A 62,960-nucleotide genomic window follows, 5' to 3' on the forward strand; every position below is an offset into this window, starting at 1 on the left:
CAAAAAGAGAAAAAGAACCTTCCTTATCAATTCTCATCTCATACAGAAGTTCGATTAATTTGGGTAGAATGTTTTTGTTCTGATTTTGGGGGTAATGCATTGATATTGATACGGCTTGTCAATAATGATGATGAATCTCATCGTGGAAAAGATGAACGAAGTGAGTAATGCAGGAACGCATGCTCTTAGCAGTGCGCATGCGCCAACTTTCCAGTGCTGAGTGAAATTTTGTCAGTTTTCCGCGTTTTGCTGTGTCTAACGGAGCTCTGCTAGCTCTTATGAATTCTTTGCTCACACAAGCAGAAAGGTCAGTCGTATCCAGAATGTACAAAGAATTTAAATTTACACATAATCAACTGAAAGTACATTCATTGTTCAAAATTGCATTCTATACTCTATGGTCGTATCGTATCAATAGTAATGGTGGAAAATTTGTAAATATTTGTAACTTGGAATTGAAAAAAATGGTGTAAAGCAAATTGAAATTGCTTCATTCAAATTTAAATGTAAAGGAGCTGTGCTGGACTCTCACATATCGATCAGTGTCAGTGAACGTGTCTCATACAGTGATATTATTATTCCCATACGTTCTAATTGGACTATTCATGCTCGCTCGGCTGGGCTTAGTGGGTATAGTCCAATTATAACTCATGACAATCATATTTTAACAGTCCGTTCACTGATACTGGAATGTGCGAATCCTGCTTGAAAGTTGCAAATCAGAAGAAAATATTCTCTCTTCATATTTTTGTAATCGTGACAGACATCAACCTCGAAATAATGAAAATAATAATTAATTATAATTGGTATCCTTAATCTATTATTTTATTTATTTCAAAGGGTAATATAATTCTATTTTATAAACTTGAAATAATGATTTGCACATTTAAAAAAATAAATATGAGGGTTCATTTCCAATAGGAATTTTTCTGTAAGAAAAGGTTTTGAGAAAATGCAACAATAATCAAAAGATTGAGAAATTTATGTTCCAAGAAATACCATATCAATCAACAATACTATAAAGCAATAGTAATTATAACTGAATTTCAGAATCCTTTCAATATTTTTGTCAAATAGGGTAGTGTTGGATAAATTATATTAATGTAGAATAGCTAAACATGAATATGGAATTGGTTCAACAACCTAATATTTTCTGACAATTGTCTGCTAGTTGAGTGATGGTCAATGTATTGCCACCGGCCCCCACTCACAGCTTATGATTCTCTCATACCCATTTATTTTCATCAATTAAAGAAATTGAATCATTAGAATATTAGTTGCTCTGTATTAGTACAAGAAGTAAAGTGAATAGTTATCAAATTTCATCACATTCATGCTCTTCAATAAAACTCTCCGGAAATGAAAATAATACAAGAATACAAACGCGTTCTTGGGAAATAATATGGCTTGGTATCTGGTAGGTGTTTGGTTAGGAATCGGGGAAACTATTATACTCGTATTATCAAAGAAAAATGAACAAGACTACAATATAATTAATAGGTACTCAAGCTTTCTACTCATATTACATTCATCTAGAATCATTTGAATTATGTAATCACTTATAGTACTATTTCATCTGCAATCATTTGAATTATCTAGTTACTTATAGTATTAAAATGATCTATTATTATTTTTTGTGCAATCCCACTGACGGCACTCTCCCATGGAGACAGTTGCCTGTAAAAAATATTATTTTCATTGTCTCAAGTGTTTTTGGCAATCGAATAGAGGCCATCATTCATAGCCTATATTTATCCCATTTTTAATGCAATTGATTGGGATGACATACACCTCTTTTACCATGATTTTGCCCTAATTGCTGGGAAGCTTCCATTTCACAATAAAAACATGCACTACAGTTCAGATAAGTGGGGTAGTTTCCTATACAAAAAGCTTTTCAGCAATCAATAAGGTCATTAGTGATCATTAGTGATCTGGTCTTTCATAGCCTCGGCTTTAATCGTGATTTAATTAGTATAATCGCCTTACAAACTACAAGTTTTTCATCAGTTGAAAAAATCGTATTGTTCTATATGTAGGTTCTCATCATGAATCGTATCATGATAATATGATTATAGAAAATCAATATGGTTTATTAAACTAATTTTGGATTCGATGAATGGAATAGGATTTTGAAATAGATAATTATAATAAGATCATCAAGCGTTGCTACAGTGTCTCAAAAAGTGGAATATGAGACTCAGATGTACTAGGCTTATTTGATATACCTATGTATTCTATGTAAGTTTTCATTGGTAAAACTAATGTATAGGCAACATACTGAAGAACTTAATCCCAACCAAGGTATTTCTTCCTGAAAATATAAATGTAATAACAAGTTAAATTCAATTTGATAAAATAAATTTGAATTTTTGAACAAGTATTTATCCATTTGGAAATAAACAATATTCTAATATATAGTGAAATTCAGGGAGAGAGTATAGAATTTAATCACATAATACCATAGAGAAACGATTGCATTCAGTAGATATCCCATGGTTTAGGGCGTTTATGTCGCAACTTTTACTGTTATCTCAAGCTGATGATCCACGTAGTTCTTTCCTGTGAAGCATTATGACGCTGGTAGTCTCTCAAATTGTGCCGTTCATACACTATCACCCCAACAAAACAGTGAAAATCGACAATAATCGACAGTAATCGGCTTGAGATAACAGTAAAAGTTGCGACATAAATTCCCTATACCATGGGATATCTACTTATGCTATAGTTTCTCTATGATAATACTCTCTGGACTTGAGTTGTTAAGTCATCAACTGATCAACATTGATTTGCTATTCTTGAACAGGTTCATGTCTCCTCAAACAGAACAGCTAGCTCTATATATTTTCAACTCTGCACCGTTGTCAAATTGTTAGTAGGTTCTGTAGAGATATGATGAACTACCCGAATATTTCATCCAATCATGAAATTTTATTATTAAATAAAAATTATTTTTTTCTTTATGGATAGAATATTTTTGCGAAAGAGATGATCATTAATAACAACAATCAATAGTTAGTATCAAATCACATATACCGGGATAAGTTAAAGAACAGCTATCTTCTATAGAATGCGGTGAAAAATGAGAAGTGGCAGTAGCGCTTACCTTTCATTTTCAATGACTTTATAACGTGAATCTCACTATAAAGTAAAGGTAGAGTGAGAAAATGGGGTTTATCACAAATAAGGTATTTTTCACGGTTCCTCCTTTATCATTGCACATGCTCTGACAAAGCATTATGGAAGTGAGGAATAAATTCATATGAAATGGATTTATTTCTCACACATAGAGTTTAGAGCAGGCTGTTAGAATCTGAAGGTGCGGCGCTTCGTGATATAGAAATGAACGACCACAAACCCGTTTACGTGCAGAGAAAACAACTTTAGAATTGAAAAGAAGTCGGCCGGGAAATTGGAAAATTCCAGATTCCTTTATATTGAGCATTCGCTGTTCATGACACTCCATATATGGAGCACTATCAGAAAAAAGTGGAAATCGCAGGTATACTTCAGCATAGTATCCCATTGCTACAATGATCACTTAACGATGCATCTTAAAAGCACAGAGCTTCAGATAAGAGCTACCTGTTGGAAAACACGTATCTTTTTCGTAATTGACCGAACGTAGTGAGGTCTATGTTTCAACTCGATTTGCTTTTGTCTGTCTGTATGTAACGCGATTACGGCCAAACGCGTTGATAGAATTCGATGAGATTTGGCAGGAATATTCTTCTTTCAACTGCGCGTCGATGTATACACAAGGTTTTTAGAAATTTCGCATTTAAAGGATAATATGAAAAGAAAAGGAATTCCTCCATACTCTGATATCACTATATATATATAATCGACTTTGAAGATAGGATCAATCAGACTATAGAATTATTCATAATAATCAATCAGCTGACAAGTGACAAGATTCAACTGAATCAACTAGAACAGGTGACATCAGATACTTGTGGATGAGAAAACTGCGTGAGGTCTACTGTTCACAGAACTACCATTATGAGAAGCGATAGAATCCTATTATATTGAGCGATTTCTATATTCATATATCTGGTTATTGTTATATCTGGTTATTTTTATATCTGGTTATTTATTGTGAAGCTCTTCCTGGGGGAGTCACTCTCACCTCCAAGGATAGGACAATACACGTAGGGTGATGTACTGCTGTATTTAAATGCCTCACGTTGGGCCGGCAAATCATGTGGAGCGGTATTTGATGGCTTCACATACGTAGAGAGATTTGCCAAATCATGTAGTGCTGTATCTAAATGCCTCACGTTGGGCCGGCAAATCATGTGGTGCGTTTTTTAACGGCTTCACACATGTAGGGTGAATCTTGTACTGAGTCAATGGTGTAGAGGCTATAAATTTTGCAATGGCGTGTGAGTACGCTGAGTGAACACCAGACTGATTGACTCACTACAAGACTCAATACAATTGTTGGAATCGCGGGAGGCCTAAACGCTCGCTCACCCTTGATTCTTCTAATGACAGATTGTATAATGATGAAATTTTTATAAGTAGTGTAGCGGACGCTAAACACTGAATACGGATACCTTAAAATTATTACCTGTGAAGAATGAGCATACAAAATCATACAGGTCGAGCAAAATCCCGATGTAGCTAATTTACGGGACTGCGTCTCTAATAAGTTCTGAAGGATTAAAAATACGGTATTTGAACCAAATATCGTTCAGAATATATTTCGAGAACAGAGTCTTGTCGGGTTTTAAGCTCTATTGTAGGAATTTATATGATCTATGGCTGCCTCTGCTGTACAATTGATGCATTCGCTCCAAAGTCGAGGTAGGTAACAGATAAAAGCTGATGTATGAGCAGGTAAGGACAAAGAATAAATATCTCGATCTGACCCCACTCGCTACATCCACTTAGACCTGTTCCAATATCCAGCTTAATTCAATTATTCCAATGATCGTATTCGATCGGTTCTTGATGATATAGAACGTATCAGACACAATAATTGACAGGCTTAAGAAATAATCGAACTCAGAAAGCGAATTAATAAAACTGAAATATATTACAATAAAATATGTAATCATACAGTGCAGGTTCAGAATTTGATTTACAGGTTGATAATAATTTAGCATTAACAGAATAGTTAAAAATTTTCTTGTGCTTGCATGATACCATGCGTGATTCGACAGAAGTTTACAATTAACTGATTAAATTCTTGTTCTTAACTGATAATTAAAACTATATTAAACAAACCCAGGCTCTATCCAACGGATATGGTTTTTAGTGATTTTGAGGTCATGACTATACGTCAATTATACATAAAAACCGTAATTGAGTACTTAATAAAATATAGATCCGATTTTCCTCTCACAATAAACTCTACTCTTAATTATTATAATCTAAGAGCCACTGCTAACAAATATGTAACCTATAACACTAATATTGAATGTATAAGGAGGCAATTAATTTACATAGGTACTAAAATAATAAACCTCATTCCGAATCACTTTCTCATGGACAATAAGATCAGCGGAAATATTAAACTGGATATAAAAAACTGGACATACAGTAATTTCTTCTTCCATTAAGATATATGACTCGAGATTTCTGCTCCAGCATTTTTTTTTTTTTTCATTAGTTTTTTCATTTCTCAGTGGACTCGCTTACCTTTATTTTGAGTACCTATTCCTCTGTTTTCTTCCTTCCCCCCATTTCTCCCTTCCTTTTTTTCCTCATTACTTCTCTTCTCTTCTTTGCCTGCCTATTACATGGGAAACCATAGTTGGCTAGGTATCTTCCTCTCTTTTTTTCTCTTCTCCAACACACCCAAACACTAAGTCCATGGTTTTTTATATTTGTAACATTTTATTGTGTTTTATTTGTTTCGTAAATCTTTGTAATTTTGTTTTGTCTTGTTTTGTGTGTTTTTAATAAATTGAATTGAAAATTAAATAAATTGAAAATTGATAAAATTGAACAGTTTTGAAAAAATAGTGAAAAAATGAATTATAAAATATTTTTAAAAATGCTCGGGGTCGTGGTTCAGGCAGCGGAGGATAGTTAATCAACTACAAATTCTTAGAAATTAAATATGAATAAATTTTAGGCTCTTAATAACTAAAAGCGCTTGTCGGCGTGGCCAATAATTTAACAAAGAAAAAATTTATGTTTTTCTGCACTGAAATATTTTCGAAGCGTAGATTGGGGCCCCTTTTAAAACTTATAACTCACGTGAATTTCCTTGGCGGTCGTGGTTTTTTTCTTTAGATCAAAAATCGTTTGATCGGCAGCAATCCAGGCTTCGGTTTCAGCACGTGGGGAATTTTAATTTAAATATCTCCTTCACCGAATTAATTATGGGATAATTTACTTTAAACTTTTAAATTTATCGATTGATGAAAACAGAAATTTACAAATAACAAATAAATTGGCCTAAAATATCGGCTCACAAATAGAACATTAAAATCGAACAAGAAATTTTCACAAATAGGTCTTTGGTAACTATAAAAGAGATCTGCACGGTGAGGATTTCAAAAGGGAAGTGCTGTCCTTTCTCCAAGCTTCTAGGCTAGACCTTGCTTCTCAGAATCTCAATGTAATAATTTGCATAAAAATTTGCCATTGGTAGAACGCTTGTGACGTAAACATGACGTCAGTGGCAAGCAGTAGAATACAATTCCTTTAATTACAATAATAATTTAATTTATGTAATTCTTAAAACTGCTTAATCTTCTGGACATAGTTCCTCTCATACAATGTACATGTGCTAGTGTAACTGATAAGGCAGGGTTGGTGTCTGATAATAGATTAACATGTGTTGCTTTCAAACGATCACCTTCTTGGTGCTATTTCTATGCACTGTGATTGGCTTGGGCTTGCCAAAGAGATTTAATTACCATGTGGATCAGTTGAATTAAATCATTAATAAATTAATATTCTTGTACAATTTTTATTAGGTTTGAGACTGTTATAATTAATTTCTGCCATTTTATCAATAATATAATTTCATGCTATGACCTATTTAGTTACAATAAGACCTGACATATAATATAATTTCTTAAATAATAAATAATTTCAACGATAACACATACATTTTATTTTTTTATTTGAAATTCTTGATCCTTTATGGATAGTTTGATTTTTAGAGATGGTATTATATCTTACGTGAAGCCAGCGTGACATTTGACAATACTTTGAATCAGTCAGCTGCGTTCGAACTGTTTTAAAAACATCTGATCGATAGTAAACAAAGTGTAACCTCAAAATCAGTGAGCGATTCATAAATAATTTGTGCTTTATTTGCAAAATAATTATAATTTTATTGAATAATTTTCCTAGAAAAATATTCAGTACAGAACGGTACTCTTATCAAATATACAGTTATTGATAAGTAAGCTTTATCGCTCGGTCGCTAACTATTCCTTTAGCAAATTCTTTCATTTTAAAAGGTAATCACAATTTTTTCTCTCTTTTCATGAGATGTATTTGAAAGATTCATCACACAAAAGCCCCCAGGATATTTTAAATAGGTAATTGGGAGACGAGTCGAAACAATGACTATTTGAAAAATCCGATATTGTGATGAATACACCATTTCATCTCCTTACTTCTACAAAAACTCAACACTTAACACTAAAAACAATATATCGTGCACTTTTGGCTACGAGAAAATAAATAATTGATTGTTCCTTCCATTGGATACAATCGAAATACAATAATTAATGAGGTCTCTTTGGATCCTTCATTAAAACAACTCCACAACTTCCATTCACGGGTGGCTTATGAGCAGACCCATAACTATAACAAATATACAAGATTTCACATATTACTTCTTAAGATTCGAACAGTATTTGCAACAAATATAGATTTTCATCATTTTTCATAGTTGTTACAGGTTTCGACTCTTTATTCTGGCTTTTACATAAATTGGGTGAGAGTGTGATTTTACTTCGGTGACTTGACAATCGTCTACCGTTTGACTCGAGCAATTCCTTATTTGCGCTTAGTACGTTGTGTACAAACAGGGTTACACTTGAAATGGCTTTCTTGATTTTTATCAATGCTGGTTACAAATATTAAGTCTTCAAGATTATATTTATCAATTTGAATTACAATTCATGATCTTTTGATGCAACAGTAATAAATTTCACATTTGAAGGTAAGAATTTCATTTTCTTTGGAGTTTTTTAGAGATACATTCATATAACACAGAACATGCGCATTTCGTGCAAATTAACATAAATATATATTTTTGGTTGCGTTTTTTTTTATTTATAATTCCACATTAAATAACAGGTTACAATAATTAAATAACGATATTGCTTTGATTCTATACATTGACTCTAGGATTTCGCACACATTGGTTGGTGGGACGAAGAAAATTATCGAACAGGCGTTGGTTCTGAATAGATTTTTCTAGTGATTCTGTATTTCAAGGTTAGATTTACACATTTTTTCAAATAAACTTTGTTTATTTTCTTTCCTCCTATTCACTGCTAATTTCATGTTATTTCTAATTTATAATTATTTTCCGTAGATACTATAATTCTTGTTTCTATTTTTCAGTTGTGCAGATGATATTAGACGATTGTTTTGGTGATGACTGTAGCACGAGACTGATGGCTTGATCAGGTTGGTAAATTTTTAGAGTTGTTTTGTAGTTTTATTTTCTTCTGTTATTAAAGTTGATAATAATTTCTTCATTTGAAGTGGATTGTTGTTTATTAGATGAGATGCGGCGAAGTTTAGGTTATGTTGATTATGATTAGGCTGCAGTAGAAAGATGCTAGTCTGCAAAGATGTGATTCAATGGGTAGGCTGTGACTATGAAGAAGTTTGATAATTTGTGTAATTCACAACGTAGCTTCCAGTTGATTAAAAGATTATTATTTCTTCCTTAAGCCCCCATCTAAATTTGATTTCTGATTTATTTCAAGTTCCCATTCCAATTTGCAACTATCCGTTTTTACTAAACTTTGCTTAAAACGGATGTGCCTGCGAAGTAGGTAGATCTCTTCAGCTAATATTGACCTTCCTTGTTGACCGGTGACATGTAGTTCGATCTTTTTAAACCTCACATGCCAGTGGTGTCTGTGGGTTCTTTCAGATAATCTTTTTCTTTTTTGCATGCCCGGTGTACAGTCTGTTTGATTTTAACCGGACATGACTGCGGTGGTTGTAGGTTCTTCTGGATATCGTCTTCCTTTTTCCTTGCATGTCGGTAGGAATCGTGATGTAAGATTTTAGCCTAACATGACGGCGATGTAGATAAATTTTTCTTGAGACCATTTTTCTTTTCCGTGGAGCTGCTATTTTACTTGTGTGTTGTTTTGATTTAGAGGTTTTTATTTTCAGTTGTGATTTCAATTTGTTGTGGGTTTCTGTTTCATTTCTATTGTTTAGGTGACTATCTTCATGAATGCTGGGTTTATATGTTGCAGGCGCTGTCCTCGGTGGATGGACGGTGATGTGGGCGGTCGGCGGTCCGGGCTGCTCTTCTACGCGGCGGGCAACGTCCTTGGACTCCTGGTGTCCAGCGCGCGGTGGTACGGGCTGTCCCTCTACCTGATGGATGTCGTCCTCGGCCTGGCGGGTGATGTCGGCTGGTCCCTCTCGGCGTTCTGCAGGGTGCGGCGCGACTTCAATCCTGACATTCTCGGTGGGTTGGTTTTCCATACATGTGTTATGTTCGCTTGCTTGTTTGACTTTAACCACCTTTATTGTATCCTTCTCCACATGTATATGTTTCTTAATGCTGACTTCGACGTTGATTTTTCCCATATGCATATCTTCGGATATCCTATCCAATCGGTTATTCGTTTCTAAAATTGATTTATCCAGACACTCAGCTAATTTTTTGATGGTTTTATCGGTGTCACGGAATGCTACATCCATCCGCTGACTCAATTTCTCCAAACCCTGTTCGTTTACCTTCTTTACTTCTTGAACTTCCTTTTTTAATTCTTCCTTTGTTTGCTTGTTGTCCTTCTTTATTTCTTGGATTTCCTTCTTTAACTCTTCCTTTGTTGCTGAAGAACTTTGTTTTATTGCTTCATTTGTTTGTTTGTTTCCTTTCTCTATCTTACTGGTTATTGCTTCCAGGAAGGCGTCCATATCCAGTGCGGGAGCGGGCATACATCTAACGGTCACCTGCTGGTTTTTTATCCGAGCAACGGTGCGAGAAATGGGGGTTCCTGTTTCTGGGGCGTCGTCGTCCGTATGCTCTCCCGATGTTTCGTCCTCTGGCTCTTGGGCTGCCGATGGATCCTCCACTAGGATGCAGCTCTCCTCCACCTGTGTCGAAGATAAATCATCCAGTACGTTTGGATGGAAATCGGCAGATGCGGTGGCAGATGCGGATGGCGGCGAACAATCGGGTGAGATGTCCTCGGTGTCCGACAGACTTGGATTGACCTGGTCGTTTCCTGCCATAGTTTGTGAGAAAATAATGCGACGAACGTGTGTGGTGAATAAAAAACGTGAAAGTGTTGATGTGATATACAAAATAATTAATAAGAAATCCAATAGAAATTGTTATAGTGTCGCAGTGAGTGAAATACAGAAAAAGTGGTTTAGCAATGTGTTCAGTGATAAAATGAGTCAAGTTAGCAATATCGTTAACATAAAAATGACAAGAACACACAGGATACACAGTGAACACTTATGCGGTAATACAGGTACGCCTCTTATAATTTATTATTACTATTATTATAAATATCTTACTTTTATAATTTCTTGCCGCAATTCAATATATAGGCTAGTGTTCTTTGCAAAATTTTATATACAAGGGGCAGTGTTTTGTTTGAATTATTCCGCAATATATCCATGATTTAATTTTACTTCCCTCTTTATGCTTTAAAAACTTTTAAAAATGTAAATAACTTCAATCCTCTTTTCTGTAAATTTTTACGAATTGTTTCAATATAGACCTAATATTCTTCAAATAATATCACCTTTCTTATGATATCTCTTATACCTATGACTTATAGTATGACCAATTTTCGAATAACACAATAATAAAATTCTGAGTTCGATTCTTTCTCTAAAAATTCATCAATCGATAAATTTCTTTTCCGTTCAAAAATTGGGTATGGTACTTCTTGTTATTTTATATAACAGTGAACAGTTAATATTAAATTCGAAAAAATTCACAACCATGAATTTTTCAAAAAATTTTCCCGTTGTCAGCGCTATAGTATACTGAGCAACTAAATAATCCTCATAGCCGATTATCCACCTCTTCAATGCCTATCACTGTTGGGCGCCAAATCATGTGAAGCTCTTCCTGGGGGAGTCACTCTCACCTCCAAGGATAGGACAATACACGTAGGGTGATGTACTGCTGTATTTAAATGCCTCACGTTGGGCCGGCAAATCATGTGGAGCGGTATTTGATGGCTTCACATACGTAGAGAGATTTGCCAAATCATGTAGTGCTGTATCTAAATGCCCCACGTTGGGCGCCAAATCATGTGAAGCTCTTCCTGGGGGAGTCACTCTCACCTCCAAGGATAGGACAATACACGTAGGGTGATGTACTGCTGTATTTAAATGCCTCACGTTGGGCCGGCAAATCATGTGGAGCGGTATTTGATGGCTTCACATACATAGAGAGATTTGCCAAATCATGTAGTGCTGTATCTAAAAGCCTCACGTTGGGCCGGCAAATCATGTGGTGCATTTTTTAACGGCTTCACACATGTAGGGTGAATCTTGTACTGAGTCAATGGTGTAGAGGCTATAAATTTTGCAATGGCGTGTGAGTACGCTGAGTGAACACCAGACTGATTGACTCACTACAAGACTCAATACAATTGTCGGAATCGCGGGAGGCCTAAACGCTCGCTCACCCTTGATTCTTCTAATGACAGATTGTATAATGATGAAATTTTTATAAGTAGTGTAGCGGACGCTAAACACTGAATATGGATACCTTAAAATTATTACCTGTGAAGAATGAGCATACAAAATCATACAGGTCGAGCAAAAATCCCGATGTAGATAATTTACGGGACTGTGTCTCTAATAAGTTCTGAAGGATTAAAATACGGTATTTGAACCAAATATCGTTCAGAATATATTTCGAGAACAGAGTCTTGTCGGGTTTTAAGCTCTATTGTAGGAATTTATATGATCTATGGCTGCCTCTGCTGTACAATTGATGCATTTGCTCCAAAGTCGAGGTAGGTAACAGATAAAAGCTGATGTATGAGCAGGTAAGGACAAAGAATAAATATCTCGATCTGACCCCACTCGCTACATCCACTTAGACCTGTTCCAATATCCAGCTTAATTCAATTATTCCAATGATCGTATTCGATCGGTTCTTGATGATATAGAACGTATCAGACACAATAATTGACAGGCTTAAGAAATAATCGAACTCAGAAAGCGAATTAATAAAACTGAAATATATTACAATAAAATATGTAATCATACAGTGCAGGTTCAGATTTGATTTACAGGTTGATAATAATTTAGCATTAACAGAATAGTTAAAAATTTTCTTGTGCTTGCATGATACCATGCGTGATTCGACAGAAGTTTACAATTGATAAAATTGAACAGTTTTGAAAAAATAGTGAAAAAATGAATTATAAAATATTTTTAAAAATGCTCGGGGTCGTGGTTCAGGCAGCGGAGGATAGTTAATCAACTACAAATTCTTAGAAATTAAATATGAATAAATTTTAGGCTCTTAATAACTAAAAGCGCTTGTCGGCGTGGCCAATAATTTAACGAAGAAAAAATTTATGTTTTTCTGCACTGAAATATTTTCGAAGCGTAGATTGGGGCCCCTTTTAAAACTTATAACTCACGTGAATTTCCTTGGCGGTCGTGGTTTTTTTCTTTAGATCAAAAATCGTTTGATCGGCAGCAATCCAGGCTTCGGTTTCAGCACGTGGGGAATTTTAATTTAAATATCTCCTTCACCGAATTAATTAAGGGATAATTTACTTTAAACTTTTAAATTTATCGATTGATGAAAACAGAAATTTACAAATAACAAATAAATTGGCCTAAAATATCGGCTCACAAATAGAACATTTAAAATCGAACAAGAAATTTTCACAAATAGGTCTTTGGTAACTATAAAAGAGATCTGCACGGTGAGGATTTCAAAAGGGAAGTGCTGTCCTTTCTCCAAGCTTCTAGGCTAGACCTTGCTTCTCAGAATCTCAATGTAATAATTTGCATAAAAATTTGCCATTGGTAGAACGCTTGTGACGTAAACATGACGTCAGTGGCAAGCAGTAGAATACAATTCCTTTAATTACAATAATAATTTAATTTATGTAATTCTTAAAACTGCTTAATCTTCTGGACATAGTTCCTCTCATACAATGTACATGTGCTAGTGTAACTGATAAGGCAGGGTTGGTGTCTGATAATAGATTAACATGTGTTGCTTTCAAACGATCACCTTCTTGGTGCTATTTCTATGCACTGTGATTGGCTTGGGCTTGCCAAAGAGATTTAATTACCATGTGGATCAGTTGAATTAAATCATTAATAAATTAATATTCTTGTACAATTTTTATTAGGTTTGAGACTGTTATAATTAATTTCTGCCATTTTATCAATAATATAATTTCATGCTATGACCTATTTAGTTACAATAAGACCTGACATATAATATAATTTCTTAAATAATAAATAATTTCAACGATAACACATACATTTTATTTTTTATTTGAAATTCTTGATCCTTTATGGATAGTTTTGATTTTTAGAGATGGTATTATATCTTACGTGAAGCCAGCGTGACATTTGACAATACTTTGAATCAGTCAGCTGCGTTCGAACTGTTTTAAAAACATCTGATCGATAGTAAACAAAGTGTAACCTCAAAATCAGTGAGCGATTCATAAATAATTTGTGCTTTATTTGCAAAATAATTATAATTTTATTGAATAATTTTCCTAGAAAAATATTCAGTACAGAACGGTACTCTTATCAAATATACAGTTATTGATAAGTAAGCTTTATCGCTCGGTCGCTAACTATTCCTTTAGCAAATTCTTTCATTTTAAAAGGTAATCACAATTTTTTCTCTCTTTTCATGAGATCTATTTGAAAGATTCATCACATTATGTTTAACGGATCTCGAAACGGCTCTAACGATTTTCACGAAATTTGGAACATAGTAGTTTTATGATATAAAGATTCGATTACACTAGGTTTCATCCTTGGGAAAACTCGCTGAACGACATTAAAAGGATAATTCATCCTTGGCTGAAACAGCTGTGGATAGTAAAAAAGTGAGTGAGTGAGTGAGTATGTGAAAAATTAAAATATTGCATCCCCGAAATTCATAAGATGACGTATAGCCAGCTGTGAAATATAAACACGATCATTTTAGAGAATAATTATTGTGTTCTGTTTATCAATAAATAAAAATAACGAGCGAAGCTCGGTGCCCCGATATTATTCATTATAACAATAAATAACACGTTAATATATCTTTATTCAATCATGTAAAGAATATCCCCAATTTAAATTCTCCACTTTATATTATTATTTCAATAGGAGAAATGCTACTTACTATTCAAGTATTCTATCATGCTGTCCATTCTATAATTTACTTATTCTCATGTAAGAAAACATGAGCTTGTAGGGATAAGTTATTGTATACAGATAGACTCGAATCTAGTTATCTAATTTTTTGTTTTTATGGGATGAGCTCTGTCGTTCCCTACTTCCCTACAAATAGATCCACGGTTGAAGCTTTGAAAAGTGCATGTAATTTGTTGAAATTATGAATCATTTTAGATAATGTTGCAGTGAAGCTGAAAAATTATTCGAAATCATGATTTGAAAATGGTAATTCCATGCCAAATTCACAAAGACGTGCTTCTGATGGGACCCACATCTCATTTTCACAATGATACCACTCTTATGGGATTGGGAATAATCAATGTTATCTCTTTCATAGGATCAAGGCTGATCAGTAATATCACGTTTCTCTTCTCTTCCATAGTCTTCAAACCCTTTTCCTTTATTCTGTAAATAAATTTCACCAACTTTAATTCTATCTTATCATCATACAACTCACGGTTATCTTAATATCAGAGAGTTTGATTTCACAATATTCTCTGATTACAGATTTATGGTGTACTGTTATATCTTTCTAGCCAATTCATCCCTTGTTCAACAACTTCTATTTTGTAATCGATCCCCATGAATTCATTATGATATTTTTTAAACGAATATGCAACTGTATGTCTACTAAAAAAGTAGAAGATGTATTTTGAATCTTTCACAGGTATGGAAATTCTGTGAGTATTCTTCAGGCTTCAGGTTACAATACAACTATACAAACTATCGTGCGGTAGTAGATTAACACTAAACAAGAGAATCTGCCAGAAAAAATGTATCTATTGTGAGCAGAATGAACAAACCACAGCGAGTAACCACACATATATTAAAGATAATAATCATTCTTAATTGATAGAGTAATGATTCTCAGTGACATGGAGAGCGAACATAAATGTAGCTCAAGATGTAGAATTGATAAGCAGACAAAGTAAGCAAGTCTCACTGTATCTGCTTATAAATTCTACATCTTGAGTATACTATTCTACAACCTTTTCACGCACGGGTAATCAAGTCATGAAGGTGTGAAGTCTTTCCAGTTTCTCTCACTTAGTTGTTTGAGAATAATTGCACTCGACCCCTCATTGGTTCAAAGATTTCATATTACTCTTTGGAAGCACATGTATTTTTAACAATTCAACTAATATGTTATGGAGTGATATGAAACGCAATGGTTTGAGTCAAGCGAGTATGGCTTCCATCTCATCAAATTTGCTTAATTAGAAGTTTCTCTAACGTCTCTTACACTAATTAAACAGTATAGTTCCTCTATGTTGTCATTAATTCCATCAAGTAACATCCACTAGCTTTCTGAAAGCACTCTTCATAATTTGTTTATCGTGAATTGTTTTTGAAGAAAAAAATCATCACACATATCCCACATGCTGATAACGTATACTCAAATATCATAGTTGAGTAATGTTTAATTGACTAAGTGTTAAACAATGAAGTTATCACTATAAGAATCAACCAATAGATCGAATTTCACTGTGTATAAAGAATATCATGTATCGTGTTGGTAATAAAATTCTAACGAAAAAGATCTGAGAAACAATAACCAATGATAGAGTATTGTAGAGTACAGGTTATGGTTATGTGTTTCTGACAGCCTATTTTCCCTTATTCCATTTTCTTTGAAGTTTCCAAATTCAAAGATCTTATAAAGAGTGAGTTGAAGTGATTCAGTGATTTGAACTTCTTCATATTCAGTTTGAAGTGCGATACTTGAATGCAATTAATCATCTTCATATTTGATAAATAATCATTAACAAGATGCTCTCTTGTTAACACTCACTTTATAAATTTCCAATAACATTTCTAACAATCCAGATTATTCCATTGTAGGAGAAAAGTTTCATAGCTAATCAATGAACCAGTTTTGATAAGAATCAAAACATTATTTAATTATTTATTCACTTATTTGCGGATATAACAACAAATCATATAAGTATGATTGGGAAAGAAAACAGGCATAGCCCAAAACTTTTCTATTCCCAGATTTTCATAATGAATGACATGTCAGGAGAAATAGGTCATGATTTAACTGTTGAAAGTTCAATTTCAAATTTTGTCCAAAAATATAAATATTTTGTCCAAACATTTTGTATTTGCTAGAAATATTGAATTTAGAAGGAAGGACACAAAACCAAATTATAGTCAAATATTACACCTAATTATCACCGAACTTTGAATAAAAAAGTTGTTTCAGAAAATGTCGACGACAAAAATACACACAACTTTTATATTATGAATATGAAGGACTATTTATCCATTTAAAGTGATGTTGAGGGTACTTTATTTTTCAAGAACTACAGCAAGAGCTCATTTTTAACACTGAGAAAACACTTACGCAATATTTGAAATTATCTCTCATAACTGAATCAATAATGGCTTAATAAAACCATCTCAGAAACGAAACTTCTGATAATGTAATAATCAAGTCTTATTTCACTGTGAATCTTATCCTATTGACATGAATATAACAGAGCTTCACGGCTGAAATTTGAAAACTAAATCAAGGAAAATTGAAGGGGTTCTTCCGAAAATGATAACAGATCTCTCCAAATGGAATTATTAAAGTGATAAAAACCACGATCTATGTTGGAGAGCGAGAACAAAAATGGAGTAATTGAGTCTCCAGTGATGTGATAATGTTGAAGAAATTTTTATTAGGATAAGTGAGTGTACTTCTGGAAGCTTTATTGAAAACGGTTTGAACAAGCCATGGAAATGAATTTTCATTCTGTGGATTCCTCCCACGCACAGACTTAGCCTGCTTGATATCGATTTAATAAAGCAGTGAATTTTCAAGTTCCTCGAGATTATTGTTCTGTAAAATGGAAGAAAATAAGAGTTGAACTTCTAGAACAGTATCTTAAGTCACAAGGACGGGAAGGGCCCTTTTGCAGGCGAGAATGATGTTTCTAGTCGAGGCGTTAGCCGAGACTAGAATTTCATTCAAGCACTGCAAAAGACATTCACGTCCAAGTAACTTACACTATTTTTTGTCATGATAATCTATATAATCATAATAATTGAGAAACAGAAAACATTACCTGCTTTTGCTGACATTACTACATGCATTCTATAAACATAACCTAGTTTACAAGTTTCGAATCAGGAATTTATTGATTGTAGTTGACAAAACTTCCACCTGGAGCGCTAAAAGGCGGTTTTTGTACCAGTTCTGCTGTTTCAAATTCGGAACTAGGAAACATACTCGACTGTAAAGAAAATATGATTTTATTACAGTATAGTATGATGTAATGAGAATCATATGTCTATTTGATCTACAATAAGCTGTTTACCGGCTAGATTTCATGAATGTAAAACAGCTGAAATTGAATGACTATGACAAAAATGATAGAATATGATTAAATTAAAACTTAGGGCAGGATTTGTACATTTTCCACTCCCAAGAAATATTATTGCTTCACCTATCAAGTCACATTCAATGTTATCATTAGTAGGTTCATCTCTAGAACATCTATGTCTGCATTATAATATACGATGGATCAATAAGCTGTAGTCTTTCAAAATAACTCATACATTAACGCCGAATCTTTGGGGGGGGGGGAGGAATTGATGTATATAGTTATTATGTAAATGGCTTGATAATATAAGGCTAGTCAATAATAGTCTGTTATTACATTCTTCTGTTCACGAATTCACCAAACATTCTGGAAAGGCTCGTTTCTCGCCTACTCCAATGACCCAAATTACCCAATTATTATTCAGAGTGAAATAAAAAATATGATGGACTTGCCACTTTTCTTCCACCCGCAATACCCTAAGAAGTCAGAATCACTTCTTCATGATAATCTCGGTAACAGTTTATGGAAGGCAGTTGTAATAAAATATGCCATCGATTGGAAAAAAACTGATAAAAAAATATGTCATTGAATGATTCAGTTGTTGATAGACTTTCTTCGACTCAATAAACTAATATTCAATATAATTATCATGATAGACTACATGATTGATGATAGCTATGAAAATATTGTGGTTGAAGTTTGGCTGCATTGTATTGTTTTGTATATTAATCAATTCATCCAATTTCATATTCAAGGTGAGCGTGGAAAACACATATCTACTCCAAAGTGGAGAGCTAAACTTCCCAATTAGCGCTCACAGTGGAGCATTCTAATATTATTTGGATTATTCGTTGATGAGTGAGAAACTGATTGAGTTTTGTTGTCTCACAACATCGAAATAGCGACATTGTTGGAGAGACACGCTCATGATGGAAGCTGGAAGAGTTAATGAATAGAACTTTGTCGGTTTCCTGGATTGAGTTGCTTCAGTAGAAACCTGAGCGAAAATAATTATTATGTACATATCTGAAGTAGTTATGTGCAACTTTTTGATGCCGATGTAGTTCTCTCATCAGAATGCGAGCAAGCAAACTACTGCATCAACAACATTTGAATTATCTGTATGGAACTAAATCACCAACTATGAAGTTTATGTTTTACCAGTGGACTGTGCTCCTTTGAATTACAATGGGACTATTTTAGAATCAAATATCCAGTTGATAGTAATGCAAGTTTGGATTCGGGTAGGTCATGATTAATATCCACTCAATTCAACACTGATTTGCATTAAAACTTATGTTAATAGTCTATTAGGAATATTTGAAGCCAAAATCAATCTTGAAATACGCGAATAGATTTAGGAGGATGAAATTTGGAATTTGGGAGCTTGGATCTGAATCTTTGTAAAAATTGTTATGATAAAACGAAATCATGTAAGACACAATAATCTTACCAGACAAGATAGTATAGGATACATTCTATACTCTCTGAATCTAACTGCACTTTCTAGTTTGAAGCTCTTGATTCCTACGTTGATTATTGGAATGATCTTCGATTCCAGAATAGAATATGAATGAATAGAGAGGAGCAGACTCTCTGCAGTGTTGAGGAATTAATGGAATGTGATTGTTCATAGAACCACTCCTTTGACAGCATCTACCAATAAAATCGACCCATTCAAATGCATTTAGAAGACGAGCTACCAGTGAAGACAGCCGCCAATAAGCAAGCTCCAAGGGTAGGCGAAATTGTTTTACGGTACATCCATCAACACTGGGAAGTGGTCACAGAAATCTAATGAAGCCTGTAAGAGAAAGCTCTTTCCAACTTCCATCTCAGATCTTCATTCGACTTCACGACAGCCGAAGTAGACTATATGGTTTTCGTCTAGGTACGGAAATCTTTCATTTTTCACCACTGTAACATGTAGAAGCTTCAGCTTCAAAATTGCATCATATTCCATCCACTTTGAAAGTTGCAGAGAAGTAAATGTTTAAATTAGTCAACTGCATTGAAGTTTGAACCAGTTTTGCAAAAAAAATATTTTTCGTATCAAAGGAACATTATTTCGATCTGCAACATGGAAATAGGAATGAATTCCTAGAATTAGATTCTGAAACAACGCTTCTCTTCTATTTGTATTACTCTATTATTTTCATTTATCGTTACACTACATTTGGAAAATACGTACTCAACTAACTTCAATTGATTTTGGAGTTCTTCAAATTAGTTTAAACAAGAATATAAATAACCAGGAATCGAATCATAATTATTATTTCAATGCAGATAGATTTCTCTAGCTGAATCATGTAAGAGAGCAGATCATTGATAGTTGAACGATGTAAGATTCTAGCTATCGTAATCATGTCATTACTGAATATTGGTAGTCTCTACGTCTACCTCCATTACTCTACCATCAACTTGCTCTGCTTTTCCAACTTATCTAATCCAAGCAAACTCTGCGCAGCTCAACACAACTAAGCTATTAACATATCACCATGAACAATAATGATGCTTGAAGACAGGTACAATCTTCTGCTGGTTTAATTTCATGTTAAGTGAGAATTCAAGTTATGTTGAATCCATCATTACACATCGTAGTTTTTTATTAGGAATATTTGATCTTGAAACTTCGAGAGCATCAATGAAATTCATGGAATGAGCCATTTCGAATGAATATGAGTTGTTAAATTTGACAGCTACAATTTGTAGAAAGCAAACCTTCCAAAGACGCTCAAGGATAACTATGAGTAGATTTTACTCACCTTACCGTTTTCTCTCAAAAACTAATTAAATTGTCACAAATGAAATTATTCAATTTTAGAATAAGATGAACAAACATGTTGAGCTAGTGATATACTGGTAGAGATCAAAAGAATGATTAAAATAGATTAGTAAGATATGAATTTTTTCATTCGGTGATATCATGGAAAGAGAAATAACGTTCACCACAGAGTGAAAATTCAGTTCCATTTCACTACTGTAAGTATAATATAGGAATGGAAATAAGAAACTAAATCAACAAGTAACACTTATTGCTAACACATCAGATAAATCAGATAGAAAAACTTATAATCACATGAAAAAAACTTTTAACAGTTTGATATTAGTGGGATTACTATATCACTTAATGGTAACCAATGAGTAAATCCATTATATAAAAATGAATGTATGTTTGTGGTCGAACCCAACCAGACATCACAGTTCTTCATAGTTTGTTTGTTTCTTATAGTCTCGAAAACTCATTGACAGACTGGCATGAAACTTTGGGAATATGTTGTGTGAATATTGGGGATGGTTTCTGACCAGAAAGTTTAATCGGGGGGCTAATATTATATATTATTAATCCATTTTACAGACCTATGTTTTGTTTTTGAAATTGTCGGCCGTGCGGCTAACGTAGAACGGGAAGATCATCATGATTCAAGATCATGTTGTGATAATATGATTTAGTATATACACTTACCAGCTGTAATAAGCACGTCTCTCTGTGATAAAATTGTTTACTGGTATCAAAACGGTGGTTTTAAATACATAGGAAGTTCGTATTGAGATGTAAATGGAAATATTGATTGTCAGATGAATTTCATGATTCACCAAATAAAGTCAAGTGTGTCGTGAGATACATTGACGTTTTGGCGGTGCGAAGTTCATCGGTTAAGCTAGTATTACTATAAAACTTACGTGTCAGGGTAAGCATGAGTGAAATCTACTAACTAATTTCCAGCTTTGTTACTAATTCATATTTTATTTCTCTATTGATGTCTGAATCTGAACTGTTGGTGGGAGGCTTGGACTTGGTGAGGGGTATTCAGGTACTTCATGATGAAATATAATGTAAACTCAGCTCTCAATCGATAATGAGTATCTGGTCTCTTATGTAATTGTTATGAAAATGTATTCTCATAACTTAACTTCAGGTATTAACTCTTTCTGTAGAAAGTTTTGTATTAATGAGTATCTGGTCTCTTACCGACAAAGTTCGAACTTGATTGAATGATACATCATAATCACGTGAATATGTTGGAACGTAATCAAGAGTAATGCAGAGTAACTGGTATTGGGGCGATTCTAGTTTGCTTGATGGAGAACTGTGATGTCTGGTTGGGTTCGACCACAATTGATTAACTTGGGGGGTTTGGAGGGGTGAAGATGCAGCGACTCTTGGGAGAAATAGACATCTTCTTCATCAAGTTAAGAATGCTAATGGAACAGAGCCTGGCCTGTAAATAAAATCGAGCGCGAAGGCTAAGGCTGCAATTTTCCTCTCTTCCACTTTCTTCACGTCCAGAAATTCCCTTTTCAATTTAGATGAGCTGGTCATATAACTTCACACAATCATTTCCAACAATCATCGCAAATTGGAATGTTTGAATCAAAAATTCAATTTCAAGAATGTTGAATGATAAAGACACTTCAAGAAATATAACAGCAATGAGTTTCAACCTCAGTGATAACTTCCTTGTTGGTAATTGAATAAATCAAATTTATAGTTATGAAATAACATTGCTACCTGTCAAAGTTAGAAAAACGATAAATCTCAGCTTCCTAGATAAAATGATAACAAATCTCTTGTGATTTGTGATTCATGCTCGCAGTGCTAAACTTGGTGTTTGATATTTTGAGTGATATATTTCATATTTCAAGTGATGCCTGTCAATGTGAAAAGTATTGATAAGAAATTTGCATCTTCAAAAGTCATTGGAAGTACTCTTGAGAAGACAGAATATTTCTATCAACCTTTGATATATGATATTTTCATTTATAACAATCTATATCATTGTTAGACTTCGAATCTTCATATAATGACGAGCATATTCTGAATCAATAGAAATCTCAAAATAGAGCCGAATAATATATTGTTGTACAGTATGATCACAGTTATGACGTTTATTCAAAAATTAACATATAAATATCCACATTGAATGCACCTATTGTTGTAGAAACTTTATATAAAATATTATTTGTTTTCTATTGTTGCAGATTTACAAGAGGCAAGGACATTTCGTCAAAATGCTCAGCATTATGATCCACTGGAACTTGATTAGGCATTATTCTTCCACTGAGAAATAGTTCTTCTCAGATTTTTCTAAGTTTTGGAAATTTTATCATGCATATAAAACCAATAATTCCAATGATATCCACCCAAAAACGATGTTCGGTAAGAAATATAAATCAGAAGAAATGTGAGAATTTCAAAAGTTTTTTAAAACATTTTCCATGTTGAATGGTTTCCTGAAGTTGAAGTTGTAAACAATACAAATTCCAATTATTTAGGATAAATAATTCCGATATGCTTCGAAAAATCATAGGAACAACAATACCAATTCATAAGTTGAAGTTTTTTCTGAAAATGGTTACAAATGAAGATAAACAAGGTTGAACTATAAATGAAACCAGAATAAAACTCAGGAAGCTGAAGCTGAATGCCTTTTTCATCTCATAATGTGAAATTCGTTTAGGAAGATTTCTGTGATAACGCGTTCAAACAATGATAAATTATTGAATGAAAATCGATGATCTGTATCACTCAAATAATAACTTGCAATAAGAAGAAGAAACAAAGATCTTCCAATATTGACAGATCTATTAAGATGAAAATAGTTTATAGATGATGATGATTGATTCAACACATTGAGCCAAATCAATCCAAGAAGCAGAACAGTTTTAAGAAGAAAAAGATAAAAATTCTCACTTTTGATGATGAGATATTTTACATTATCTAATGTAAAATATCTGAAGCATGGGTCGAAGTTGAACAGGATAATAAACTGTTAACAGTTATCAACAGAATGATGAAACAAATTTTTGTATCTTAATGAATTACTAGATGAAAGGGAGTTCAATTTAACTAAGCTGAGACAGTTATCAGAGCTAAACAGTTATGTTTTAATGTAGCCTGAATTGAAGAGCTTATCAGATATTTGCCATAGTATTCACACAAACCATCAAGAGTTGAAGGATTTATTTAGGCTCACTTAACCATTCATTTATCTAATCAAAGTAAGGAAAAATCATAATTATCTTTGGAAATGAATTGTTCAGAAGTGATTCTCGATTTTCAAAGTGACCAAAGATTTGTGAATTCAATCGAAAATTCATTCTTGAGAAGAATATCTTGTGAAAATCTTCTCAATCTATTCAAAGTGGGGAAAGTTGAACACTTGTTCATCTATAGTAGAATACCTTCTAATATCTTCTCAATCTATTCAAAGTGGGGAAAAGTTCAACACTACTTCATCTTGAGAAGAATTCCTTGAGAATCATTTCTCAATCTAGTCAAAGTGGGAAAAAGTTCAACACTCGTTCGAAATGAATTATTCGGAAGTGGTTTTCAACAATGAAACGTGTGACTCAACGGTGCAGCCGACCCTCTCATCGATGTACTTCCAGTCGACTGTGTTCGTGATGTACTGCGGGATATTCGTTGCGGCTCTGCTCGGAAACGGCCTCGTGTGCTATGTGGTGAGTTGCTCAAGGCGTATGCACACCGTCACCAACTTCTTCATTGTGAACCTGGCCGTCGGTGACATTCTGATGACACTCTTCTGTGTGCCGTTCAGTTTTGTCGCGACGCTTGTGCTCCAGTACTGGCCCTTCGGAGAGCTGCTCTGTCACACCGTGCAGTTCTCCCAGGTCACGTCAGTTATGGTGAGTCACTATGCACTATCACTTACCCTTAATCAATAAATCACTATCAAATTCATCAAATCACTCTAAAATTTTTCAAAATTGCAGAGACACATTCTGTTTCAATACAGACTCTGGTAATTGAATTGATTTAGTAATGCGACAATCATTTTATTGAGATAGGATTGATTGATCAAGTCTTCTTGAGACTCATTCTGATTTGATAGAGTCTTTGGTAATTGATTCAGTAATGCGTGGATCATTTTATTAATATATGATTGATGAACTCCAAACGACTCTATTCTTGAGGCTTGAGCTATTTTTTCCAGACTCGTTCTCAGTCTCAGAAAAGTATTTTCTAGGAAACCAAGAAACAATATAAACATGTGTGTATGAAAGTTAATCTGAAATCAGTGGAGCAATTGAAAACATGATATGAGACGTCAGTTTTGTACATACGGTATTATAATTCTTCTCGAATGTTATTCTTCATATAATATCCTATTCAACTTGAGGGTAGGGTTTAGGGTTAACATCCTAAATATCTCTCTTCACTGAATCCACAACAGTCTTTCCTTTACAACAAGAAAAATGATATGTAATGGAAATTGAAATGCAATATTCATAATGACTATGGATTCCATCCATTCATCTGATCCCTTTATAATAAAAAATGCCTAATTCACTAGATGAGAATTATTGATTCTTACTTATTGTATGCACTGTTAACTACAGCTCTTTATTGGGTTGAAACAAGGTGGAGCGGTGGAGGTAACTCCAAGATAAAGTGCCAGTTCAAAGAAGCCTTCCTTTTGAAAAAGTCTCCTCTGATTAGTTCTTGTAAAATAAATCACGATTTAAATTTAGCCAGCCTTTGTGCAACCGGGTCTGAGTGTGAAATGTAATGCATGTATTTGAATAGTGTTTCATGAAGTGCTCCACTATTTGTCATGAGAGTGCACCACCATTGAATTACACGCATTGAATCAATTCAACACTCTTAAGTCTAAACTTGCAGCTATGTTCGCCACTCCATCATGTTTCCACTGACTGTGAGAATTGATGCTTGAATTGGCAGGTGAGCGCCTACACGTTGTTGGCCATAAGTGTGGATCGCTACATGGCCATAATGTGGCCATTACGTCCCAGAATGAGCAAGCACCACGCAAAAATCACAATCAGTGTTGTGTGGACAATAGCAATCGCCACAGCCTTCCCAATATTCACAGTTTCCCACTTGGCACAGCCTTCTCCCTGGCACAAATCTTGCCACAGGTGAGTGAATCAACTTCATTTACGTTTACTCAAAACATGCTTTTAATTTTTGCATGCTAGTGGTGTTTCGCTATTATTTGATGTTAACATGAGAATTCGTGTGAGTGCTAGAACATAGTCGAGTTTCCAAGTACCTTGTTAGCTATAGGATTAGGAGTAATCCAGTTGCGTTGTGATTTTCCTCATTATTTATAATACTCCTCTGCTGCCTTGTGATATATGTGAGATGATCGCATGTCATCTCAAAGTTTTCCTTCCTTTATAATTTTTTTCATATTCCTATTCTATATTGATGAGAATGAACCATTCCTTGGTTTGCTAATTTCCTATTACTGTATTTGTATTTTTGATAGTACGATGTGTTTCAATTCAACAGATCAATAACGCGTTTTATAGTTAAATCAGATGTCACTTCACATAAAGTTATCCAATTTTAGATTTGTCGATCATTAAAAGTTCTCCCTGATTCAACGTTTGAGCTTCCATTTGATCATTATTTATTCGAAACATTCAATATCAAGTGAAAGATCAAGGAAAATCATTATTTCGAGGATAATGATCAGATCATCATGTGCAATGTATGATTCCATTCACAATCATTCATAGATGAGAATGATATTATATGTATAAATAAATAAATGATGGGGAAGAGTAAACGGAGAAGGAAACAATGAGAGCATATTGTATGAATAGAGCATATTCAGCTATGAATAACAAATAGTGAGTAGGTTTTTGATTTTGTATTAAAATATTTTTTAAATAAGTGCAATATTTCCAAAGTTTTTAATTTATTGTGATACATTCTGTGATTCATTATAAAATCAACCTTCAAAATTCAAAATTTTAAATCATCATTCCTGGACCGAAAATCAAGTAACGAAGCAGTGTGTGATTACATAACCTTATCTTTTGGACAGCATTCACATTTTATCAAAATTTTTGGAGAGAAATAGTACAGGCTCAGCCTAGTTTTCCTCCAATGTCATAATTGTATTATGATTATAGTGTTTTATACAATAAAAAATACAAAATAATTTCAAAATAAAAAATCAAAAAATAAATCATTCAAAATAAAAAATAAATATTGCTCCATATTAACATAATTCATTCTCAAAATGATATGTTGGACTAAAATTTACCATTCAACTGTGATAACGACCGCTCTCATCCGGGTGATACAACTGAATAGGTATGATCCAAGATGATTAGAATATATTGGTATTCACTCGATAACATTGGTACCTATATTAATTACCTTGAATATGATACAAGCATAAGCAGTATATAAGCAGTCTCAACAAGCTATTCGATTCCTCATACTCTTTCATGTTACTTATTATTATTCCTCCATGTATAGAAAAATTATAATTCAAAAATATCTACAGAGATTTCCTCTTGCAAGACTCATAGAAGTAATTCAATTATTTTGAATGCATCGCTCATACATCACGGTTCACTGAGTTGCAATGCAATGGTTTCCAAACTGGCTGGTCTAGACCGATTCTAGTTTCAATAATGGGGCATCAAGTGGTTGTTTGTATATCATTTGTATTGTAGAGAGCATATTGATCGAGTCGGTTCATCTCTTCAATGCGAGTTCCTTACCAAACACGCCTTATTGCCAATTATTGTGCCAAGTGTAAATTTGCTCGATTACACATCTTCAAACAAAGCCCTCAGTCCTCTCAGTGTTATGACCATATCTATAAGGACTGAGCTCTCTGATAAACAAATTATGTCAGTAATTGTACATTGTAATTCAGACGAGACTTCGGAATATTGGCTATATCAGGAACTCACTCAATCACTGATACTATGATCAAAGTACCTATGCTTGAAAATTATGGGCTCCATTCATAGTCGATTTGACATAATATAGAGGATTCCTACAAGCTGAAAGGTGCAGTAGGTATTCGCTATGAAGTCAATTCAGCTGATACGTCCAGATTCGATTTAATTCGAAACTCCATGCATCTTTAGCAATAACTGTATCTAAAATTATTGATAAGGACAAACAACTAATCAACTTGAATGCTAATCGTGGGCCTATGTGATCAAGTAGGATTATATTCCATGTCATTTGAAAGTATCTAACATGATTTCCATTCCACCCCAATATGGCCTCCACATGAGGGAGGATATGGAGCCCCTATCCCTCTGGGGGCCCTAGGGGGGCACGGATCGAGGCCAGAGATTTCATTTTTATTCTGAGATGATTTCCGGCGCATCTCAGAAGAAAATAAAACAATGAATACATCTTGTGCGTTCTTCAGTTTTTTCTATAGCAATTGAAAAAGCATACATTGATTCAAAAATCGTCATACTTTGAATAAACATTATTCGTGGAATGGAAGCAATCCTACTACTCCTATCGTGTGATACAGGCCTATTGAGGTATCAGATGAAAGTGCATACAATTCTATGAATAAAAAGTCTTCCATGCATCTATGTAAATTGAGACTTTATTTTCATCATGACAGAATCTGAGCAAATTATGAATGAAATTTACCACGCTGAGCTGATATTTATTGACTTGAATAATGCTGGCAGCGTTCACCTATAATCAATAGAGTAGGTAAATGCAATAATAAAGTATAGGTTAAATTAATGGAGATAAAATTTTCGCCGAACGAAATATATAGCCCAGCTATATTGTTCTTGTGTATATAGGAGTCCACTTGGTCAACGTTATAATGGCAGTATTTGATTCATATTGGTGTTGCTATCTTTGTCAAATCATTTGACAAAGCAGATAGCGTTATCTATTTCCAGCTCCGCAACGTTATCAGATCGTTTTTAACAATTTAGAAATATAATTATATATTATAACAGAAAATTTGATCTCGATTAAAAGTAATATTATTTTTTCTCGATGAATAAAATACGATTGATTACTTTAACAGGAATAAACAGCTAGTCCCAGTTGCACAAAAACCTGTTGAATATCAATAATGGTTAAATGCCACAAGAACCAATCAAGAAAGACTTTTCTGAAAAGAAGGCTAATGGGTAAAATTAAACATGCTTTTGTGCAACTGGACTATTACATCAGCTACCCTCTAAGGCCTCTATAGAAGGCAGTGGCAAGGGAGAGAATCGGCAAGGCTGCCTACCCATTTTTCACCACTGCCATAATAACATGGTACGTGGACCCATAATCAAATAATTGAATAGCATCTTCACTCTATGGTAGAACTCACTATATTTTGAAACTATAATTATTAATCATAATAATAATGTTGTAACGTTGATTGATCAGGATTGTAAAAAGAATCCTGACCTCCAAAAAATATTTTTATGTGTTACACTACTATTAGTAGAAAATGGTTTACTAGATCATGGTGGTAAATAAAGTTATGATCGATGGAAGTTTTGATATTGGAACACACAATACTCTGGCGAGAGCTGTGAAGTATGCTGCTAAATTTATCAATAAAAAGCATAATCTAAGAATTCAAATCGATTGTAATTAATCAGAAACACATTTGATCGGACAAATATCAAGTAAAAATACGCATTCAGTTTTCATATGTTTATAGATAAAGAAAATTCAACAAAGTGAATACTTTTTGACAGGATTGTTATACCTGTCTCAGATGGTTCACGGTTTATCTAATAGATGGCGCTGAGTACTATTGCTTTCACAGTGATTATGATAATGAGTAGATAGTGATTTAAAGTATTTTTCATTAAAAACTAGATAAACAAGACTTGTTATCATCAACGATCTAATTGCTTGATTAAATTGTTTCTCACACATTAAAATCGAATTGAAGTCTGTGAACTGGGTTTCTATTTAGCGAAAAGATCATCAACTTCGCTCAAAACTCTCGCCCGAATTCTGTGTGAATGGACAAAGAGTAGCCTACCAGAACATAAATTGATTTGAAAAACGATAACACCCATGTTTTTCGTGAGGGAACACAATATTGGTAGCAGTGTTGCTGGTTGTTGAGCAGTTTGATCATTTTGGTTTCACAATATGGTACTCTGATACCAAAAGTGTTCCAACACGAAAAACGTCTGTGTTATCATTTTTTTTAAGAAATGAAAATGAAGCATGGCCCCACTTCCACATTCGATTGCGGTCCCTGCACCCAGGTTCAGGACCGGGCTCCTCGCTAATAATCGTATGCGTACGGTGACCAAATGTGGGTTTTGGGAATCGAATGAGAGGGCCATGCCCTAACACGAGTTATACTTTTGATGAATTATTTCAGATTCAATCAATAAATTATAGATTCAAACTTACATTATTCAGCATAGTACACTTTATTAAATCTTTCATTCTTTCAATGACCCTTCATAAAAAATTAATATTTTTCACTTTTGCCAATATTGGAGAGAATGAAGGAAACTTATCACTCTCTACCCCATAAACACTTCTTAAAATCTAACCTACAATCAAAAATAATAAAACGAGGTAAAACAGTTTACATATATAGTTTTTGGAATTGAATGTTTTTTTTCGAAAATAAGTACAACCAATAATTATTATTGAAGTAGAATCCACATAAAAGGGCCTAATTTCTATTCATGTTGAAAATACGATACATTATGATTGTTGAGTATAGCCATAAGTCTACTTATAGATCAATCAAAGTGAAATTTTTCTTTCTCATTCTATGTAATGCATTGGTGTGGTTTTATGTAAAACATTCAGATCCATAGTGGAAGATGCTGGTTGCTATAGAGAGGTCTACGTTATAACGGCAGTGAAGAAAGATAGGAAACAACGTTGCCGATCCTCTGTCTTGTCAATGCCTTCTATAAACGGTAGCTGATACAGGTTTATTGATGTTATATTAACACTGTTCATTCTCGTTTAAAATAATCAATTATATTTTATTAAGCAATAAATTATAATTTCAGAATGAATTTTCATAATTATGATGAAATATTTTGTTGATTAACAATAATTTCTACATTGTAAAAAGACGATCAGGCAACCGAGCAAAGCAAGAAAGAGATAGCGCTATCTGATTTGTTGAATGTTAGACAAGGATTGCAATATCATTGCTAATCAAACACTGTCATTATAACCATTATAACGTGGACCTCACTAAAGTAAAAAACACACAGTTACAAAAAAAAAATTATAGTATGAAATGTAGAAGAAAACTACGTTGCATATTAGTTATGAATTAGTATGTCCTATTCTGTAAATCTGTTCTATTCTGCACTTCACTTTAATTTTCGTTTTCCAATATCTCTTCGACAGGTTCATATGCACAGAAAATTGGGAATCGAAAGAGTATCAGAATGTCTATTCGTTTCTGCTGCTGACCCTGCAATACGTGGTGCCATTTTCGGTGCTGGTATTCACCTACACGAGAATAGCCGTTGTGGTTTGGGGCAAACGCATTCCAGGCGAGGCACAAAACTCCCGAGACGCTCGAATGGCTCGCTCAAAGAAAAAGGTAGCCTACCGATCGAACATCAAACTCAATAATACGCTTTTACTTGCATGCTCGCCCTAGAGAAGTTGTCTACATTGAATGGGACAGCATGCAGATGATTCATTCCACCGATAAACATTATTATAATATTGCCTTCATAATAGTGAGATAGAAAATACAGTATTATATAGAAGATAACACAATTATCAACTAATGCACATCTTACCAACCTCCATCTATTCCAAGATCCAAGTATGAACATTCGTACGTTCAAACTTCAGTGTTTCATGTATCTACTTCAATTGAATATACTTTATCTTGATGAAATTCTATTTCATATTAATATTCAATAATAATTTATTGAATAGTAAAACTTCTGAATAGTATCATCGAATAGTAAAGTCATACTTTGAAAAACCAATTAAGTGGTTGGCGATATTATTAATTATTATTGTAATGCTCGCTTGGCAACTCTTGCAGTAGACCTGAGGAGCTGTCACAATAATAATTCAGTTACCTCATTGCTGTTACAGTATCAAGTTATTACAAAGTTAGTACAATGTAAAGCCGTGTCCACACTGAACAAATGTTCGACATACATGTTCGGCAAACATGTTTGTTGAGGAGCTCAGGGACAAACATTTTTAAAAGTTTGGACAATTATTGTTTGTCAAACAAAAATTACTGTTTTTCCAAACATTTTCAGTGATGACAGCTGTAAAACATAAAACCTGTTCTCCTCATTCACAAATATTTTGTTTGGTGACGCGTCCACACTGGCCACGGGCAAACATTGTTTGTCAAACATAATAAAATTTGCCCAATCTTTTTCAACAAACATGTTTGTCGAACATTTGTTCAGTGTGGACACGGCTTAAGATTACATGACTTCTACGACTTTATTATGATTGTTATATTGAAATTTCACAATCCAGTATTTTTCATTTTTTGCAACAATGAACTCAGTTTGTTACTGAACATTCTTCGTTAATTTGATCTCTCTATATGATCGTCTCAATTTTCAAATGATCCATTCTAATAAACTGATTGATTATTGTGTATAATTTGTTGTCACTATTATTCTTTGTTAATTTTCTCAATCATTTTACTATTCTACTATTACGATAATACATCCCAATAGCTGAGCTGTCTGCAAACTTTGGAATTTATGTTTGTAAGGAATATTATTCATGGCTCCAACTGCTTGACGTCATTTCTTAATAGAGTGAGAAAAGAATCAATCAAATCTATTAACAAATTACAGGCATTATAAAATTATTGAACTTTATGGTTCACTCCGTACTAGAAATTAGAAGATATAACTGGCTTAGAAGAATTTATAAAATAATTATATTGATAAGATAGTATCTTGTGGTTGTCGTCTTGAAAGTTGAAAAAAGTGCAAACTTGCGAAATATTGTGTCAAATTGAAGGGGAGTTAACGGACAAATAACTATTGTCCAAGTGCCATCCCTGAAATGTCAATCCAACCTGCTCTCTTGGAGCAGAAGAAACTTTTCCAAGCCAGTTCAATAAATCGTCGAATAGCAGCAACGAGCTCTGCTCTGCTCAGTGCAGCACTCTGAAGTGGAAACCATCAGATAGTTGCAGTTGGTGATCCTTTTCGGATTTTGAGGGCTCTAGAAACCCTTACAGATGAATAATTTTGTTCCACGTTCTTGCACTCGAAAAGTATTGCTTTGGAAATTTTGTAGTGGCCTACTTGATATTCTTCAAATTTCCCCTGTAGATTCACAACTGAGTTTTCTCCATCCCCACACTATATTTTCTCCATCAGTTTATGGTTGTTGACAGTTTCAATGATTGATTATTAACACAATGCAAGGACCAGCCACTTCCCACTCTAGTTGTAGTAAGAGTGTAATTTGAAGAAATTGGAATACAGTTATGGTATTGATTATATGAGTATAAGATATCGTTTGACAAAGAACTCGATCAAGAAAACTGTATTATTGAATAGATTCATGTAACTTATCATGCACATGAAGCCCACTCATACTTATTCAAACATTCAACAGAAGTAAGGTTTTATAAAAATTATTCATCCTTTCATGGAAAGCATGGAACAGGCATAGTCCAAGAAGTATGTTTTCTTCATTTTCGATAAAATGACGAGGTGAATAATAGATAATATGTATATAATTTTATAAATGATGGAGATAAGGTGAAAAAAACTATTTCACATACATTTATTTATTTATTTCATTGACAATTACAAATCATAATTATAATAAATATAATATGATTGGGAGAAGACAACAGGCATAGCCCAAAACTGTCTTCTCCCAAATTTTTACAAATAAAAGTTTCAAAAAGAATAAGGTTAAGATTTCACTTTCACTTCAAAAATTCCAATTTCCACTTCAAAACTAATGACTAAACTAAAAATTTTGAATTTTGATATTTAAAAACTGATTAAGAACAAAAATATTCCACTCAAATCCCTACAAATTGGAATTTTTGAGTAATTTTGCAAAATTTTGAGCCAGAAAAGAAACACAACTTCACTATTAGCACAGCTGATAAATAAATGAATACAGTTATGTATGACTTACATTTTTCACTTCTCATATTATTTGGCATTATTCCAAATAATTATAACAAATTCTAGTAATTCGTAGCACTTAACTACTTCAATAAGTAATACAGGTGCTACTGTGTGAAATTGAAATGGAAACAATAAAAATTGATATCATATAGTTGTTGGCAAATCGAATCCTTTTTCTTGAGAATTTGTCGAAATGTAATGAGCACAATCATGTTGAGTAACAGAAACTGATGACCGAGCCACAGAACACAAAAATTGAACAATACACATTTTCACTATGTTTTGAAATCACAAGATTGTTCAATAATTATTAACTCCAGTTTGCTTTTTGACTCAAGTGTCAAGTTGTATTCACAGTGGGTGAGATTGCATAGAAAAAGTTTCACATTTGTACTGAATCAATAGTTGCATGGAATGAGCTTGTCGTAATTCATACTCATTCGAATTCTATATTTTATTTCTATGATAATATTTACAAACAAATTTCATTTCGACTCTCTATTCTTTTAATATTTGTTCATTTTGCGACATTAGAGAAAACTCAACGTCAAATTGATAGAAAATATATCATTTTACGTATTCAGAGTTGAAAGTTTCAGATTGGAAGCTTGACTTTTCCATGTACATGAATTTATCAAAGACTATCAAGTTGATAATAGTTCATTAAATCTCCGACAAGAAACCACATCTTCTAAACATAAGTTTTGCCACAAAGCTTTAACGTCAAGTTTCCAGTTGTTCTTTGTCAAAAGTTGTTGAAGTCGTAAAGCTTAGTCCCTAGAGATATTATGCTCAGACACAAACCACATTTATTCGAACTTTTCACTTGATTGATAATGAAGGATATCATTCACGAAAGAGTTACGGAACTCGAGAAAAACTAAGCCTGGATTTTTCAAAAATATTTGAACAGAACCTTATCAACCAGTTGTTGTTGTAAGAGTTCTTTACTACCAAGTATTTTATATTACTCAATAGATATCGCCTTGAAATTCTTTACCAGCTTGAGTACAAGTAACTGAAAACTATTCACGAGTATTCCTAGAATTTGAAGAAATTTTCCAATATTTTAGAACAGAGATTCACATGCATCAAAGTGACTTGATTTTGCTGACTGAATTTCGAATAAGCAAAAATTATGCAATATCGTATTTTCCGGAGCGTTCCAGTAACTGACGTTTGAAGATACCAATTTGGAATAATCCCCTAGATATGTGAAGAAAAATAAGTGATTTCACTAACCTCTCTTCTCCTCATGTGAAGGTGAAATGACGATTTGACCAATTCTTTGTAATAAAATGTGACGCTGTTACAGATTAGGCACAATAACCCCTTGATATTAGGCGTTCTAGAAATTCTTCGTTTGGCTTATTCTTATTTTCTTCTGTTTTAAGAGGATAGCGATTGTAAGGAGTTGAGATTTACTCTTTGTTCAATACTGTTGAAGAACATTATAATTTATTGGAACTAACAGTATAATTAAAATATAATTTGAATGCTTCATTGCATATCTGTCATAAGACAAACGATGACAGATATGCAATAAAGCATTCAAAATATATTTTAATTATACTGTTAATTCCAATTATAATGTTCTTCAACAGTATTGAACATGATTGATGACGATTTTATACCAAAGGGTAGTATTGATTTCATTATTTTTACAGAGGATAATGCCAACTAGGCTTGTTCATAAGTGACCGAGAGATGATAATGAGAAATGAGTGGACCTACAGCTTTACTAATTGAACGATTATTTCTTTGAAATATTGAATGGATCAAAACTTTTTTCAAGTCAAATCTTGTTTTCTTTCCTCTCACCAGTTTGTGCTATCGATACAACCAAGTTTCAAATCTGAGGTCTGATGTAGGTATATTTTCATTGTAACTTGGAAGTAGAAGTATGTTTGAATAATTAATGTTGCAATTGATTATAATATATTTTCATAACAATAGTCTTCATCGTTTCCTCGATTTTCAACTGCATTCAGACTATTTTGTCCTCGTGATCCTCGATGTATTGTATGGATAGTAGGTAGGTTTTCAATGGTGAGTAGTAGTAGTGGAATTGATATTGTGATAGTGAATGCATTGAAAGCTGGAGTTAGCTCTTGTGTTGGGGAAACTCCGCTTTCCTCAATTTATCACGATAGGCTGAGAGTAAATCTATAGACATAGAACTACATACAGTTTTATGGCTGGGAGTAGTCATACAAAGCTTTGAGAGGCATTTTTACGTCTGTCAAGGAACAAGCGATAGAGAGCTGATTTGCAGATTGCTCAGTGTTCTCTGTCTGTCGTCAGCGCTCTAATCAAATTTCAGTCCCTCCAGCCATTCTTTCAGCGAAAAGAACAAATAAATCACTTTTCTTTACGCCTCGTTCCTATTGGGCTTCAATTTTGTGACAGATATCAAAGATTGATTCTCGACGAAAGCTCGAATTGGAATAAGATGTAAATGAAATTCACCTTTTCTAGAATCAAATGGATTCGATTTCAGATTGGGTATGAGAACATTCCAAATCAAGTGGGTCACTTTGACTAGCATTCTGAGTATTAGTGGGAATGATACCAGTGGTGAATTGATAAAGAGTTTCAAAAGCCTATGTTATATAGTAGCTGATTGAGATTTTTCGCTCAATATGATTGTAAATAGAAGACTGTTTTAGACTTTATGCCTGTAGTCTTTCATGTTTTTGTAATAAATATATATAAATGTATAAATAATGTACTGAATCAATGAACCTTACTCATCAATGAACTTTACTCAGCCTGTAGTATACAGTTGCTGATTGAGATTTTTATGGCCAACCTCGATCTACTCAAATCTTGAAAATCCCCTAATTTTAATGAGAATATTTCTCGCCTATTTTATGAAATTGACTTTTGAAAAATTATTTTCCAATAATAATATTTTTTTAATGTATGAGATAATATTTCATGGAATAAGACTTGATAAGCTTACAAAACTCTATATAGGAACTGAGAGAGCTTATTATTGACTCTCCATAATAATAGTTATTGCTATTTTGTTGTTGTACCACTATGGGTCTCCTTAGACTCAGTGAGATTTTTCATATTGTATTGTATAAATGAATGAAAGAATGAATAGTAAACTGCTCTGTTACAGATGATCAAAATGATGGTCACAGTTGTGGTTGTCTTCACAGTTTGTTGGCTGCCTTTGAACATTTTTTTGGTATGTTGGAAAATATCTCTTCTAAATAATTTTCGTAGATTTCCATCGCATGCCAAACTATTGTCAGGAACCAATGACTAAAATCATTGGATACTCGATCCTTTGACCCACATTATCTGTCAACTCTGTTCATTTATGTATATTGGAACTAAATTTTTCTGGTACATGCTATTTCGATGGAAAAACTCATCTTCTCTCAGATTACATTATATGGGTACGAACAGAACGGTCAAGTCGATATGTAAATTTCTGCTCGCTATCGACCTTATGCAGAGTGAGTCATAAGGGAACCCTTCAATAAGTTGAAGACTGTTGTAGATATAATATTGTAGCTTTCAGGATAAGTTATTGGTCGAATACTCCACCTTTCGACGTACAACTGAATTTCAACCCCTCATAGGGGGGTGACTTAGGGATTGTAGCTCGAATATTTCATATGTAAACACCCATTGTGTGGCACATCATTTTGGAGGCCCTTTTAAAACAAGGAAGATGGCATCAGTAAAAATGTTCTATGATTTCTGTATCCAAAATGGCGGCTGATTGAAGTTTTTGTTTTTGAAGAAATGAGGGGGTTGTAACTAAAATATTTCGAATGTAAACACCCATTGTATCATATATCATTTTAAAGGCCTTTTCAAAACAAGAAAGATGACATCAATAAAAATGTTCTATGATACTTGTATCTAAAATGTAAAAACCAAGTAAAAACTAAAATTTCAATCAGCCGCCATTTTGGATACAAGTATCATAGAAATTTTTTATTGATGTCTTCTTTATTGATTTGAAAAGGTATTTTAAATGATGTATCATACAATGGGTGTTTACATTTTAAATATTTGATCTACAACCTCTCATTTTTTTTAAAAACTAAAACTTCAATCAGCCGCCATTTTTGATACAAGCATGATAGAACATTTTTATAGATGTCATCATTCTTGTTTTGAAAAGGTTTTTAAAATAATGATGTACCACACAATGGGTGTTTACATTTAAATATTAGTCACAACCCCTCATGAGGGGTTGAAATTCAGTTGTATGTCAAAAGGTAGAGTATTCGACCAATAACTTATCCTGGAAGTTACAGTTATTATATCTAAAACAGTCTCTAACTCATTGAAGGGTTCCCATACATATGACTCGCTCTGTATATCTCTATCTTTAAGCATATCAATGATCCAAATGTTTCCATCATTGAACAACTGTTACTGGTATCGATCTTCATTGCGATTTACCCTTCTGTTCGCACCTTCAGACAATACTTCCTCTTTTATTTAATGCTATTAAATATAGTATTTATTCCATAGTTGGTAAGAATCGAATAATTTCTATTTTCGAAACATAATATTGTCTTTCGTAATTTGTCTTTTCTAATTGTCAATTCATTGTCTTTTCTCATAATTTGTCCAGATGAAAGGCTTGATGATAATCTTCATCACAATACAAATATATAAACCATGAATTGAACATGATTATTAATTGGCAATAGCTGGATGGATGTTTATCTGTACTTGATTTTAGCCTATGAGTATGAGGCTCTTTCCTGGAAGGTCAGAAGCATATCATTAGATGGGTAAATAATTATTACAATGCTTTCTGAAACTACTATCACTCCATTATACCCACTGCATCAACTCCATACATTCCATTGTTCTGGTAAAGTTCAATATCCATAACAGAGAACAGGTAAATGAGTTGTTGTGATTCAACAAGCAATTTCCATTCAGCAACCACGGAACAAATTTTGGATAGATTTGTGGTCACAAGTCACAAGTTCTATTCCAAATAAAATTATGTAAGCTTACTTGATACTTCACAACATTTCTCCATACAAACTGACAGCGTTTCACTCTCTTTTACTCACTCACTCTTATCTCCATCTATTTCCAGCTCTCTCACTCCTGCCGGCGCGACTTCCATTACAATATTCAAATTATCACATACACGCAAAGGAAATCGTCCACTCACTGTGAACATAAATTAAACGAGAGAGCTATTGCATTGAGTGTTCGATCATACACATTTGCAATCAATGAGGATGTGAAATATGAGTGGATCTGGCAGTAATTGATAGAATCCATTAAAATTATTGGAATTGTCTTGTTTCAGTTGATTTTAGTAATGGAACAGCTTTCAACACTGATTATCAATGGAATTATTTCACTCATGAAATTTGTATCACAAATTGTGAAAATTCAATGATAAATTGAGAATGTTTTTATCATCTAGTACAATAATTTTTATAATCTTTAGCATTGTGTATTATAATTTAATAGTTGATATTTTTCTTCCATAATTCTAGTACCAAGTAATATTGTTACTTGAATATGATAGAGTATTATAGATTCTACATGCACCAAATATTGATAGATCGTAAAGCTCTCGAGAAGTAGAACATTCTTGAACTTCTCACAATTTAATTGGAATTTAAATTTTAGTTTGAATTTTCATTCTTAAACTAACATTAATAACATTAATAAAAAAATGAATAATTGAAAAATCTGATGATGACATGAAACTGATCAAATCAATATCAAATATTCAGGATGATACAAGATGAATCGAATATACTGTACTTGTATTAATAAAAAGTTTTTACAATTCATTCCAGAATCGGTTCCATATGAATTTTCAGAGTTTGAGAACCAGCCTTGAGGGATAGAGTGAAAGAGAATAGAAAAATCTTCAGTTGTCAAACATGTACAAATACATATAAATAGTGTTAAAATTGACATTGATGATGATGGTTGTATCTCTTCTGAAACAGATGATTTAGGTTTATAAGTTTTAGGTTTGTGCATTCATTTAGGGATGAAAGGAGTGATGCTCAAAAGTTGATGGTTCCACATGTTCCAGGTTGATGGTTCAAGTTTCAGGTGCGTTATGAACCACTGAAAATGAAAACTGATTTTGAAACTCATACTTGAATAATATGGAGTTGAATAATATTTATCATGAAATAGGACTTTCCCTAATAATAATTTATCACTCTCCTCATGGATAAGGCTATGATCGAAATGCGATGTCCTGAAGGCTCCAGGTTGATGGTTCAAGTTAAAGGTGGTTTGCGAACCACTGAAAAGTGATTTTGAAGATCATCAGTGAATGGATTGGAATTCAAGCGTTCACCATCCAGAACTCGAGCGGTCACTCTCTCAAGTTTTATTTCCTGTCAATTAATTTTGCACAACCTGTTACAGTTGGTGTGGGAGCAAAATCCAGATCTGTCCAACTGGGAGTTGATGCCGCACTTTTTCTTCGCCTGCCATTGGCTGGCGATGTCGCACACTTGCTACAACCCGATCATCTACTGCTGGATGAATTCGCGCTTCCGCATTGGCTTCTGCTCGGCGCTTGGCCGTCGCTGGGTTCCGGCTGCCTCGTTTGGTCGTGCAAACACCTCCAGCACATACCTATCAGTGCGGCGCCGGACAGAACACTCACTCACCTGTCAGGAGGAGCAAATCTAATCACTGAAAAATACCGTGGGAACAGATATATTCGACCTTCACTGGAATAATTTGTGGGAGAACTGTCAATTATTATTTTGCCTTTTGGTATTTATTCTATTTAACTATTCAGAACTAGCAGATAACCCGTGCTCCGCAAGGCTCCATTTTAAAAATTGGCAAACTGAGAACTTGACGTAATGGAATCTTGAAGAATTTAAAACAGGCCTATAACCATCCTCGGTTAATTAAGAATCTATATGCGAAATTTCAAGTCAATCAGTCCAGTAGTTCAGACGAGATGATGCGTCAAACATGATTTTCCTATTCCGTACGTGTATAAGCCAGTTCTTTCCTTTATTATAGTTCCTTTATTATGGATTATACAGCTTTCAGAAAAGAACCACAGGCTAAAGCCCAAAACGGTTCTAATTCTAATTTATGTATCAGTACAATAGTAGTCCGGTATGCATTCTCTCGATTTCAACTCAATCAATTTCAGTAATTACATTATAGACCAGGCCACATTGAGAGCGATCTGTGATCCTAAGGATAAAAGATCCTATAACTATAAGAGAATATCCATGTGTATATGTTCAAGATATTAAGTATAATATATGTAGAGTATACGATATGCGATCTGGAGGTGCGTACAGACTTATGCGCCGTGAACACGCTCATTCCACTTATCTTCAGCTGATGCTTATTATCTTATCGGCTTATTTTTCTGTATCTTACTTTTTGTACAAATGAAATATAATTAGCATATTATCAGCTGATGAAAAGTGAAATGAGCGTGCTTGTGGCTCATAATTCTGTACGTACGATATAGATTGCAGATCTCTGTGAGTCCGGGCCCTACATATTCTAGATTCCTGATGATATCTATAAGCAATTGAAGTGTCTTTGAAGATGGAAATGGATGGGAGGAATCGGAGGTTAATCTTTGCTGTCATCACAAACGTAATGCATATATTGATGTAAATTCGTGGTATCGGTTCTTCTATTGGAAGAGTATCTTCTTGAGATCATTACTGCTTGATTGCCAACAGACAGATGAGCTGTGGAGCTATTTTCTGGTGGTTCGGAAGTAACTAATAGGACGACCCATTCTTCCATGCACAAGCCCATGGCTTATCTGGGTATCATCTTCAGCGAAATCTTACTATCAGATGGAATTGAATAGAGAATGCATTTATTCAAATGCTAATTAATATATAATTAGTTATTTAGGATTTTCGTTAAATAATAATTATATCTCACTATCAGTTTAACTCTGAGATATTGAAATCAATGATACTCTTGTATTGGAGCAGTTTGACAAGCTTGAACTAGTTTCCACTTATACTAATAACTCAGTACCTTGTGAAATTTCCAAGTTCTTTCAAGTCGGTACTTGTTGATTGATGAACAGTATTAAGATATTATTGTTCTATCGATATTCGAGATTCAAGAAGTGAAACAGCTATGACCTAACCTCGTTCAATATAATTGTGATTTTATATTTAATAATTGTGATGAATATAATGTAACTAGAAACTATACCTGACCTCTGTTTGTTGGAACGTGAGAGGAAAAATGTTTGAAATGGAATGTGATGTTGGTTTGGACCAGGATAATATCAATCATTCGTGGAGTAAATTCTACTGATCTCTGAAGCCCTGTTGACGTATTTTCAGCTCTCAATGCCCAATCGACTTGATTTCCAACCTCACACGTAAATCTATAACGGCTGATCAAAGATTAATGATTTCTGCGAATCGCTGATAAACTTTTTCATGGTTTGGAGGTTGGAATGGCTGCAGAATCCAATTAGTCATGCATGCTTATCAGAATTGGTTCTGATTTATCAATATTGCCGAACCTCAACTTATCATCCGATTGCGGAGGTCTGTTGTTGTGATAACTTATAATTTTTTTGATCCCCACAGTTCGATTCAATTATGGTTTTAATCATACCAGACAAATTTGAAGCGAAGTGTTTCATTTTTATATAGGCTTCCTTCATTCATCGATGTGATTCCAATTCACAATTATCAAATATATTCTCAATTATCATTATTGAACGAAAATCCCAATTAAATGCTGAAAATCATCCCGAAGAATTCTGCTACTGCAAATATTGACAACAGGGTAAACAGCTAGATGGAAAATTAGCATTTGAACAAATGTAACTTCCAATTTATTCCCATCTGTAAATATATATCCTTTTTACTGAATCGCTTCACTCTTGTGATGTGTAGTAAGTACATTACGTAACAGCTATTATTGCAAGTCATCATCAATCTATTGATAGTGTCATTGTAGTTTGATAACTCAGATTAGTTTTCTTATTGGATACTATTTTTTAACGTTCACAGTCCACAAGAAAAACTTCTACATTCTGGAACATCATAGTTTCAGTGTGGTTCTGTGATACAACGGATCGCATGCGAAATTTCAGATAGCTTGAAAACATGCTAGTTCTATAATTTCACCTGTTCAAGAACAGAATATTGTGCAGCAATCTGCATTTTTTGCATTCAACATGGTAATTCAATTGGATTTTTATGACCTTGACTTACCTTGTTAGCCAAGTCTGTCATTGGTTAGCAGTAAGAAAAATCTTGCCAAATCTGTCCTCCAACAAAATTATGAATGCTCGCGGTATTACTCAACAATGATATTGCAATAATTATCATGAATATGACAAGTAATATTGCAACAGTTCTTTAGAGAATTTTTTTCCTACGTGGATGGAGAATAATTGAAAACGGTATTGCAGCTTTGGTTTTCGGTTTAAACATTTCAAATCAAATACAATAAGATGAAAATATCATTGATAGAAGCATAAATTATTCTAAAGAAAGAAAAGTGAGATATTATCCAAACAATGAATATTATTTTCTGTTACGCATATGTTTGAATGTGTAACGGTAACAGAACTTTATAATGCTAATAAGCAGTGTTTATATTGATTACATCCACTTTTATAGTAAAAGTCTCCATTGTAGAGTTTTTAGCCAAAGGTTTGTGATAAGAAATTGAATTGATCTCAATATTGTGTGAGTCATCATCAATCTATTGATAGTGTCATTGAAGTTTTAATTCACCATTGATAACTCAGATTAGTTTTCTTATTGGATAGGTACTATTTTTTAACGTTCACAGTCCACAAGAAAAACTGCTACATTCTGAAACATCATAGTTTCTGTGTGGCTCTGTGATACAACGGATCGCATGCGAAATTTCAGCTTGAAAACATGCTAGTTCTATAATTTCACCTGTTCAAGAACAGAATATTGTGCAGCAATCTCTTTTGCATTCAACATGGTAATTCAATTGGATTTTTATGACCTTGACTTACCTTGTTAGCCAAGTCTGTCATTGGTTAGCAGTAAGAACAATCTTGCCAAATCTGTCCTCCAACAAAATTATGAATGCTCGCGGTATTACTCAACAATGATATTGCAATAATTATCATGAATATGACAAATAATATTGCAACAGTTCTTTCCAGAATATATTTATCTCTGCTACGTGGATGAGGAATCTTTGAAAACAGTATTACAGCTTTGGTTTTCGGTTTAAAGATTTCAAATCAAATACAATAAGATGAAAATATCATTGATAGAAGCATAAATTATTCTAAAGAAAGAAAAGTGAGATATTATCCAAACAATGAATATTATTTTCTGTTACGCATATGTTTGAATGTGTAACGGTAACAAAACTTTATAATGCTAATAAGCAGTGTTTATATTAATTACATCCACTTTTATAGTAAAAGTCTCCATTGTAGCGTTTTTAGCCAAAGGTTTGTGATAAGAACTTGAATTGATCTCAATATTGTGTGATTTATCATAAATATTACTGTTGAATGATTTGTATTACTGTATGTAATTATTATTTTTTTGCCAATAATGTTCCAATTTTTGTAACGTCCTTGTACTATTGAATGATATTGTTAATGAGGAAAATTATTATTAGGATTCCTTAATGTTCTTATAATAATAAAATTTGTTCTATCAAGGCTTGATTACATTTTTTTAACACTCAATTCCGTTTTCTTGCTTTATCAGATTATGAATTGATAAGAGTACCACAATGACTTAATCAACTTTATCAACCTCATGCTTTGTACAATTGGCATGCAATGCTCAATAATTGCCAATTTTCACGATTTCACGGACATAAAAAGAATGATTTCGAGCCAGGCTTCCAATACTATTCATTTTGAGGCCTTTCACCCAACCACAGTTTTAGACATGTACATCGGAAACACGCAAGTGGCCCGAGAACAATATCTCGGACAAGCCAAGTAAACTGAGAAAAGATGGTTTAGATAATAGAATAGTGATAGGTATTGAATACTATGAACAAACTTTTTCTATAATCACTGGATAATTCATAATTTATTGTAGTTTTATATATTTAGTGAATACTGGCCATGTCCATAAACTCGTCTGATGAAACGCAATTGTAATGATCTGGAGAAATATTTTAACTATTTCTATAATCATTGGATAGTTCATAATTTATTGTGGTTTTCTATTTTTAGTGAATACTGGCCATGTCCATTAATAAACTCGTCTGATGAAACGCAATTGTAATGATCTGGAGAAATATTTCAACTATTTCTATAATCATTGGATAGTTCATAATTTATTGTGGTTTTCTATTTTTAGTGAATACTGGCTATGTCCATTAATAAACTCATCTGATGCAACGCAATTTAATGATCTGGAGGGTTGATTTATTTCCAAAAAAGATAAGCTAAATTTATCTTAAAAGTCTTTCTAAACTTCTCTCTTCATCTTAAAAGTTTTAATTCGCCTGGAGCTTTAAAATTTACCAGAATTTCAATGCAGAGAAGTTTAGCGGGTTGCCTATACAGTTCCGTTATACTATAGAACGCCAATGCTGTCTTAGTAGCATTATAACCTCTATTCTGGTGAATATTAATAATATATTTTGTTGAATGAGCAGAAATCTCAAGTACTCAATAATATGAAGCCAATATGTTGTCTACCGAATATTTCCATTATTTTTGTGTTGCCGTTCACTGGAATCGTTCTCGACCGATCGTTCGACGTAAAGTTCCACTGTTTTACCGGTAATCAATAACTCATGCTATTCATAATTGATAACTCAAGCTATTGACAATTCCATAACTCATGTTATTCATGATTGATAACTAATTATTTTGCAATTATAATTCAAGGCCAAGTCCGATGAAATGGACACTCATAATTTATCCATTTGTTGGGGATCCTCCAGTTCGGTTCAGTTTGGCCAGATCGGACAAAACAGGCCCTAGTGAGCTTGCTGATGAAATTAATTTCTCTGTAAAATCACTTGATAGCGTATTAAGTTTCTAAAGTCAATTTGATTCCGTAATCCCAGTTACATATTCAATTATTTTTGATTTCCATGATTTACAATAGTCTATTACTACATGTGAGCCTGTCCTCTATTCCGCAAAATATTCACCCCTCTTACTTCCGCAACACAAAATTGTGTTGATACTTGCTGTTAGGCTCATCCATCCGAACATTATTGGCATGAGAGAGTAGATGTAAGCCCACATCATGATTAGTGCACTGTGCTCATCAATTTAATTTTCAGGATTGGGTGGGTAGGGGTGGTTGAGGGCAATGGGGCGAAGCACTGGTCTAAAGTGACATTGATTTACGTTGAAGTTGACTATTGTGCTTTGCCGTTCACATCCGAAACGTTGTTTGGAGAACCACCAACGTGACATCTATCACAAAAGCCATGCATTATTATAAAACGCTTAGGAACACAAAATAAACAATCACTTTGTCATCTGTCCGATCGGATATAAGCCTAATCATGATGAATACTATAAACTAATCATAAGCGAATCAAATACGAATTCTATAAACTGTTGAAACAAAGTATAAATATCGGGGACCGAGCTTCGCTCTGGAGTACAAAAGAATAAAACATTTATTACGAAAGAAGAAATTATAATAACATTCATACAGAAATGTTCCATCTAATAACAGTAAATTGAGATTAATTCTCATAGGAATGCAAAAATTTGCCTCACAAAGGCCCAGTTGCACAAAAGCCGGTTAAATTATAATCCTGATTAACTTCACGTGAACCAAATTAGAGAAGACTAATTCAAAAAGATGGATCTACTGGAATTAATCAGGATTGAAAATAACACGGCTTTTTTGCAACCGGCACTAAGTACCTGATTGAATGATTACAAAGGTTCAACAGCTGAGTCATAATTTTGACACAGTCCCACACACATGAACTCGCTCACTCACTTCCATCATCAACAGACGACGAAATAATTACTATCAGATGTTTTTCCAAGGATAAATAATAATTATCCTTTTAATGTCCTTCAGCGAGTTTCCTCGCCTAAGGCAATCGAATCTTTATATTATATACCTACTATGTTCTGAATTTCGTGAGAATCGTTAGAGCCGTTTTCGAGATACGGTGAAATACAAACATATAAATATCCAAACATCCAAACATATAAACTGAAGCTGCTCATTTAATAGTATAGGATATCTACTAATAGAAGTATGTTATAATAAGATTTTCTACAGAGCGTATAACAATCTAATAGGAAGGTGCGTACAGACTTTCGCTCTGCTCCGCAACCGAACGTCACTCCAGCAGAGCGATTGATGATCGACCGGGGAGCAACAGTGGTTCGACCGGGGACGCGAGAAGATCTAACTTCTTCCGTAACGTTCATGATGGGTGCGGGGGCGGAGCGACTGTGGTTCGATGGAGGAACGAGGGCGGTACGAGGGCGGAGCGTGCTCGGTGCGGGTTGGAAGCGCATATATGTGTACGCAGCTTAAAGGTGCGTACAGATTCACGTACCGCGAACATGAGCAATTCACTTTTCATCAGCTGATGCCAAGCTTTCTATATCTGTATCTAACCGTTTCTGTAAAAATACAGAGATAGCCAGCTGATTAGAAATGAATTGCTCATGTTCGCGGCGCGTATATCTGTACGCACCTTAATAATCGATTACGAATAATCGCGATACGAACACCCAATTTCAATTGATTCAAGAATCAATTCATTTCCAATCTGACCAGTTTCTGAATGTTGGAAGTTATGAAACCAAACATCAGATTTCAAATGGGCATAAAATAATATGTGCGTATAGTGCAATCACTATAATTCTGTGCGTTTATTCAATGCAAGAGGTACTCATTCATATAAATATCCTAACTAACTACTCTGCAATTTCAAATTAAATTTTATGAAGCGTTTAGATTACTTCAGAAATATAGGAGCATAGAACACTATATTTGCTTCAGGTGAAACTGTTTTTGGAAAATAATATTCACTTCCACAGCTAAATTCCCGAACGACCTAGGCTACAGTAACAGAAAGTAAAACTTCACCTTGATACCATCTCTGGACTATTTACGATGTTATTATCTTCTGCTAGGAATTATGTAAGCCTCAGGACTCGGCGATATTTCTACAGCATAGCTTTTTGTGAACCAGTGAGAAGAGCGCCCTTCACTGGGAATTCAACGTAGTTCATTAGGAGTTCATTGTACGAGTTCTTGTCCCTCCAAGCTCGTAATCTCCTTCAAGACAAACTCCAGCTCAAGTTCAAATTATGACTACTTCTTTCTCGTCTGAAACTTTTCAATTCTGATTCAACCTCAAAGTACCTATTCAAGTTCATATTTACAAAATATTCTTGTCACTGAGAATTTCATAATTCTTCCAAACAGTCAAATTCAATAATTTTCTGTGGCTTTGATTTCTTTGAATATTTGATTTTTCATGTAACTATATGTGGTTCCAGGTCTATAGAAAGGTCTTTCTATAAACCTTGATCAGTTTAATAACTAGGTATCAGTCTGAAGGCCATAATATCCACATTTAAGGCTAATCTACGATTACAAGAAGGTATAGCTGCATTCATTAAAATGTGTTTCATTCCTGGTTTATCGAATGGTTGATCTATTTCCGTTTGAACCGAGATGGTACACATAAATCATGATGAAATATAAATCATGATGAAATATAAATCATGATATAAATCATAAATCATGTAAAACAGATCATGCTTAAAGTGGTAAAAAAATATGTTTAGGGGTCGGTTGCATGAGAAAATACAAACTAATAATATTAGAATAGGAAATTACTAACAGCTTGTATTTTCTCATGCAATACGACCATAGTTTTATATTTGTTTCCTTCTCCAACAATTATTAGTTTATTACGGTATGTATTATTATTCCTAGATTTATAAGAAATACGTGTACTTTCAAACTTACAGGTATTGGAAGATGCATTCAATGAAATAATAATCTTAAAAAGAACATTATCTTGACCTCATTACTGGAGGGAGAAGTAAGATATTTTTGTAGGTCTTTTCTTCTCATTGTCAATGCTGAATAAGGAAGGAATTGATTGTGCAAGTGAATGACGGACTATAAGCAGGCTGAATTTTTATTCACAACTCGAGCAAACGTCATTGTCATCCCTCCAACTTGCAAGGAATGATAATGGAGCTCGCCTTTCCATTCTATTGTTCGCCCCACTATCGGTGTTGATGCCTATAGAAATCTGCGAATGAAGGAGGAATGGAGCGAATTGATAAAGTCGTAGGCGCATGAAGTAGTAGAATTCAAGACGGACCTGTCATCTACCCTACCTGTGTATGCTATGCTGTGAGCGATAATAATGTTGATCACAAACTTGGCTCCACTTTAGTTCCTATAGTTTTAAAATGCTTGGTAGGTACTGCATTGTAAATGCTGCAGGTAAATGCTAAATGTAGCCTACTTATAGTCAATACTACTGAGATGATGAGGCTTACCATCTCAGTAAACTGAATTGCGCCATGCTTTCATGAGAAGATTAAAACCCATCAAGTATTTATTACAGAAGCAACTTAATTGCAAAATCAGTTACAATCTACACCAGTTCTATTTCCCTAGCTAATTTAAATAGCTGATTTATGAAGGTTATTTGCGAACAACTATTTTGCACGGAAAATTATCCCTGCAAAGGTATGAACTGTTGGGTTGAGCCACTTTGATCGAATAATATATTAATAAAAATGAAAAATTATTTTTATTTTAACTTCTCATAATTATACTTAATACCTATATCAACAAAATCATACTAAGAACGTAATTTCTATAAAAAGGAATAAAATTACATAAGAAATGAGCCTATGTGAAGAGGAAAATTAAGTGATTTTTTTCAATTATTACGACTTAGAGACTCCAATTTATGGAATATAAGACAAGTCAGATTGATAGGTAGAAACTTCTTTACAAAAGATCACTAAGTCAACACTAATTCGAGTCTGAGAGGAACTCTTGTACACTATACAAGGCTTTATCAAATGGATACAACTTCAATTTTTTTTTGAGATCTGGAATTTATGGAATATTTTCAAGGACTATATAGAATATGATTGATTTATTCTGAGATAATGAAATGGGACAAAATACAGATAGAGAGTTTCCTTTTACGTTTCCATCGTGCCTTGAGATTGCAAGGAGTAGGTACCTATTACAAATTATACAATTTTTACATAAATACAATAATTTCTCTCTCATATTACCAGACATACAGTAGAGCAAAGAGTAGATAATGATGTGAAGTGTTTGTTTTGTAAAATGAGTAAAGAATTTAGATGAAAATCAAGTTGAGGAATATGCACGTGAAATATTAGGCATGATAAACAATAATATTAAATCAGAAATAACTGATACAAGTATCTTTTAACAGTATCCTTACTCTATGTTAATCTTAAATATCAAACTCACATTTATGTTGGAGGGATGTTTGATTTGCATTCTGATTAGTGAATAGTAATAAATTAAAGGGAAAAGGGAGTTGCACTAAACTATGTATTTTAAAAGAAAATATTCGTGAAATATTAACTTCAATATAATAGACCTATTATATCAGCCTAGTAGACCGGATGATGTGGTACTGCGTAGTCTACCGCAGTATGTAAGGATTTAAAGTCCGAATCTGGAGAAGAAAGTTGAGGTGGCCCGAAGTAATGAAACTGATCCGTTCATTGCACACTTATCGCCTGCGTCTGGAATTTCAATATTCGGAGAGCATAGGAGACTGCGATTGGACTGCGATTCGTAGTCCGAAGAGCTCAGGCCACACCACCTCAAACTTTTCCCAGCCCTTATGAAACAAGTTCATCGATTCCCAGGAACAAAAGTAATCAATGGACACTAGAAGCTCAAGAAAAGTTTGGTGGGAGTTTGTGTGTTGAGAGTTGTTTAGAACACAATCAATCGAAATCAAAAGTAAAATAATAACTTGCAAAATCGCTTTTATTGTGTGAATGAGCTATTACTAAATTTTAGATATCTGATAAATAGGGAATTCAAAGGTAACCTACATAAATTGAAATAAATTTTACTTTTTATAATCGAAAAAATTATACTTTTTGTAATCGAGTTTAAATGAGCTACTTTATAATGTTGAAGATGATAGTGGTGATACATTCTGGAACAAAGAGGTGATAAAAACATTCTGGAACAAAGTGGTGATACAAACTGGAACGAATGAGTACCTCTTCATCCCCCTGTACCCATAAACGTTGCCAATACGCCAGGTTTTTAAGAAATTAATATTAATTAATTTTCATGTATAATCAGCTGTGAACAACTCTTGATCAATTCTTATTTGGCAACGTTGCTCTAATTTGTTCCAATTTTCATCGGGCTATTCCGGTTGACTATAGTCAGAAATTGTTTGTTGTTGATACGCATAATGTACATTTTTCATAAATTTATAAGAAAATGCGTTGGTAACTGAGGAGCGGAGAATGACTGAGTACATGTTATAATGAAGCGGCTTAATTACAACTCAAATACATACGATAACTGTACTGTTTTGTTTTTAATTTAGTGATATTAACAGCGCCATATACCAATGCGTGCTCTTTTCATGGGCGTGAATACGGATCTACAACCTGTAGGCCTATATTGTGCATAAAAATGGGGAAAAAATTCAGTCTAAAGGTGAGTTAGAACAGTAAAACAATGTGCTATCAACCTTTTATCGACTGATTGGTTTTGAATTGCATCAAGCGCATGGAAACTGCTGCTTTCATATATTTTTCATGCATAATAAATGATAAGACATTAGTCATTATGTTGAATACAGAGTTATTCTAAATGATGAACACATTTTTAAATACTCATATATACTAAAGTACCAATCCTAAATGAACAATATCTATACAAATGGGAAGAGAAAGTTTCAAATTTTGTGGCGGTGAGTGATGGTTTCTTTAAGCACTGGCCACACCAACGTCTGCTAGAGGTAGCGAGCTCGCTCCCGCGGTGGTAGTTCAGGCCACACCAAAAAACGTCCGCTAGCGGTAGTTTGGTTTTGTTTGATGAGTGTGGTTCTCTAGTAGCATGCCCTAACAAAGGCGAACTTTTAAAACTCGCTTTCCATGTTATTGAATTGTGCAGGCAGGCCAGACCGAGCTCGCTACCTCGGCGGTAGTACCACCAGCAGACGTTTCAAAAGTTCGCCTGGCACGACGAAGTGAAACTACCGCCAAGGTACTCCCTCTGCGGGCGCGAGCTCGGTGTGGCCTGCTCAATTTAATAACATGGAAAGCGAGTTTTTTAACTTCGTTACCGCCGCGGGAGCGAGTTTGGTGTGGCCTGGGCTTAACTGGCCGGTAGAGTTCTCGCAATAATAGGCCGCCATTCTGTGCCACTGTTCAGGTTCAGTTGTGAATAAAAACCTGTTGAGCACAAGGTTTTTTGCGTTATTGAGTTTGCAAAAAGTGAGTTGCAAATTGTAGTGCACCGACTTACACTTGTAAGGTATTAATAAAAACTTTGAAACTTTGAATTCTCTTTCCAATGGTATAAAAATTGTCCATTTTGCATTTTTACTTTTATAAGTACCAAGTTTTAAAAATGGTTCCATCATCTAGAATAACTCTGAATCCAATTTTATCCACCAGAGAATTCAAGTTCCTGAGTGGATTTTACGGCGAAAATGGCTATTCCATTCATAGTTTCACCTCTGTTTTTTTTTTTTAGAAATGTTGACCTCTGTTTTTTAGAAATGTTGATCGTTCAAATAGAAGAAAATGTTGCATGAAATGAAAAGAGAAAAATTAAGGACTTGTGGTAAGTCTTGGGTGTGTCTCTCTGTAAGCCCAATAACGGAGTAGTGAACATAAATTAATGGAATAAATAGATTAATAATGATAGAAGTAGAGAAAGCTTGAGCAATCGCCAAATTCACAACAACAGAACCATTAAATCAATTTGCTTGGTCGCCAATCACATTTTATGAATTATATGTGATTCAAATATTAAGAGATGATCTAGTTATAAAGTACATGAATTCCAAGAAGAATAAAATTTGATTGAATAATCAATTTTATTGAATATTAAAAATAAAGTCTACATATTTGAGAAAAGTACATGCACCATTAGATACCTGAATCCCTTCAAAAGGAATTCTTGATTTGATCCCTATAATTAAAAATTTTAAGGAACTACTCTATAAAAATGCAGATTAGCTGCCAGTTTTAATCTTATTATCTACTTACATTTTTCTAGCACTAATGACTACAATATCTTTAAAATTTGCGAATTTGAAACAATAATTATCATTTGAGAACTTTTAGTTACATGGCAGTAAAAATAAAGCTTTGATTCAATGCATTGATTCATGTGATGTAGGAATTATCATTAATACTTGTAAATGGCATCAAGAACACCATCCGTTATTATATCGGGAAGACTGCTTCGTTTGAGATCGGTTTGTGGATCAACACAAAAAACTGGATGATGACCAAGATTCTTGTTTTTCCTGAAATGAAAAAAATATATAAATAAATTTCACAATACATTACATTTATAGAAATAACTATATATTATCTTCTTATTGCCACAATCTCATTATCATACACATCATATCAATACTGGAAATTATTTCAATTGATGAAATAAAGAATTGGAACTTGAAATGTTTCTCCATTATCTGACAATACTCCTACTATTACTCAACACCTGGGTGTATCATCCTTCTTCTATATAGTATGAGATGATATCACTGTATTGGACATGCGCTAGGCGCGGAGGTTGCTACCCACCCCACAGGGTGCAAGGGGCAAGGAGCAAATCCCTTGCCGAGCGCGAAGCGTGAGTCAGAATAGAAAAATTGACATGGAGAGTAAATTGATTTTGAAAAATGTAGTGTACATGAGAATTGAGATGAAAATTATGATTTATTTATTTAGCGTATGGCAGATACACAACACATACAGGGTGTCCCACCAAGGTTGTAACAGCCGTTGACCATAGATTCTACTCGACATTTCTGACAAAAAATGTTCAGTAAACTTTTTCCTATCGACCTTAGTTTTCGAGATATATAGATTTTTCGATATTTTTGCAATATGCCTACCTCCGATCATTAAATACTCAATAACTCGAAAACTACTGATTGAATTTCAATTTCAAGGGTATTGTGAGAAAGAGAAAAACATTTCAAACAAGATTAATGTAATTTTATTTGTTGTAAGATATCTTGCAATTTTTTATTAGAGCTTAAACTTGAAAATATGCTATTCTTCAAATTCAAAGTGAAATTTCAAACCGTTTTTTCCGGGTTATTATAGTAGTTCCAATATTTCAAAAACTTCTCCATTTCATAAGCTTTCGCATGTATATAAATTCGGAAAGGTAATTTGAACACTTTATCATGGAACTCACCTTTTCGAATTTATACTCATTCGAAAGCTTATGAAATGGAGTAGTTTTTGAAATATTTAAACCATTATAAATAACTGGAGAAAACCCGAGAAAAAACTGTTTGAAATTTCACTTTGAATTTGAAGAATAGCTATTTTCCAAGTTTGAGCCCTAAACTACAAAATATCTTACAACAAATAAAATTACATTAATCTTGTTTGAAATGTTTTTCTCTTTCCAACAATACCCTTGAAATTGACCAGTAGTTTTCGAGTTATTGAGTATTTAATGATCGGAAGTAGGCATATTGCGAAAATATCGAAAAATCGATAAATCTCGAAAACTAAGGTCGATAGGAAAACAGTTTACTGAACATTTTTGTCAGATATGTCGAGTAGAATCTATGGTCAACGGCTGTTACAACCTTGGTGGGACACCCTGTACAAAGCTCATGAGTCTCAAATGTCTACATATACACAGTATATTTTCAATTCCTTTGAGATGTTGTGTAGTGTTCGGTCAGGAGAACATACGTTTGTCTGACCACCATTATTTGCTAGTCCATTAAGCGTTACCCAATGTGCACAATGGAGGCGAACTAATATAACGATCAACTAACGATATAACTAACGATCAACAAATATAACTAATAACATTGTAAAATACTTTATAATAATAACATGTAAATACTTCTATTGAGTGAAATTACTAATGAAAAAGGAGATCCTATGCGAAACTTTAATAAAAACTAGTTTTTTTCTGAGGTTGATCCCCACATGAGCTTTAGGCTTGTGCGTGGGTAATGGAAGGATGATGATGAGGGATGAGTGCTACAGCTTTAGGTGGGTCCCGAAACACTAGGAAGCGATTTTTAAACTCATAAATGATATTCATAATGGAGTTGGGCTCGCAAAGTGGTCACCCTTACAAAGTAGCAGGCGCATGGAGCTTAACTTATCTTATGGATAGCTTATCAGCGCGACTACGAAACCATATTATTTCTCGATGTATATGTATTTTCATTTCAAGATAATTATAGAGAAAAACGGAATAGACTTTTGAAAAGTGAATACAAAAGTTGAACAATTTCTAGAAGTTGGAAAATGAAATTTCAAAAATTAACTAGTACGATTTTGTATTTATTTTATAATATATATGTTATAAGGTTGAGTTGGATAAGCTGAGCAGGACTGTTGTGTTTTCTGTCGCTCTTAATCATTTCACTGTTCTAGTGTGTTAAAGTGTGTTTTTGAGTCACTTTTTTACAGTATATCGTTTAGTAGTTATCCAAAATTTAATTAACACTTTGTAAAGTCAATCAAAGTTATCAAATAATTTGTTTTTATTAAAATATTGTTGCGAATACTTTGAGGTTAGAACCGAGCCTGAAGCAAAAGCTGTCGATTATTACAGTGGAATACGTGGTGGAGAGGAGGAAGGGAGCTGACTATAGATAAGTACTGTTCAACTGCTACACTATCTTGTCCAACTATATAGAAATACAAGAGCTCCACCGAATTTCTTTCCGAGTGTTTCCAGATAAGCTGTAGGCCCGTAGGACTTGATAACAAAAAGATTCTCACGATAGTGACCACGATTGGCCTGTCTGAGCATGCTCGAGTGACAAATACCTGTGCGATCCCAATAAGAAGGAAGTTTCGATGGACGCCACAGAATAAAATAAGGTATCAGCAAGTTCTCAGTGTCAAGATTGGAGCGCGTCGGAGCTGGAATGAGCCGGAAGATGATTTGAGGTATTTGTTGTTGGCAATAAGTCAGTTTGCCTCTGCTGGACAGATGGACAGCCACTCAAGGGTGAAAGGGAACCAATCATGGTACGATTTAGAATGTGAAAGAAAGAGAAAAGAATCGTTTGGTATGTTGAAATTGTTCAGAAAAACAAACTCGGAATTAATTAGAGTCAAGTATGTGGAAACAAATAGAGCTTTTAAGTTGCTGTGCATAGAGAAGAGAAAAAAATTTTGGTGTACATTGACAGAAAGGTTCAAGATGGTCAATGACTCAGGAGATTTCTGGAAGCTTGTAAGGTGTTACAGGAAAAAACAGTTTTGTGTTGGAGTAAGTATTTGTTTAGAAGATTGGGTGAGACACTTTGATCAACTGCTGAATCCTACCATCGTAGCTGATAGGGTTTTATATGCTGTGCCATATGTCAAGGATAGAATTCTGGACTCACCAATCGTTCTACAGGATCTGGACAATGTTCTTAGGAAAGTCAAAGAGAACAAAGCACCAGGTGAAGACAGAATCACCTACGAGTTTTTCAAGCACGCGCCAGCTGCCTTCTTAGAGAAAATGGTGGTAATTTTCAATGGCCTATATGACTCTTCCAGGATCCCAGAAACCTTCAAAGAAACAATTATATATCCCATATTTAAAAAAGGGGACAGAAATGAAACAAAAAATTACAGAGGAATATCGTTTGGCAACACCATAGGAAAGCTTTTTACTGGGACGCTGCTCGACAAGATGGAGAGGTGGACTACGCATCACAGAATTTTAAAGGAGTTTCAGGCCGGGTTCAGAAAGTCGTATTCCACGATCGATAATATATTCAACTTGATGAGCATTGTCAACATCAAGCTGCATGAGAAGCGGAAAAAAGTATATGCATTCTTTGTGGACTTTTCTGCTGCATTTGATAGGATCGATAGACAAGCATTGTTTTATAAACTTTCTGGAATTGGAGTATCGCTTAAAATGCTAAATGCGTTGGAAAACTTGTATAATGGAACAACAGCTAGAGTTTGGGGACAAGAAGGGCTTTCAGAAAAGTTTGAAACTCACACAGGAGTAAAGCAGGGTTGCCTATTGAGCCCCTTGTTGTTCTCATTGTTTGTCAACGATCTGGAGGATTATTTGGAGGGAGGAGTCAGCGTTGGTGGCGTGTGCATCCGGCTTTTAGCATATGCTGATGATATAGTCCTGCTCGCACCGGATAGGTTGATGCTGAGGAAGATGATAGCGAACCTGGAAATGTGTTGTGAACAGTGGAACCTTCAGGTGAACCTTGACAAATCTAAAATAATAATTTTCCGAAGGGGAGGTAAAACTAGCAAACATGATGTCTGGCGATATAAAAACGAACCAATTGAAGTGGTTAAAAGCTATAAGTATCTGGGAATGAACTTGACGTCGCAACTTTCATTGACAGAACATTTTAAAGAGAAATCCTCCTCGGGAAAGATGGCACTAATTATGTTCAATGGTTTGCTAGCAGAAAAAAATATACCCTTCAAATCCAAATTTAGGGTCTTTGAGGCAGTTTCGAGATCGGTTGTATGCTACAGAGCACAGATTTGGGGGGAAGAATGATTGAAGAGGTGGAAAAAGTGCAGCGTTTCTTCCTCAAGAAAGTGTTCAACCTACCTATGTGGACTCCAAACTACTGTCTCTATCTTGAGACCCAGGCGGTTCCACTGCTTGTTCATACATTGAAGCTTCATATCAAGTTCTTGCAGAGGAGTATGAAGCTGCCTGCCCACAGATATCCTCGTGTTTTATTGGAGAAAATCATTGAGAAGAAACTGTTCATATACAACGACTGGTTGAGTCTACAGGATATGTATGGAGTCTCTGCATCGGATCTGATCACATGTCATGTACCATCAGTGCTGGCCAGAGTGACGGATGAACTTCAGTCAGGATTTAGGAGAAGACTGCAGGAAAGTGGGAGATGTTCATTGTACCCAGAATTGGCACCCTTCACAGACTACGTCCATGAGCTGACCGACTTCACTCTTATTAAATGGTTTATGAAGGCAAGGACGGAGTTAGTCCAACTCAATAAATATTCTCACAGCCAGGCTGTGAAGCTTTGCTCTCTGTGTAGCCTAAAAGAGGAAGAGGACATAATTCATTTCGTCGCCAGGTGTCCGGTTCTGGCGGAGATACGACGTCAACACTTTGGAAGGAGTCTCTTGCTCCACGCCGAATTGAAGACTCACCTTGACGGGAAGAATTGGAGGATTGTGGGAAGGTACTGTAGGGATGCATGGAAGTACAGATACTTCATGATCCAGGAGTTCAATTATTGAACTGATTTAAAAACTCTGAACTGAATTGAAATTCTGATTACATTATGGTGGTCAAATAAAGTATTTATCAACTCCCCCAGACGGCGATATGCCATGGGGAATTAGCCGACATTTTGCCTGTACCTGTTTATTTAATGTAATGAATATTTATTATTGTTAATATTTATATTGTTTAATATTGTTAATAATTACTATCTAATGTTTATTACGCACGAAAATGTTCAATAAAGGCCTTTATTTATTTTATTTTATATATGTTATGAAAGTAAGATGCAACAGGGCCTTATAAGTTGGAAATTGACTCAACATAATACTAGTATGGGGGATAATGACTCAAAAGTATAAAATACGTACTGCTGTTATAAATATGAGGATACATGAGAAAAATCAAATCAATCGAGAATAACTTGTATCTGTTATTTTGATAACATATAGATGTTGATGGGATAAGAAAATAACAAGGGTTTGATAAGTGGTTTTAATTGCAGGCAAAACATGATCGCCGTGCTCGATTAGAAGGTTGAATTCTTGAGGACAACTCTGCAAACCGATATTAGTAGACTTTAAAATAGCGTTTAAAGTGGTTCAAAACTCACCTGAAGCTTTATGTACCATAATCTATCTATTTAATCTAACTATCTATCATCATCATTCTTTTAATTGCCAACCACAAACCTGAGGCTAATTTTGGCATCATCCTCAGCAAAAATAAAAATGAAAAATGGTAAAACTATTTGAAACAAAATGTTATTGTAATATTGGAAGAAAACATATCATGGTGTTTCCTTCGCAATTGATTTATTAATTGCTTGAGTTTGTTTGAAAATTTTAGAAATAAAGTTTCCAATGATACTCAAATCATCATGGAGCTGAATTTTCAGTGTTTAATTTTAAACGTTATGAATTGATACATTTTAATGATGGCGAGTGCCATATCTTTCTAGCTCATGTTAAATCCCACTATCTGACCAAGTTCCTAAATATTTGAAATTAGTAGTGAATATGTAAATTCATAAATATGTAAGGTAAAAAGAATATTGAAATGAGGAAATATCGCATCAAAATTAGTTATCAAAATCTTACTAATTAGTTATCAAATATTTAATCAATTATCGTATCAAAATCTTACTAAAAGTCAGTTTCATAAATTCATCCACCTTTTCAATATATTATGAGTTTTTAGTTTATCTGTCCATTCAATTTTGAATGAGATTAGTTTACTTAATAAATTAACATAGAAAGCAAACATTGTTGTTAGTTTCGTTCCATGACTCCTTTTATATTTAGAGATTTCCCCCTTCTGTTTGTTATAAATGCTGAAAATATACACACTATGTGGACATAAACAATGAACATAGAGGAAAGAAAGCATAAGTTTATGCTATCTTTTCTCTATGCAGTAGATTAAAGAATGCAGAATGGAACCTGGATGGATAGAGATAAATATCGGATGAATGAATAGAAAAGAAATATCTTACTCAGGCCCTTCAGGTGGTGTTTTGCTGATTCCCAAGAAAGTCAGAATGTGAGTGCGACTTGGAGCAAATTTGAACATTGTTTGTAGATATTTTTCCAGACTTTGACGTCTCTGTTCAAGAACCTTTGGCTGAGCGCATCTTACCCTTTTTGGCGGAAAAGGTGGAGTCTTGAAAGACTTTCTCAACTGCAACAATAAACGTCTTTTCTTTAGGTACCGGTATTTATAACAAATAAACAATAGTATCTTCGTACGCATATGAATAAATAGTTGAAATAAGGATAAATAAATCAACTGAAAAAAGTTCAGAATAAATTTTGAACATCACCACTTTTATTTATTTTTTATTTAGTGCGGATGATACCCACATAAGCTTTTTGCTTGTGCATGGGTAATGGCACAAAGTAGAAGATTACTTCTTCTCTGTGGCAATGGGAAGAGCGAGGGTGACTTGATGAGATTATCAAACGTCCATGCCCATTCGATGTGATTAGAACCCGCGACCAGGTAGCACTAGCAGACTGAAGGGTGGAACGCCTTAGTCGTATATCGGCTAGATCCTTACTGTTTAGCAAATATATTCTACAATCTAATTATACTAATTTTAAAATTATCTATTTAGCTCAGAACAGACGATGGAAAAATGAATAGGATTATTCCGAAACAGGATGGAATTGATTAGAATATTATTAATATGGATAGCTACTCTAAAAGATATTTGCAAACCACATGGGCTAAGAAGTGAAGTTCAACATGTTCAATGCTGAGCAGCCACTACTTAAAAACCGCCAAGGGTTGCCCTCTGAGTATACAAGATATACCAGGGAAGACTACGGCAAAAGGAATGTGCTAGTAGGTAATAAGAATTGTGTCCAGGTGGTGGTTAGTCTGGGAATTTGAATACCCAAACGCAATCTATTCCTGGACTGAAAAGTTGGTTATGATTAGGCCAGTAAACATGTTCCTGTTATTTGAAGATATACTATGCCAAGTTGTATGCATATGTTTGATACTAAGTTGAGCTCTGGGAAATCTTATCGCAGTAAGTGTAAAAAGTTATAAGTTACATTTGAATCAAAACCAAATTACCTCCGATTTCAAAGAAGCAATATAGTTGTAAAAAATAGAAATTGTTTCAAAAGTTATTAAAATTAGTTGAAGACTTTGATGGATGTTTTCAGAACTGTTTTGAAGGAAGGGAAGCCTACATAATCTACTGTGTTCTTTGGTTCTTTCTTAGGACGGAAGTATTCTACATGAAATCTTTCCTGATATTGTTGGTCTTACATGTATAACACAATTTTCAGTAGATAAAAAATGAATACAGTAATTCACTTGTTAGTACTTTGATGACAACCTACCTCTCTATGAAGGGAGTGGAACGCACTGTATCGCTTTTCAACTTTGTGTTGCAGGCAATCTATTATCACTTCAACTGAATAAACATAATAAGGTTTGGGAACTTGGATCAATCGGTATCGAGGTATGTAGATTTCATTCATGTTAACAACTTTAAAGTCCGTTCATGGTTTAAGTTTTGTGTCCAAGTTCTGGTTGATATTACAGTATAACACAGAATTAATCAAATACATTTATTCAAGAATGACAAGGAAAATTGAAGTTTTAAAATATTGATGAAATATAATTATCGTAGTTCCAATAAAGAATATTGTCCCCAATACAAATATAAATATTTACTTATACCTCACGAAAAAATATAACCTAAAATTCTTCACATTATTATTGTGACTGTGTGTGTATCAAAAAACAGCTGAGAGCTGATGCCTGGTCCACACGTTGGCCCAGTAAGCTGGCCTGGCCTAGAGGATTAACCGCGTTGGTCGTGCCATCCACATTGCAATCCAAGGTGACCAGTCCCAGTGCCACAGTATACATATCTGAGGGGCGTCGCGGCAAAGTCAGCAATCTCCAATTTTTTCACTTTATGATTTTTTGATGCTATATTGTACTATTAATGGCGCTCTTTTCAATGATAAAATCAGTTCTTGTCAAAGACAGCAATTTCCTGTAGAAAACCGAGTTGAAAAACTCTTATTCATTTCAAAGTCAGCAATATCCACTGTACCATTTGCTTCAGAAACAGCAATCTCCACAGCGACCAATGGCAGTTGGATATTCAGTCAAATGACCATTTTGGTAGGTTAGGTAGCTCTTCTGTTATCTCCAAAGACTCCATGTAGTTGCAGTTGTAACGTAAACGTCGTAAAAACACTATTTAAAGAGAAAGTTACAAATTTTGTGTGAATATTGTTTTCAATTAATTGTGGATCGTCAACATGGGTTGAAACATCTCAACCCAATAATTACCTATAAATGAATATTGCAATACTGTGAAAGAAGAAAAATGTAGGGATGTAAAGAACTTGTTGATAAAACATTTTGGTGGAAATTGGGAAGAAGTAAAGAGAACTAGATTATTTTTCAAATTTCCTTGGTCATAATTATAATATTATTAGGGAAAAGCAAGACTCTGATGTTGAGTGCGAAGGAACTGTATATATTCCAGAGTATTCAGTTTAACTATTATGATGCCCCTATTATTTTTTACTATTTCTTCCATTGAATTTTTCTTATCAGCTAATTTTGAACTAGAAATGTACATATTTGAATTGAAAAATAAATATATATTGAACTAGAACGTGGTCTCTGCATTTTGTATAAACTATTTTAAATCATGCATGAATAATAATATATTATATTGTGTTAATATTATAGACTCAGAAAGGCTTTTCTGTCATTTCATTTTTTATGTGAAACTAACATATTAGTTTCAAAGACAGCAAACTCCATAAATACATGTCAAACTCAGCAATCTCCTACAGATTTTGTGATCAATCTAGGACCTTGAGCATGTATATAATGATCTCATGATATTATCTTAATTATCACATAAAAATTTCATGAAAGTAATGGTATATGTGCCAGGTACAGTTTTTGTGATTTCCCAGCAATAAAATACTCTAGTGGAGATTGCTGACTTTGCCAAGACACCCCTCATTTATTTTGTGCCAGTGCCTCATCAAGGCCGTTAGCAGGCGGAAGCAAGCGACATAATATTCATGATAGAAATTCAAAAAATAAACTATAAAATAAACACAATAAGAATATTATGAAAAACATGGGAGAAGAGACACAATAACAATTATTGGGTCCATGGCAACTCAATTACATAGAAAAAGAGCAGAGCAGAAATGAAAGCAGGAAACAGCTTGCATTATTTGACAATATAGTGTGGATGAGTGATTCATTAAGCATGGGATTCACTAATCGG

At 34.0% G+C, this 62,960-nt stretch overlaps 2 protein-coding genes across 3 annotated transcripts; one reads left to right on the forward strand and one right to left on the reverse strand.

The window, feature by feature from the left end:
* Positions 1–225: 225 nt before the first annotated feature.
* LOC111060503 (RYamide receptor) lies at positions 226–40,628 on the forward strand. Of its 2 annotated transcripts, XM_039421779.1 has the most exons (6): positions 226–307; positions 22,872–24,539; positions 25,597–25,793; positions 31,015–31,213; positions 36,892–36,960; positions 40,161–40,628. In XM_039421779.1, exons 2-6 carry the CDS (start codon positions 24,201–24,203, stop codon positions 40,428–40,430), a joined length of 1,074 nt encoding a protein of 357 aa, XP_039277713.1. In that variant the 5' UTR covers positions 226–307; positions 22,872–24,200; the 3' UTR covers positions 40,431–40,628. The 2 variants fall into 2 exon arrangements, with proteins under 2 accessions (XP_039277713.1, XP_039277714.1); XM_039421780.1 differs by lacking the exon at positions 25,597–25,793 and having other exon boundaries at positions 40,161–40,581.
* Positions 40,629–52,797: 12,169 nt separating this feature from the next.
* On the reverse strand, positions 52,798–61,558 carry LOC111060494 (sorting nexin-24). The gene is made up of 3 exons (XM_022348163.2): positions 61,030–61,558; positions 59,670–59,854; positions 52,798–53,249 (listed from the first exon to the last, which is right to left on the reverse strand). Exons 1-3 carry the CDS (start codon positions 61,168–61,170, stop codon positions 53,129–53,131), a joined length of 447 nt encoding a protein of 148 aa, XP_022203855.1. The 5' UTR covers positions 61,171–61,558; the 3' UTR covers positions 52,798–53,128.
* Positions 61,559–62,960: the final 1,402 nt, after the last annotated feature.

This window comes from Nilaparvata lugens, chromosome 2 (genome assembly GCF_014356525.2).
Source record: "Nilaparvata lugens isolate BPH chromosome 2, ASM1435652v1, whole genome shotgun sequence".
Lineage (NCBI taxonomy): Eukaryota > Metazoa > Arthropoda > Insecta > Hemiptera > Delphacidae > Nilaparvata > Nilaparvata lugens.

Excerpts from the sequence above, each read along its gene's own strand:
- LOC111060494 (XM_022348163.2), bottom strand. The coding sequence starts at position 61,170 with ATGAATGAAATCTACATACCTCGATACCGATTGATCCAAGTTCCCAAA. Across the intron at positions 59,855-61,029 it reads TCCACTCCCTTCATAGAGAG|TTGAGAAAGTCTTTCAAGAC; the intron begins GTAGGTTGTCAT and ends TTATTGTTGCAG. Across the intron at positions 53,250-59,669 it reads ACACCACCTGAAGGGCCTGA|GAAAAACAAGAATCTTGGTC; the intron begins GTAAGATATTTC and ends TTTTCATTTCAG.
- LOC111060503 (XM_039421779.1), top strand. The coding sequence starts at position 24,201 with ATGAATTATTCGGAAGTGGTTTTCAACAATGAAACGTGTGACTCAACG. Across the intron at positions 24,540-25,596 it reads CCCAGGTCACGTCAGTTATG|GTGAGCGCCTACACGTTGTT; the intron begins GTGAGTCACTAT and ends TTGAATTGGCAG. Across the intron at positions 25,794-31,014 it reads TGGCACAAATCTTGCCACAG|GTTCATATGCACAGAAAATT; the intron begins GTGAGTGAATCA and ends TCTCTTCGACAG.